This window comes from Podarcis raffonei, chromosome 13 (genome assembly GCF_027172205.1).
Source record: "Podarcis raffonei isolate rPodRaf1 chromosome 13, rPodRaf1.pri, whole genome shotgun sequence".
NCBI lineage: Eukaryota > Metazoa > Chordata > Lepidosauria > Squamata > Lacertidae > Podarcis > Podarcis raffonei.
In genome coordinates this window covers 26,054,423-26,106,802 of record NC_070614.1, presented here as the reverse complement: position 1 = coordinate 26,106,802, position 52,380 = coordinate 26,054,423, and the positions used below count along the sequence as shown (strand labels likewise).

Here is a 52,380-nt window from a genome sequence, read left to right as displayed (position 1 = left end):
GCCCTCCACTCTCTGCTCCCACATGCCCACCTCTGGCCCTGGGAACCTACCCTCCAACATTTCTCCAATGAAAATAGGGACCTCCTAAGGAAAAGTGGGACATTCTGCAATCAAATCAGAAACTGGGACGGCTTCTCTAAATCAGTGATGTCCCTGGAAAATAGGGAGCGAGGTCCCAACTAAAGAAGAATGGAATAAACTGATGGAATATGCGCAGCTTGCAGATCTAACATATAGAATAAGAGAACAAGAAGAACATATGTTTAAAGAAGATTGAAAATGTTTATTGACTATATGGGGGGGAATGTGTACACTTGAAAACGTTGGCAGCATTAACATAAACTAAACCATTCAGTATTCCATTGTTACATCCATCAAAACTTATTTACAGTGTAAATAGGTTTTGATGGATGTAACAATGGAATACTGAATGGTTTAGTTTATGTAAAATATGCAGGGATTTATGTTATGCAAAATGAACCATGGAAAGAGAAGAAGGTAAGTCACTGATATTTTAAGGATGTTTAAATGAATATTTTAAATCATAAAACAGAAAATTTAATAACAATTTAATATAAAAAAATAAAATAGGGGCACTCAGAGTGTCTGCGGGAAGACACTCTCTGCTGCTGCTGCCAGCCAGGTAAGCCTGCTGGGGCTCCCACTTGTATATCATCAGCACACACACCAAATTCAGCATAGCCCTTTAACTTGACACTGCTCTGGCAATGATGGTGGATGTGGATGTGCTTAATTCTGAGCTGATGTAGCAGGGTCTGGAACTCGGCACAGGCTGAGCATCTATATTCCTGCAGTCACCATGTGGATGACTTGGTTCTTGCAGTGGGCCTTATGCTGCTCAGCAAAGTAGCATGATGTGTGCAAGAAGTCCAGCCTCTGCTCAGTATACATATGCTGGGTGCTTTTCATAGAATTGTAGAGATGGAAGGGACCCCGAGGGTTATCTAATCCAACCCCCTGCAAAGCAGTAACGTTTTGCCCAGTGTGAGGCTCAAACCCACAACCCTGAGATTCGGAGTCTCATGCTGTGCCGACTGAGCTATCCCATCCTGGGGAAAGCTCCTATTTATAGCCTTCCCTTCCCTCTTGCCTCCAACTGCTCTGCCCCCTGCCCCTATCTCTGTGCTCTGAGTTCTGCAGAACTGCAAGGTGTGATATCCAAGATAAGGGCCTGATCACTGTAATGAAACAAGCCAGCAACCTACAGATAGGAAACCTTTTATGGCAGGGCTTTTATGAGGCTGCTTTTCATACTAGCTGTTCAAACAGGAGACCAGGAAACAGGACAAGTAATATGCCCCGCTGGGCCAGTGAACACATAAAGAAGCACGCTTTTAAAATTATTGAAAACTCTCTGGATAAACAAGAGGTCTGTTAGCCAGCGGTGGAGCAAGCCGATCGAGCACCTGGGGCGGCGCGCGTGCCCTGCGCCCAGGGGTGGGGCCAGCTGCCTGTGGGGCAGGGCAAGCCGGGATGGGGCCTCCGAGGAGTCTGCCTGCCTCCTCCCACTCAGCTGCCCTACAACTGAGGGAGGCGGTGGGCGGACCATTAGGGGCAGCGTGGAGCCTGTGGTTGCCCAAGCCACCGCGTCACTCCCAGAAGAGATGCGTGGCTCGGGCATGCTGCAGGCCCGCAGTGAGTGCTGCCCGGCATTTTGTCACCCCCCCCCCTCAGTGGTGACACCCAGGGCAGACTGCCGCCACCGCACACCCCTTCCTCCGCCCCTGCTGTTGGCAGGCTTTGATCACTTCATCTGACACACCGGAAAGGTGATAGATGCTCCGCACTAGAGAGAGATGCTGTATATACCAATGCTTGCATTCGTGTTCGTATCAGTGGTGTGATTACAAACCATTTCCACATTTCTACTGTTCTCTTGCCTTTCTCCAGAATATCAGCAATATCTAGGCAACACGATGACCATGTACATACACAGTAGACAGTCTTTATAGAATTCCTTCAAAACCATAACAAGTACAAAATGAAATCTTTAGTCTCAAAGTCTCTGAAAATCTTTAAATGAAGCGAGGTACCAGACTTTGTACGATGAAAGACAAGCTGTGAAGCTTTGTGTATTTGGCAAATATGATGTCTAACACTGAACAGTGATTCTGGATATTGACTACTGTTTCATAGAATTCTTCGTCAGTGTGGTGGGAGGATATATGCAGTGACTATATTATTACATGAGCACTGTTTCACAGCATTTGATATTTTCATTTACGTACATTCATTCAAAATAAGATGGGTTTATGAAGCAATCTATATCCTCCCACCATGCTGATATTGCTGATGTTCTCTTTGCAACACGGGTTTGTTTGCCTACCTACTTTCTCCAGAACAAGCAGAATATTTCCCTGTTCTGCACTACAACATCCAGTAAGAAGTGTCGGGGGCTGCTGGCCTTACCCAAGCATTGATCTTCCATCGTAAGCTACAAGCAGAATTGCAATAGGCTCCTCATTGTCCAGAGTACTGCACTGTTCCTGTGCATGCGAACCTCTCTATGTTCCATTCACACTAGTGAACTGAGCATGACACAGCTGCTGAGAGTAGGTCACATGGTCACTTGAAGCTCAGCACATATATGCACTAGGACCTTTGTACTTGCGTGGCATTTTATCACACCATGAAAACCAGGCCTTTGGCCGACTGACATCCAGTGCCCTTTTAAATGTGTTGTGAAAGGGTGTGTGTGTGTTATTGGTTTGTTTCTGTTCTTACTTATATTATGTATTTTATGTCTTTTTTATATTCTAATTTTATACTGTAAACTGCCCTGAGATTTTTGGGTAAAGGGAGGTACACAAATTTAATTAATGATAGTAATAAATAATAATAAAGGCAAATATTTATTTTAAACAGTACTAAAATACATTTCTCACTATGATGTTTAACCCATTAGTGGGTACCACATAGATAAAAGAGTGCTATATCATTATAACACTATAATGCTGTTTTTAATTTTTCTTTTTTTAAAAAAGCATCAACATCCTGATAATTGATTCCATTGTTAAGCTACACATAGGATGCTTGCATCACCATTTTCAGTTGGGATGCAATCACACGCCAGCCTGTTCAGGTTACACAATTAAACCCCACTTCCCCAAAAGATCAATTTTTTATGTGGTAAGAAAAGTGAGGGGGAAATGCCCTGAAAAGCAGGGAATGGCACGTGCTTTTACACAACATCCTCTAGCCTTCCCACAAATAACTCAGAAAGAAGACTGATTTAAACAGCCAATGTTCCGATGAAAACAAATCAGGACAAATGTTCAAGAATCAGGTTCCCTGGAAGCTCCCACACCAATAATAATAATAATAATAATAATAATAATAATAATAATAATTATTATTATTTATACCCCGCCCATCTGGCTGGGTTTCCCCAGCCACTCTAGGCAGCTTCCAACAAAAGATTAAAAATACATTAAAATATCAGTCATTAAAACTTCCCTAAACAGGGCTGCCTTCTGATGTCTTCTAAATGTCAGACAGTTGTTTATTTCTTTGACATCTGGTGGGAGGGTGTTCCACAGGGCGGGCACCACTACTGAGAAGGCCCTCTGCCTGGTTCCCTGTAGCTTTGCTTCTTGCAGTGAGGGAACCACCAGAAGGCCCTCAGAGGTGGACCTCAGTGTCTAGGCTGAATGATGGGGGTGGAGACGCTACTTCACATATACTGGGCCAAGGTCATTTAGGGCTTTAGGGTAAGGTTACCAGATTTTTTTCATTGAATCCTGGGACACTTTTCAACTTCCTACTAAATAGATGGATTTTGTCAGGGGACTGATTTGTAAATCTGGAGACTGTCCCCAGGAAACGGGGAACTTACTTCGGGCCTTTTAAATGTTAGGTCCTTAAAATGTTTCCCCTACTGTACAACTGAAATCTATCTCCTACGACTTGAACCCAGTTACCTGGGGCAGCAGAGAAGGTGCACATGCCATATAGCTTTAGATCACATTCGAAATACATCCTTTCCCTCAAAGCATTCTGGGAACTGTAGCTTACGCCTCACAGAGTTACAATTCCCAGCAGCCCCTTAATAAACTACAGTGCCCAAAATTATTTGAGAGGGGAAACAGGCTTTGAATGTGCTTTAAAGGTATAGTGCATAACAGAGCCTAATCATCTTTGTGACAGCCCTTTGGAGATTTGAAAAGTGCCATCAAGTCGTCGCCTGTCAGTCTTCTCTTCTCCAGTGTAAACATATCCAGTTCCTTCAACCTTTCCCCACAGGCCACGTTTTCCATACCAACTTGACAATTTTTCTTACCCACCTCTCTGAACGTGTTCCAGTTTGCCTACCACCTTACAAGCTACTGTAGACTGGACAGGAAGACACCCGACAGCCATTTCTTGAGAGACCAGGGATTGAATTTGGAATATTCTGTGTGAGAAATGTAGGTTCTACTGCCAAGGCACAGAGAAGGTTGTGCTTGGTCGAGGTAGAGGATGGTACTTGGTGGTCAGGAGGAGAACCTGATTGGGCTTTGTATTTCAAGGAGAAAACCCTCAAGGAAAGTAGAACATAGCCTGTTCCTTGCCAGGCCTGGCCCTACCCTTAGGCAAAACGAGGTGACTGCTTCAGGCAGCAGATAGTATAGGGTGGGAGCAAGGTGTTGGGAGACAGAGTTGCGTACACCATAGGGCCTACCCTCTAAGCTAGTCTGCTGCCCTTCATGATGCAAAAATGCTCTTGCATTACTGACGCTGAACAAAGATTCAACGATTAGCTTCTATACACTGGATGTTGTCTTATCCTTTGCCTCAGGCAGGAAACTATCTTGGACCCTGTATATGTTTTACAGAAATGCACTGCAATGTAGGGAACCCTGGGAGACCAGGATTCAAATCCCTGCTCAGCATGAAACCCACTAGCTGAGGCCGTTGTGAGGATAAAAATAGAGGCAGAGGGCGGGGGGGAAAAACCACACACGTCACATTGATCTCCTGGTAGGAAAGGTGGGATGCGAATGTAATAATAAATGCCATATTCACTCGAGTCTAATGCGCCATTGAATCTAATGCACACCTCAATTTCCAGAACATTGAAACAAAAAAAGACTATTGGCTGGTGAATATAAATGTGCCATCGACTCTAATGTGCACCTTAATTTTTGCAACGTAATTTGGCCAAAAAAAGTGAAGATTAGATTTGAGTAAATACAGTAAATGGTGAACAACAGCCACAACCTGACCCCTCAATCATATAGATGGTATATCAGTAATAATGCCAGCAGCAGCAGCAGCAACAACAGATTTTACTCTTTCCCTTGCCCTGGGAACTTGGATAGCTCAGCTGGTTAGATTGTGGTGCTGTTTAACACCAAGGTCACAGGTTCGATCCCCATAAGGGACAGCTGCATATTCCTGCATTGCAGGGGGTTGGACTAGATGATCCTCAGGGTCCCTTCCAACTCTATAATTCTGCGTCCGAACCCAGAGAAGAAGGCTAAACCCCTGAAACAAAGTCAAACCCTGAGACTTCACAACCCTGTTTTAGAGAGTTTAGAAAGGCAAAAATCTGTTCCTAGGAAGCTTATAGGTTTTGCTTGTTCCCTTTTGATTTTCAAGTGACTCACTTTTTTCTTTTTCTTTTTAAACGGGCTGTAAAACATGTTGACTCAGTGCAAGACAGCCAACCAATACCCCCTCCCCCTGCAGCCTCCCCCCACCCTAACCATGCATTTTTCAAAGTTCCTTCATGGCTTTTCCTTTCTTCTCCAGCTGCGGTTGAACATATCAGTGACTTAATTCTATAAACCTTTACTGGAAGCTGCCTCCGACTCCCAGTCTGCCCACTCTCTCTGCCCTGAGGCTACCACACCCAGTTCCACAGAATACCAGGCTGATAGGGAAGGCAGTTATGAAATGCAAGTCGAAGTCTTAAGAAGAGCCAGTAAGTGCTAGCATTTCACAGGTAAAATTAGAGGCAAGGCTTCAGTAGCTGCAAAGTGTTAACAGCTTCAACTCACATCCGGATTATTGAGCATTCATTCTGACTGCAGGGGCTGGCTTTGGCAATCTTTTGTAACATGGCACCCTGCGCAAGGCCAAAATTTGGCACACCCAAATTATGAATCTTCTAAGTTCTACTAAAATGTGGGTGATTATTTCACAAGGACTTTTTTGAGAAGGCAAACTGATGCAGTGGCGTGGAGAACTGAATTTAAGACTATGCAAAATAAATGAAATCTGACAGATTTGTCCATTCTTGCATACAAGCATTTTTTTAAAAAAATAGCCCTCCCCACATCTCCTAAAACAGGCATAGGTAAACTCGGCCCTCCAGATGTTTTGGGACTACAACTCCCATCATCCCTGACCACTGGTCCTGTTAGCTAGGGATGATGGGAGTTGTAGTCCCAAAACATCTGGAGGGCCGAGTTTGCCTATGCAAAGGTAAAGCATGAAGAAAATGGAGCCACTGATTCAGACTGAGGGATTGGTGCCTGATAAATGGGCACAGGTGGGAGCATTTGCTGGAAATGAGCCTTTTGAGAAGGACCAGGATAAGGAAGCAAAAAGCAACGCTCCACAGTTTGTTCTGGCATTATAGGTTCATCCTTAAGCGGCCTATTTAAGCTGGGCTGACAACACTGGAGCTTTTACCACCCTTGAATTCATGGGGTGAGTCAGAGTTGAAGCGAGTTGACAAAGAGCCCCTGCAGTTCCAGCTGTCCCCATTTGCCATCAAGAATCCTGATCTTCTGGGGCCCGTTGCTGGTAAATCACTCAGATGGTAATTTTACAAGACCATTTATGTGGAAACAAATACTTAGTGCCAATAACTTTCAAGAGCAAGGCTAGTAATTACGAGGCAAAGCAGCATTTCTCCGTGAGATGGGGAAGGAAATATCCATGCTGTTTGGTTGACAGAGTCATAACATCCATAATTTGCAGCCGTGATGAATACCATACTATCATATCCATAATATTTCACCTCAGATGTGAAAGAGAGATTCCCCATTCCTGGTTTGGAAGATGTTTGTTGGTATTAGATATATATATTATTTTGAAAAGCAGGTAAGATGAAACTAAATATAACAGGAAATTCCTTTATTTTTATTTTTTTATAAAAATCACATTAAATTTTTTAAAAACTCTTATTTAAAAAAAATTATTGAATACTCTCGAACTGAGTCTGAAAACAAGTAGTCTTGTTGAAATCAATGTGCTTAACAATAGGTGTACAGTAGTACCTTGGAAGTCGAACGGAATCCATTCCGGAAGTCTGTTCGACTTCCAAAACGTTCGGAAACCAAAGTGCAGCTTCTGATTGGCTGCAGGAAGCTCTTGCAACCAATCAGAAGCTGCGGAAGCCCCATTGGATGTTTGGGTTCCTAAATAACATTCGCAAACCAGAACAATCACTTCCAGGTTTGCGGTGTTTGGGAACCAAAATGTTTGAGAACGAAGCTGTTCGAAAACCAAGATACGACTCTGCTTAACAATGGCCAAGTTAGATATCTTTCTTTTTAAAATGCACTCTGTATGCCTCTCTCGAGCCACTTTCAAATGATCATGTTTCCAAATTCAGCTTTAATTCTTCCCTACCTCTCTTATGGTGATAACAACTTGCGTGAGTCCCAACACTGCTTCCTTGTCTTGTACATGGTGCAAGCCTATGCATGCTTACTCAGAAGTAAGAGCACCTCTGGATGCATTTGTGTTTGTGCTCATAATGGTATTGGAGCAGTTCTGTGCAATCCCAATTTGAAATCTGTTTGGGGCAATCATTTATCTATTGCATTTTCATCCCACCTTTTCCTCCCAGGAGCTCAAGATGGAATACATGGTTCACCCTTCTTCTCTTTTAATCCCTGCAATAACCCTGTGAGATAGGTTAGGCTGAGAGGCACAACGACTCTGGCAGTACATGCCAAAAGGATCTAGGAGTCTTTGTAGGCCACAAGCTTAACATGAGTCAACAGTGTGATGCAGCACCAAAAAAGCTAATGCTATTCTAGGCTGCATCAACAGAAATATAGTGTCCAGATCAAGGGAAGTAATAGTACTGTAGTGGTACCACAGGTTAAGAACTTAATTTGTTCTGGAGGTCCGTTCTTAACCTGAAACTGTTCTTAACCTGAGGTACTACTTTAGCTAATGGGGACTCCCGCTGCGGCTGCAGCGCTGCTGCACAATTTCTGTTCTCATCCTGAAGCAAAGTTCTTAACCTGAGGTACTATTTCTGGGTTAGCGGAGTCTGTAACCTGAAGTGTCTGTAACCTGAGGTACCACTGTACTCTATTCTGCCTTGGCCAGACCACACCTAGGATACTGTACCCAGTTCCGAGTGCCACCATTTAAGAAGGATGTTGACAAGCTGGGATGTGTGCAGATGAGGGCAACCAAGATGAGCAAGGGTCTGGAAACCAAGCCTTATGAGGAACGGTTGAATGAGCTGGGTATGTTTAGAAAAGAGGAGTCTGAGAGGAGATGGGATAGCCACCTTCAAATATCTGAAGGGCTGTCACATAGAAGAAGGAGCAAGCTTGTTTTCTCTTGCTCTGGAGGGCAGAACTTGAGGCAATGGCTTCAAGTTACAAGAAAGGAGATTCCGACTAAACACGAGGAAGAACTTTCTGACCGCAAGAGCTGTTTGACAGTGGAACGGCTACCACAAGAGATTGTGGACTCTCCCTCCTTAGAGGCTTTTAAGCAGAGGTTGGATGGACATTCAGTATGTTCTGATATATGCTGTGAGCAGCCCAAAGTGGCTGGGGAAACCCAGCCAGATGGGCAGGGTATAAATAATAAAATTATTATTATTATCTGTCATGGTTGCTTTAGCTGAGATTCCTGAATTACAGGGGGTTGACCCTTGAGGGTAACTTCTATGTTTCTATGACAGGTCCAAGGTCACCCAGTGGTGGAGCCCAGTGGCTTCATGGTGGAGTGAGGATTATGAACCCTGGTCTCCCTGGTCTTAGTCCAAAGCTCTAACTACTACACCACACTAGCTCCACTTGGTTTCCAATCAGTGCACACCCCATAGCTTACTGTAACTTCGTATATCACAAATAGTTTGGGTTGTTGTTGTTGTTGACTTGCTTTTGTATAGTGCAGGAGCACCTCCCAGCCAGGAGTAATAAAGTAACATTGGGGAAGCATCACAGGTCAACTATTAAAGTGGAATAACGTGTGGATGGTTCAGTACGAACCCACCACTAATGTGCTCTCATTGCATCATTGACGTGTGACAGGACATACCTGCCAAAAATACCAGTCTGGAGGGCCCCAAGCTCAGTGGTACCCATTGCCTAGCCTTCATTTGCCCGATCTGTTTTCCTTTTGGGAACTGTTGGGCGAAGTCACTGTTGTTTTCCAGCTGAGGAGGATTGTGGCTGAGGAACAGTGATCCACCAGTCACCACAAAATTAGCCCTGTGTGGCTGCTGGCTGCAGGGAGAGGCCAGGTTCCCCCAAATGCAAGCCCAGCCTTTCCCCTCCAGGAGAACCCACCATTGCATGCCTATCCCTTTGCATCACCAAGTGACGATGTGCTTGGGTGAAGCAGCCAGCGTGGTCAATAGGCAGAGCTCCTCTGTTTGCCTCAAATGAACTCAAACCCAGCGCTTTTTGAAGGAAGGCTATTGATGCTCCCAGCTGCAAGTAATCAAGCACTGAGTCACAGATATATCAAGCGAAGCACAGGCCCATGTAAATCAGCTTCCTGGCGGTGTGTTAGAATGGGCTTTTCTTCTTAAAAAAAATTGGTTTTTTAATGCTTTATTCATTTTGAAAGAAAAAACATAGCATAACAAAGAAAAACAAATCAAATATGTAGTACTCAACAAAAAGCAATCCGAAAAAAAGGTTACATTTCTTACATCCGGAATTGAGTTAATTCTTCACTAATTCTAGTATGACTTCCGATCTCCTCGCTGTGTTTCCTGACTCTTTTCAAAGAGTCTCCCCTACTTACATCGCTGTGCCGGATGACACGGCGATGCAGACCTCCTCCTCTTCGGAAATGGGGACGTCATCGCATGCAGGACTCCTGCTACAGTTCCCAACACGTCCCCCTGTTTATGTAACAGTGAAGAGGGGTGAATCACACCGGGTTGTGCATTGTCTGTCGCCTTCGGGGAAAAGGTAGCGTTAGTTAGGGTGCAATACAAGACTAGAAAGAGCCACTTCATCTTTTCCAGGTGCCCTGGACTCTGAGTCTCACAAAGGAAGGAGACTATATAAGGAGCTACAGTAGCTAGCCGAGCCTTGCACTGAGAGGTCCAAGGAGGTTTGTACGTGCTGAGGCATGTCTACACCTCACTTCTCAAAGTCTCTTCCCCTGCTCGTTTTCTAAAGCATTGAGCGGATACACACAGGCATACACACCCTCACTATTCCAGAGTTTTCTTTTTACCCATGAGGACTTGAAACATGGCCTCCTTCCCACAGAACACCTGCTTTGCTCCTCCTTGCTATCACGCAGTGGAAACAAACCACAATCTCTGGTTTAGCGTCATGTCTGCACCAGGGAATCATGGTTCGTTTTGCTCCCAACAAACCATCATCTGTAGTTTAGTCTGGTTTAGACATGCCACTGAGCCTGGGATCCTAGGGTCAGGAGCCGGAGTCAGAGGCACGTCAGCAATGACGTCAGCAATGACCCAGTGTCAGTGACATTAACTCTTTATTCAAAGAAGCCAAAACAGCGCAGGCCCAGCGATCACAGCAATTCTTCCCAGTAGGTCTTGACCCAAAGAGGCAGTAACGAGGACTGAAGGTGCCTGTTTTCCCACCGCTCTCTAAGACTCCTCCTCCGGGTCCTTCCTCAGAAATCTGAGGCTTCTCCATCTTGTCTCTCTTTGCTCTACCCTCTGCATACCTCTTCTGGTTCTCGGAGACCAGGGGGGAGAGAAGCTGGCTGCAGAAGGAGGGGGAGACTCCCTGGCTTCTTTAGCAGCCTGCTTCCACTCTGCCTCTTGCCCCCCCCCTCACCAGCCTCCTCTCCTGCCTCTGAGTCTGGATGGCCCTCTGCCACAGCCTCTTCCTGCTCACCAAACCCTGTTCCCTCTTCAGTTTCTGACACCTCCTCCTCCCAGTTTTTTCTCTCTTCTCCCTCTGACCACTCATCATTGTCCCACCACCAATCCCCTGGCTCTGAGCCTTCTTCCCCTGGGGGGTTCCCCAGCTTGTGCTTCCCCCCACTCCTCTGCATCCAGCCAGTCCATGACCCCTGGTTTGTTTCCTCCATGTATGGTTAAATATGGACTTGTGAACTGAGCCAATGTAAAACCTGGGACTTGCAGGATTTCCACATTCAACTCCATATTCTGGGCAGCACTTCCCAGTACTATTCTATCCAGGATTCCTGGGTTGGGAGTCATGAAGACACCCCTAAGCAAACTTGAAACCAGTGTAGGCTTGTAACCTGGGCATGCCCAAAATTAGCAGTGTAGATCAGGGCTGAGCAGAAGGTAGCAGGCAGATTTGGGGCTTTTTAGAAAAAGGACATCTAGGGATGTGGGTGGCGCTGTGGGTCAAACCACAGAGCCTAGGACCTGCCGATCAGAAGGTCGGCGGTTCGAATCCCCACAACGGGGTGAGCTCCCATTGCTCAGTCCCTGCTCCTGCCAACCTAGCAGTTCGAAAGCACGTCAAAGTGCAAGTAGATAAATAGGTACCGCTCCGGCGGGAAGGTAAACGGCGTTTCCATGCGCTGCTCTGGTTCGCCAGAAGCGGCTTGGTCATGCTGGCCACATGACCCGGAAGCTGTACGCAGCTCCCTCAGCCAATAAAGTGAGATGAGTGCTGCAACCCCAGAGTCGGCCACGACCGGACCTAATGGCCAGTCCCTTTACCCTTTACCTTTACTAGAGAAAGGACAAGTGAGGGGGAACATGATAAAGGTGTGTGAAATGATGCCGGTTATGGAGGAAGCAGATGGGGGAAAGTTGTTCTCCCTCTCTTACAATATTAGCGCTTGGGGATGTCCAACAAAATTGAATATTGGAAGATTCAGGATGGACAAAAGAACTACTTCTTCACGCACTGCATAGTTAAAGTATGGGATTCACTCCCACAAGAGGCAGTGGTTGCATGAAAAAGACAGTTAGGCAAATTCCTGGAGGATAAGGCTCCTAGCCATGACAGCAATGTTGAACTTCGACTGCCAGAAGCACTATAGCTGGACATAGCGCTGGACTAGGTGGGCTTTGGACCTGATCCAGCTGACTGTTGTGTTCTTGGGATCGACTGGTATAGCTCTGGTTATTTGCAGTAGATCACTTTTGACTCCCTCTCCCACCACCCATGGTTTAGTAATATAGAAACAAAAAGGCAACTTGACCGCTGGAACAAGAAGCTTCCTAGAACTTTGACGTGAGCTCAGTTCAGTTCTGGGTCTGGAAAACAAAATTCCTAGGCTCTGGACGTACTCAGAGGCACCGAGTTCTTTAGTCCTTGCAGTGTATCTTTTGCACATGACTCCGGTTGCTGGATCTCAGGGTTCTAGCAAAACAAAGCAGACCCAACAAGCCTGAAATCTCCTCACTCCTGTGCCCTTTACACCCTCAATGAGTCTTTCTATATATATATAATTAGTTTTTTAACATCTCATTTTCAACAGTAATTAAACATACTTTTACATCTTATTCAATTTTTTTGACTTCCATCAATCCTGTCTGAAAATTTTTGCAATCTAATCTCTTAGTATGCATTTCTTATCTTCCCTATTACATTTCAAACTCATAACCAATATCTCTCTTTTTCTACTTTGTAACACTTCATATATTTCTCCTTACAAAACTTCTTGTAGTCCTACTAGCGTAATTTGTTGATTACAGTTGCTCTTCAAATAATTCATATACTTCTTCCAATCTTCTGTAAATCTCTGGTTCCACAGGTTTCGAATCCTTCCTGTCATTTTGTCCAGTTCTGCAAAGTCCATTAATTTCGTCTGCCATTCTTCTTTCGACGGAATTTCTTCTTGTTTCCATTTCTGGGCTAACAATATTCTTTCCGCAGTTGTTGCATATAAAAACAATTTAACATCTTGCCTATTAATGTCCTGACCTATAATGCCAAGTAAAAATGCTTCTGTTTTTTTAAAAAATGTATATTTCAACATCTTTTTCATCTCAACACCCTCAATGAGTCTTAGTAGAGTGACGCTGCCACTTCCCCAATTTTGAGAAAGCTTTGTAGTTACTCAAAGGAGGAGAGGCTATTAATAGAAACGCAGGTTTAGCCCACTACTTATGGCAACTTCCTCCGCAAGGGAGTCTATCATGCGCATGATGTGGTGGCGCTGGGAGTTGGGCATGTCCTTGCCACATCATCTCGGCTCTGCACATTACATAGCATGTGCTTTTTTGTGTCATTGTGGCTCCGAGAGGCATGTGCTGTCTTCACCATCTGTTTCACCATCCCTGATAGGCCTATTTGTCTTGTACATTGTGGCATCATGCATTCCTGGTGGTTTGCCCACAAGGAAGGCACCTGAGACAATGGATTACTCACTGGCTCCATCTTAATAAGGGAGGGCATTGGAAAGAGAATGGGCTTACACCAAAACCCATTCTCTACAGTCGTGCACAATCTGTTTGTTGCCCTTTAAACTCAAAGCACCTGAAAGTTATCCCTGATCTGGTTCATAATAAAGTGGTACCTCGGAAGTCGAACGGAATCCGTTCTGGAAGTCCGTTCAACTTTCAAAGCGTTCGGAAATCCAAGTGTGGCTTCCGATTGGCTGCAGGACGCTCCTGCAGCCAATCGGAAGCCGTGGAAGCACCATCGGACGTTCGGGTTCCAAAGAACGTTTGCAAACCAAAACACTCACTTCTGGGTTTGCGGCATTTGGGAGCCAAAACGTTCGACTCGTGAGGCGTTTGGGATCCAAGGTACAACTATATACAGGGGAGAGAGATTAGGTTTGCCTTCCCTACCTGCACAGCACACAATCCCACCCTGGGTGTCTCTAGACATCTATACAGGGCCGTAACATCAAAATATAACCTCTGTGCATAAAATCTGATGTATGGGCTGAAGCACACATAGATGATTATCCGATATTATCTAAGAAACTGACCCTGTGAAATGGCCACGTGTGCATAGTGCATTCTCTAATGACACATCCATTAGAGGGGTGGGGCCACAATAGGGAATCTTCCAGGGGTCTTCAAAAGCATGCCAGTGCAAGTAGATAAATAGGTACTGCTGTGGTGGGAAGGGAAACGGCGTTTCCGTGCACTCTGGTTTCCATCACAGTGTTCCGTTGTGCCTGAAGCGGTTAAGTCATGCTGGCCACATGACCCGGAAAGCTGTCTGTGGACAAACACCAGCTCTCTCAGCCTGAAAGCGAGATGAGCGGCACAACCCCATAGTCGCCTTTGACTGGACTTAACTGTCCAGGGGTCCTTTACCTTTACCTTACCAGCAATAACACTAACAGGGCAACAACCAGGGCTTTTCTTCAGATGGAAATCACAGAACTCAGTTCCAGCACCTCTCAGGTGGGTGCCATTGCCATTATAAGGGAATAAGAGAGGCATTCATGGTGAGTTCTGGCACCTCTTTTTTCTAGAAAAATAACACTGGCAGCAACCATAGCAGCATTCATGGCTGGCCCAAGATCAGAGTCCAAGGTAGCAGAAGCCACAACAAAGGCTCACCTTTAAATGAACCACATTTGTACCGCGTTTCCATACCCTCCAACATTTCCCCGATGAAAATAGGGACGTCCCGTTCCATAACAAAAAAAATCACTATTTATACCCTGCACATCTTACTGGGTTGCCCCAGCCACTCTGGACAGCTTCTAACATATATATAAAATGTAATAAAACATTTTTTAAAAAAGCCTTCCCTATACAGGGCTGCCTTCAGATGGCTCGGGGGTCGGATAACTCCATACCCTCCAACATTTCTCCAATGAAAATAGGGACACCCTAGGGAAAAGTTGGGACATTCCGGGATCAAATCAGAAACCAGGATCAGGGACATGCATGGAAAATAGAGACACTTCGAAAATCTGCATTTCTACCTAAGGCCCATGATTTCATGCCATGGCGCTGGCTTTGATTATGGTGCCAGTGCAGTTACTTTGTTTTCCTTCCTCCATCACAACAGGAAAGCAAGATGGTTATTAAAACGTGAGTTATGTATGACCTTTGATTTGTAGAACGACCAGCAAAGAGTTTGTTACATAGTCTGCCAAGATCCCCCAGCAGTTTTCCACGCCCTCTCAATAAAAGAAAAGGGTTGAGAACCACTGGGGAAAAAGGAGATTGTATCATGAGAGCTTCCCACTTGGAACTCCCAGCTAGCAGCTGGGGACCAGGAGGGCTGACCTATGTGTCGAGCTGGAAGGCTTCTCCCCTTCCCCGTTGACCATGAGGGACACAGCAGTAGGGCTTTTCTCACGGCATTGGCTGCATCGCTTTGTGGGAAAACCTGGGGCTGGCTAGTGTTTACGAGAACGGGATTATTTGTGGTTGGCCTTTCCCTGTGTTCATGCAAATGCATGGGAAGCCCACAAGAGTTTTTAATAGGAGGAACCCATGCTGTTATTGCCTTCACCTCGACCATTCCTGGCAAGGGAAAGGAGGTGCTCCACTGGACTGCTGGGAAAGACATCGAGGTGACGTAGGCCGAGAGCACACTACACTGCGGTTGAGCAAATCTCACAATGGGCAGGGGACGGGCCGAATGATGAAAAGAGAAAAACCGATGGGTTTTATCAACGTTTGTTATTTCAATGCGGATTGTTATTTGCTTTACTATCGTTTTGCATTGTGGATTGTGGTCCAGTTTGAGGATTTGAGATATGTGTGTGTGTATGTCTTGTCAACCATTTCTTCCAAAGTCTTCCTAAATTATAAAGCTCCAAAATACAGGCCAAAAGAGAACAGGTCTGGGAAGAGTGCGGCATACAATGGGCACCACCAGTGAAAAGGTCCTGCTCCGTGTAGCTCCTGCTCTGTCATTTGATAGACTGCCCACTTGCCTTCCTTCTTGACATTGAATGCTCTCTATTGGAGTCTCCAGGTCCACTACAAAGACCATAAAAAGGGAGAGCAGGGACCTTGAAGTTCCCAACAGCTGTTCAAGCAAGCACACAGGTCTCCTTTGTCACAGTCAGGACACCTATGTCCTGGCCAGGCCTGCACCCAATCTTGTTTTGTACAATCTTCTTTGTTCTCAGTAACCAAAATTGTATTATCAACATATACAAGCAGAAAAGTTGTTTCCCTTCATTTGCAATGAATCGTACAAAACAAAGTGGCACTAATAAAGAAAAGTTCCAGGGTGGCAACAGAAAGCAAACTAAAAATGCTTTTGCAGTTCATCAGAACTATCCAGCAATATCAAGTTATAGGAAAACTGGTGCTATTAAGAGTAATCCTTCTAGTTGGTTAATTGGTTCGGCAACTTCCATGCACATGATGTGTGATGCCAATTATTTCCCCAAAGGGTTAAATGATAGCTAATCAGAGGCAGCTATAGTTGCAAATGGCAAGAAAATTTCTGTGAAAGGAAGAGGAGCAGGTTTGCTCAAGTGTGTTGCAGGTAGAAATACTGTTTGTAATGAAGTGAGAGCAGTAGTTTACTTGCTGGAATTAATAAGAAAGTTTTGAGAATTTAAATTCTAGATTCAAATTGATTACTTACTTGAGAAGGGGGTTGTAACAAAAACACTGGGGCCTAATTTGAATAGTAGAGTGCCTGGTATCTGGTGGGCAATCTCATCCTTTATTTCCACACTGTGGCTGCAGACCAAATCACTTGTCAGGAGAGTTATGAGATTCAGATGAGGGTCAGATGCCTTGTCAATTCCAGCAGGTATATAAGAGGCCTTCACCCTGGCCAGGCCCCACTGGTATATACTAATCCTATTATAGTATATAACCTATTGCAACTGAATTCCCCTTATGTAGGCAAGATGGAAATGCCCTTGTAGAAAAGGAATGTGTTGACAGGCTCAGGGGAATCCCAAGATCTCCATAAGTCAAAACAAAACAAAAGCAAAATACTCCCCACCCCACCCACTAAAAAAACTTTAATGGGAAACTCCATAAGCTTTCCTCTCACCCAAAAACAGCTCAATGAGGACTGAGCACAGCCAATGTTTGTAGCAAAATGTTGAGTATTTGTTGCGGGTTATACTTGTTTAATCGAATAGCCAGAGTTGGCCTTCCTTGCTCTAGACAAAGTAACTTTGGGCTAGAAAAATATTGCCTATTTCACTGTCTCTGCTTGAAGAGACTGATAAAGCTCTGCCAAACAAAGCATTTCTTATCTGTTCCCCGGGGTCACCATCACATCACAAAATCTTCCCACAACATGGTTGTTATGCGACAACTGCAATCACTGGAGAAACAGCATGGCTGTCACTCTAAACCCACCTCGGGGCACCAGATTAAAAAACAATAAAACCAGTGTTGCCTTCATAAAAGGTTTACATCTCTGTTTTGAAGCCAATGAGTTTATTTACTCAAACTAGAGTTACTGCAGAATGTCATGCCTCGTCTGGTTTCCAGTCAACGCTTATTAATGAAGAATTTCTATGCGCAGTTGAAACAAGAGTAACATGCCCATCTCTGTCTACGGAAGCAGGAAATTCAAACTGCAGAAAGCCAGATGTTGTTATATTGCCCTCTGCTGTTTGATATACTTCAAGCTTGATATTCCAAATGAATATAACAGTATGAAATACTTTTAGCTTTGTAGACATCTTTCTATTCTGCCTTTCCACCCACAGAGAGATGATCAACGTGGCCAGCAACCAGAAGCATAGTTAAAAAGAAGACTAAAGGTAAACGTAAAGGGACCCCTGACCATTAGTTCCAGTTGTGGCCAACTCTGGGGTTGCAGCGCTCATCTTGCTTTATTGGCCGAGGGAGCCGGCATACAGCTTCCGGGTCATGTGGCCAGCATGACTAAGCCACATCTGGCGAACCAGAGCAGCGCTCAGAAACGCCGTTTACCTTCCCACCGGATCAATACCTATTTATCTACTTGCACTTTGACGTGCTTTCGAACTGCTAGGTTGGCAGGAGCAGGGACCGAGCAACGAGAGCTTACCCCGTCACGGGGATTCGAATCGCCAACCTTCTGATCGGCAAGTCTTAGGCTCTGTGGTTTAACCCACAGTGCCACCCACGTCCCAAAAAGAAGAATACAATGGACTTAAAAGAAATGTGGGATAGCTCAGTCGGTAAAGTATGAGGCTCTTAAATCTCAGTTGTGGGTTCGAGCCCCAGACTTGGCAAAAGATTCCTGCATTGCAGGGGGTTGGACTTGGTGATCCCGCATGGTCACTTCCAACCCTACAATTCTATGATTCTATACAAAACCAGGCTGGGAATCGGATTGAAACGCATCTGATCAGTCATATCCAGAAAAGCACGGAACTGAGACACCACCGCATTCAAGCACATTGCCCAAAGGTGACTGTTTGCAGGGCTGGTTCAATATATTTTGCTATCTAAAGAGGACAAAATGGTGCCCTCCCATTCAACAGAAGTTGACTGGACTGGCACTGGAATCTTAGTTTGCTACTGGCAAGGGGGTGATGCATAGGAGGGCAACGGGCTAGTTATCGGGGTGCAAGGCAGGCCATGTAGCACACAAAACGCTGCCTTCCAGCAGAAAGTCATGACCAGAGGGCTTCAGGAAGAACATCTAGGCTCCTGCAGCCTCCTTCTTTTGCCAAGGCAGTTCCCTCTTTGCCTAATGGTAGGGATGGAGCTGGGTGCTGGGTGCCAGCTGCAGATGATCTAACTCAGTAGGGACTTTTTCTTCATAATGGTCTCACTGCAAAACAAAAACAAAAACAAAAAAACCCTCTCCCACCCCACATTTTTATAGATCCACTTACAGATCATGACAACCATGACAGCTATTTGTTGAGCGTCAAGGGGCAAAATGCATCAAGGATCCTCTTGGATTCTCCCTTCTGGCTGCCGCATTTAAATCTCTGTAATGACTTGCACTGAGATTGCATCCGAAGAAAGCATCATTCTGCAGGGCACTCTGGGGAAAAATAGTGGCCACCCAGGACAGCTGCCAGTGGCCCTTGACACATTGTTACACAGCACCATTCTGGGGGTTCAAATGTACCCCCAACAGGAACTAAGGGAGCACCAGGGAGCTTTGCACCCTACTCTCAAAATCTGCTGAAATCTGACAGAGGGGGTACGATTTCATGTCCCCTTTTTAATGCACTCCGAATTCAGACTGAACTTTCAGAATTCCAAATACTTGGTTCAGCACTACTGACTAATGCTTCCTTCTGGTTGGTGCCAGGCCCTCTTTCTGCAAAAAAACAAACCCCCACCTACATTAAAATACCTTCCCTATTTAATCAGGCAACCCAACTCTGACTATTGCTTCCTTTGGAATTGCTGGAGCCAAGCCCTCTTTCTGAAGAAAACAAGAAATTTCCTGCCTTATCTATTCAAGCAACCCAACCTTGATCTTTTTGATCATCCAGTCCAAGAAATAAATGTGAGCATACAAGTGACCAGTCATATACCGTATTTTTCGCTCTATAGGATGCACCAGATGATAGGATGCACCTAGTTTGGGGGGGAGGAAACAAGAAAAAAAAATTCTGAATCCCAGAAGCCAGAACAGCAAGAGAGATCTGGCTTTTGGGATAGCCTCTTGCTGTTCTGGCTTCTGGGATAGCTGCTGGGATAGCTGGTCTAGCTTTGCGCAAAGCCTCCGCAGGGCACGGGGAGCCTTCATCCCCATGCCCTGCGGAGGCTTTGCGGGGCCATTCAAAAGCTAGAATAAGCGCTCCCTCTAGGTGTTCTAGCTTTGTGCGAAGCCTCCGCAGGGCATGGGGAGCCTTCATCCCCGCTGCCCTGCAGAGACTTCTGAGACAGCCTGTGAAGCCTCCGGAGGGCAGCAGGATGAAGGCACCCCTCTGCCCTGCGGAGGCTTTGTGCAGCTAACCCTGAAGCTAGAACAGCGAGACGGAGCGCTGCACAGCACTCCCTCTCCCTGTTCTGGCTTCTGGCTTAGCCGCGCTGCCTGCATTCGCTCCATAAGACGCACACACATTTCCCCTTACTTTTTAGGAGGGAAAAAGTGTGTCTTATAGAGCGAAAAATACGGTACTTTCAAGAATTCTATCCACATCCTGGGTAGAAACACTTTCATCAAATACTTTGTGGAAATCACCATCCATGAGCAACTTTGCGTGCAAAACAACTTGCAAACGTGGGTCATTGAGGGATCACCCAGAACCCACTGAGCGACAAGTTGTAAAACTCAGAACAGTTCTGCTGGACAGCCCTGCACAAGTGCAACAGTGGTGAGTGCAAAGTAGAATCTCTTTGTCGTTGCCACCACAACCACCGTGGAGCAGCTGCAGAACGAACTCTCTCCTGTTTTCGGTCAGATTCATTCAGATTTCTCCTCCATCATCACTCTCTTGCCGATAGCATCTAGCCAAATCTCATTCTGCGAAAGCTTGTGCCACAATAAATCTGTTAAGTCTGTTAAGGCACCGCAAGGTTGTTTGTTATCTTTACTGCTCGCCAGCTTCTGTTGGCAGAAAGCAAGGGTAGGAAAACTCGAGGCCCCTTTTAATCTCCACCGTTCACTTGGCGCGATCTAGGCGCAAAGCGTGGGAGATAATCAAAGTGCATGTTCTATGCTCAGGCATGAAATGCAAGCAGACCAAGCTGATAGGGGAGGTGAGATTTTGAGAATTGCAAATTTCACTTTGAAAGCAAGTTTCTCGCCTTCTCTGTTTTTAGAGGAAAAGTCTATAGAGGGGTAGGAGAGCTGGACATAAGGCCAATATATTTCACATCTGGCAACCAATGTGTCCCCTTGGTTTCAGATAGTACATGGGTAAAAGTTAAAGGTAAAGGTACCCCTGACCATTAGGTCCAGTCGTGACCGACTCTGGGGTTGCGGCGCTCATCTCGCTCTATGGGCCGAGGGAGCCGGCATTTGTCCGCAGACAGCTTCCGAGTCATGTGGCCAGCATGACTAAGCCGCTTCTGGATGAGAACTTTGCTTCAGGATGAGAACAGAAATCGTGCTCTGGCGGCACAGTGGCAGCTGGAGCCCCCACTAGCTAAAGTGGTGCTTCAGGTTAAGAACAGTTTCAGGTTAAGAACGGACCTCCGGAACGAATTAAGTACTTAACCCAAGGTACCACTGTATTCGGCGTCAATTCTGGAAGTGTATACTCGATTCTGACCATACTAAGCCTCCTAGAGCACAACATACATCAGGAGGCATACTAATTAATGCACACATGTTTTATGCAAGTCTGCACCCCCTTTCTCTCTCTCTCTCCCTGTGTTTGTGTGCGTGTGTGCGTGTGAATGACTGCTCTGCTTGGCCGTTGCTTGAAGTCAAGTGTCATTCACATTATTTTATATAAAGGGCTTGCTGATTTTTCAGTCCCTCATTCCCCACCCCACCCCCATTTTCCATTATCTTACTAACCAGCTTCTGGAAACGAGAGACTTCATTGCTTTTGCAGTGAAACCACCTAACATTTTTCACCGGCCTCCTGTTTTCGGATTCCATTTCCCTGATGTTTGGGGGTGGCATAAGCGAACAAAATGAGAAGTATGCATGTGGGGAAACCCCACATCTCGATCGCAGTTTCAGAAACAGTTTCACTTCAGCTTCCCTTGAATAATCAATGCACCTGTGTGAAAGGATGCTCAGAGCACATGCACTGCTGTTCTGGTAGAAGATCCCACCTCGTTCGCAAGGGCCAGAGTTTCACACCTGTTGTGCATTTACTTCACCTTCTCTGGAATGGAGGTTAGTCTAGGCAGTTTCCTCCAGACATTTTGGGATCTCTTTCTTTCATAAGTGTACTCTGCAACATGGCCTGGGCACAATAATAGTGCATTAGTGGCGGATTTATACGGGACCATCCACACATCATTCTGCTTTATTAGTTGCTCGGCAATGCTCCCCTAGTGTGGGGCAACTAATAATAATAATAATAATAATAATAATAATAATAATAATAATAATTACTACTTATAGCCCTGGCCGGGCCTCCCTAGCCACTCTGGGCGATTTCCAACAAGATAATAAAATATCAAACATTAAAAACTTCGCTAAACAGGGCTGCCTTCAGATGACTTCTAAAAGTCAAATAGTTGTTTATTTCCTTGACATCTGATGGGAAGGCATTCCACAGGGTGGGTGCCACTATCCAGAAGGCCCTCTGCCTGGTTCCCTGTAACTTTGCTTTTCACAGTGAGGGAACTGCCAGAAGGCCCTCAGAGCTGGATCTCAGTGTCTGGGCAGAACACCACCCTCGGGACATTTGTGGTAGAAAAAAAAAAGTTATGGGCATGCACTGATTGGAAAAGAAGCAGTCTATCTGCTCCTTCCCTTTTTGCAGTTGCAGATAGCATTGAAAGGAGGATCGGTTGTAACTGCCCCAATAACATCCCAAGTAGAAATCGTCATGAATGCATGATGAAAAGGATGGCCAGAGGGGACCCTTGCACTACAGCTCTCCTCAGCCCCTGCCATTGTGGCTAATGGCAATCCAGCAAACTACAGAGAGTTCCCCATTCCTGAGGTGGGCAGTTAAGTTTTGCACTGGAAGAACATCTCTGGTGTGGGATGCCCAGGGCCGGATTTAGGTTTGATGAGGCCCTAAGCTACTGACGGTAATGGGGCCCTTTATATGTCCAGCTGTCCTTTGTCAACAATGAATTGTCACTGTTTTTTGTGTGTTGAATATCTGCTATATGGTAATTTATGGACCTAATAGGTATCTAAAGCCATTTGCACATGTTGCAATGCATCCAGTCCATGCAGAATGTAGGCACCCAATATAGAGAAAGGAGCAAACCAGTGATATTTTAGGGAGCAGGCTAGCAGGTGGGGCCCATGACTTACATCATAGGAGCCTACACAACACAAAACACTGTTGCTGTATGTAGGTTGTATTTTTATTTGTTTTTTATCTTATATTTTGGAAATGTACATCCAGTTTTTTTCCTTTAATTTTTTTTGGGAGCCCCAAGAGCCTTAAGCTATAGCTTGTTTAGCTTATACATAAATCCGGCCCTGGGGATGTCTCACTTGTGGTGATATGTTATCCCCAAAGGCTTCAGTGTTGAAAGCCCAGGACTCCTCACTTCCCTGCATCCCCCACACCCCTACACACCTGGAGGTTGGTGGATGAGTTTCTCTTGCGAGTTTCAAAGATCTCATAAGCTGCATCCCACAGTAACTCAGAGCAGGGCTTTTAGTGTGGCTGCCCCTGTTCTATGGAAGCCTTCCTGGCGCCCAGGGACAGGTGGCCAATAACTGCATTTCCTGGAAACAATTAAAGACATCCCCCCCCCCCCGTTCCAACAGGCTTTCCCCAGCTGGACCAATGTGGGTTTTCCATGAGCTTGTCAGGCTTCCAGTCATGTTTTAAATGTACCTTTTGTGGTTTTAACAGCTTCGAATTCTCTTATATGCAAATTGCCAAGAAGCAGTGGTTTAGAAGGCAATTAATAACTCAGTGACGACGACGATCAATAATAATAGTAAGAGAGGAGAAGGTCCAAGGGCAGCACTTGGTTCCTCTTGAAGGGAGAGATGACCAGAGGCTTATGGTGTGTCTGTTAATATTTTGAGTTTATTTATAAATGTACAAGTTGAACACAGGTGGAGGCACAGCTTAACCTTCTTACAAGCAGCAAATGCTACCGTCCCACATTGACTGCTAGAGAGGCAGCCCTCAAAATATGGTAGTACTTTCCTGAGTTCAAAGATCTCTTCTGAGTCCAAATCACTTACTGTGGCTTCTCTCCCCAACACAGACCTTCCATAACTTGAGGGAATAAGGAAGGTATGCTGCATCACCCAATCTCTCCTGGGTTTCTCCTATTTAGAACATATTCGTGTCTCAAGAAGCCATCTTCTAACATTTGGCTCCTGCTGAGAGACCATTTCCTGAACATCACGAGCTATTAACATTCCTCTGACAAGTCTGAGACTCTGGACAGGTATTGCGTTAAGGCAAACCCCCGGGGATAGCTGTGTTCACAGCAATCTGCTAGAAAACACATGATAATATTCAGTAAGAGTAGATTAAATGGGCCCCTGAGCAGCTGCAGAATGTGTTTACCTCACCACTGAGAAACGACAGAGAGTCCCACAGACAAAGCTAGGGAGAGGCCTAGAGACCAAGTCCTGTGTGAGAAGGCAGATAGGTACCTGGCCACTGTGAGAACAGTAATGCTGGACTAGATAGATGGGCCTTTGGCCTGATCCAACACAACTTTTCTTACATTCATTTAGGCCAGGGTTTCCCAAACGTGGCCCTCCAGCTGCTTTTGGACTGCAACTCCCATCATCCCTAGCTAGCAGGACCAGTGGTCAGGGGGTGATGGGTATTGTAGTGAGAAAAACCAGGTGAAAACCCACGTTTGGGAAACCCTGATTTAGGCTCACTCTTCTATTTCATAGGCAGAGTTTTGTCCCCACCATCAGCTCACTTCCTTGAGATCCGTGAGCAACTTTTCTGCAGTCCACATCTCTTTACTCTATACAACAGTCTGAATTATGCGAGTTGGAGGGGGGGGGTCCATTGGTCCCTTCAGGCAACTTGGAAACATACCCATTGGGTGAGATTCAAAGGTTCCAAGTGTCAATCTCTCACGCTGACCAATGGAAAAGGCTGCTGTTGTGACACCAAGTTGACTGGCAGTCCGTGGGGCCTTTCAGGGGTAGAAAGTGGTGGTGGTGTCAGTTTCCGTGGCAATGGAGCACCTTGTGTTCTCCCGGTATGTTGACCACTGCCAGAGCTGCGCTTGGCTAATGCAGCCCAGGTTCTTGAGGAGCCGGAGCAAGTCATTGCGGAACTTGACACCTATGAAGGCATACAGGAAGGGGTTGAGGCAGCAGCGGAAGCATGCCAGGCCGTACGTCACATCATTGGCCACATCCATGCGCTTGATGACTTCGCATTCGCCATTGGTGTGGTTGAAGGCCGAGATGGTCTCAGCTAGTACGACGCCGTTGTAGGGCAGCTGGAAGAGGACAAAGACCACCATCACGGCGATGAGGACCTTGATTGCCCGGTTCTTCTCGAAGCTACGGGCTTGGAACAAGGTCCTGATGATGACACAGTAGCAGAACGTCATCACTAGGAGAGGCATCAGGAAGCCAAAGAGCATCTGGCAAATCCTGATGCCGGTGCTGAAGGCCAGCAAGTTGTACGCTAGGATGCTGCAGCGTGGCTTCTGTTGGTCAGACTCATAGATGCCCCTGTGGACCAGCTCAGGGATGGAGAGGACGAAAGCTAGTATCCAAATGGAGAGGCAGGTGACCTTGCTGGCGAAAACTCTCTGGGACCGAAGGCGGTGGGCTGAGGGGGCCTGGACAATGGCAAAATACCTGTCGATGCTGATGGAGAGCAGCAGCAACATTCCGCTAAAGAAGCTCATCTGGCAGATGCAATGGATGGCTTTGCAACCAAACTCCTTAAAGACCCAATACTTTGCTGCGCTGAAGGCCCAGAAGGGGAGAGTCAGCAGGAAGAGGATGTCCGCTATGGCGAGGTTGAGAAGGTAGATATCTGTCATCGTCTTGAGCCTCTTGAAGTAGATGTACGTCACCATGACCAGGCAGTTGCCTGCCAGCCCCACAAAACACACAAGGGAATATACAACGGGTAAAAAAACTGCACGGAATCGCCGGATCTCATCCTTCTTGCAGATGTCTGCATACGCATCGTAGTCAATCGTGAAGTTGCTATTGTAGTCGTATTCAGCTGTCACAGTCTGGCTCATGCAGAGCTAGGAGGCAGATAAAAGAATCAGTTACAACTTGCACATTGGAGGGGATAACATCTCTGCAGCATTTGCCAAGTGACCCCCTCCCAAAAAACCCCAGGAAGCAATCTTCAGATCAGGGGGCACATTCATCGAGGAATTATATCTAGGTATAATTGTTTGATTCACAGTTTAACTATCATGGTTTCTCAAAAGGATCTAGTGGTCTTAGTAGATCACAAGTAGGTCAATTGTGTGATGCAGCAGCAACAAAAATGCTAATAATATTCTAGGTTGCATCAACAGAAGTATAGTGTCCTGGTCAAGGGAAGTAATAGTACCGCTCTATTCTGCCTTGGTCAGACCGCACTTGCAGTACTGTGTCCAGTTCTAGGTGCTACAATTTAAGAAGCTGGAATGTGTGCAGAGGAGGGTGACCAAGATGACCAAGGGACTGGAAACCAAGCCTTATGAGGAATGGTTGAGGCAGCTGGGTATGTTTAGCCTGGAAAAGAGGAGACTGGGAGGAGATATGATAGCCCTCTCCAAATATCTAAAGGGCTGTCACATGGGGGATAGAGCAAGGTTGTTTTCTCCTGCTCTGGAGGGTAGGACTCAAACCAATGGCTTCAAGTTACAAGAAAGGAGATTTCGACTAAGCACCAGAAAGAACTTTCTGACAGTATGACCTGTTCGACAGTGGAACAGTATCCCTCAGGAGGTTGTGGACTCACCTTCCTGGGAAGTTTTTAAGCAGAGGTTGGATGGCCATCTGTCATGGATACTTCAGTTGAGATTCCTGCATTGTTGGGGGTTGGACTAGATGTCCCTCGGGGTACCTTCCAACTCTACAATTCTATGATCCTATGAAGGTGTCCTGGAGGTCATTGCTAGATGAGGGTGCTCTCAGAGCTATCTAGCCACACACACAGACTACAGTTCCAAGGATTTCCTGGGATGAGTGGATGTCCACTTTTAAGTCTCTAGGTTCCACATTAGATGAGCAGCCATTCACACAATTAGTAACTGCATTAAAGACAGTTTAGAAAGCAAATAGGGATGGGGACGGGGGACCATGAGTTCAGGGGTTCTCCAGATTGGGGAGGGAGGTGTCACAGAGATAGGAGGGTTCATGCCCCAATGCCATCATAGCTAGCCATTCACAGCCAAGAGTTTGATTAATCCTCTTTGTAAAGCCACCCAAGTTGGAAAGGTTCAAATGTGTACCAATGGAAGCTTTTCTTCCAATGCAAGTCACCAGTGTGCTACTTAATAAGCGAGATGGACTGAAACACTCAGCAATGAGGACAGCCGTTGCCCTGCTGACTATCTGCGATGTAGATAAAAAATACAGGACTGAGATTGGAGCAAATAAGAGCTACTCTCTCTGTTGCTCATCCCTGCAGCCCCAAGTGGAAAGAGTATTAGAGAAGAGGGTAAATTGTGTGGTCTCAAGAAGAACACTCCACAGGGGCACTGGTGTGTGTGTGTGTGTGTTGGGAGAACAGAAGTGGGTTCTGTGTTTTGGGGGCAGGCTTATAAGACATCTGTTTGGCTTCCTGTGCACACTTCCTTTCAAATTTCAGCGCTTGGCCCCAATCCAGATTTGGTTTGAAAGGCAAAAGGGTTAAAACGCCCCTGCTCCCCATCAGCTTCCCAGTATGAGCCCCACCATAGTGGCTAATTATTTAACAAACCTGCTGTGTAAGGACTGAAGACGTGAATAACGTCACACCCGGTTTGACCTTCAGGTCCCTTTCTCTCTGATTGACACTGTAGCACACTGGTTCTCCATCAGCTAAGTACTGCAGACCCCCTTGTTTTGCAAAAGCCAAGCTACATGGACCCCCTATTTTTGAAAACTATGATATCTCTCTAGTAGTTTTTGTTGTGCAAATGGCGCCACAGATCCCCTGGGTGGGTTACACCGACTCCCTGGAGTCTGTGAGCCACCAGCTGGGAACCACTTCTGTAGAACCATTTTTTCTCCCACCCACCAAGACGGGATGACTTCTACGTAAAGGGAATTTTCAGTATGTGACGTTTGAAAGCATTTTTATTTTGCAGAAAATGCCTGCCACCTAACAGGCATATGCTTACAGAAACTAAGCTTTCCAGGAATTGTATAGCCAAGCAAAAATTACATTGCCAGAAAAAGAGGAAATGTATTGCCTAGAAATGCGCTGTTGACACAGACGTGCAAACAAAATGCACAGGCTAATTTATATTTATAGATGCAAATGCAGAAATAACTATTGCCGTGTTCATATAGATGTGCATGTCTCTCCATAGAACAACTCACTCTGATGTAGCTACCTGCACTGTGCCAGCTCAGTTTGCTGCCCTGGTGCTCGCAGGTGATGGCCAATGCTGGGGCCCCCTCCTGCACTCGCCTCTTAAAGTTTTTTTTTTACCTTTAAATTTGACTTTGTCTGGGCACCTTCTCCAATAAAATCATAGAATCATAGAGTTGGAAGTGACCCTGAGGGTCATCTAGTCCAACCCCCTGAAATTCAGGAATCTCAGCTAAAGCACCTCTGCTTTAAAAACCTCCAATGAATGAATGGGCAAGAGTATTGTTGGTCCAGAAATGGAAGGAAGAAGAAATACCAACGAAAGAAGAATGGCAGACGAAATTAATGGACTACGCAGAATTGGACAAAATGACAGGAAGGATTCGAAACCTGCGGGACCAGAGATTCACAGAAGATTGGAAGAAATATACGAATTATTTGAAGAGCAACTGTAATAAAAAAATTACACTAGTAGGACTACAAGAAGTTTTGTAAGGAGGAATGTATGAAATATTGCAAAGAAGAGAAAGAAGAGAGATATTAGTTAAGATTGGAAAATTTTCAGATGTGATTGATGGAAGTCAAAAAAATTGAATAAGATATAAAAGTATGTTTAATAATTGTTGAAAATGATATGTTAAAAAACTAATAAAAATATTTAAAACAAAACAAAACCAAAAAACCTTCCAATGAATGAGAGTGCATCACCTCCCGAGGAAGACTGTTCCACGGCTGAATAGAGAATTGTCCTCAGTAAAAAGAGGAACATGGGGATCACTAAAATGAGTTTATGACAGGGCTATCAACTTCTGGGAAAAAAAACAACTGATGCAAATCAATGGGGAGAAACAACAACTCTATCTTTAGGGAATGTCTGCCATTTTCAGACGGAACAATAATTCATGACAGCGGTTAAATTTTCGAAAATTGCCACATTTGGGCCTGTGAGATACCAAGGAGGAAATTCTGATTAGGACATGTGAGTGTTGCCTTATGAAGGGTCACGTGTGATTGGTTCATTCCTTTTTGAGGATGTCATCATAGGCAGAAGAGGTTCTCTTTTTCAAACTTGGAGTTTCTGACCCCACATAAGGACAATGTAATGTGCAGTACTTACACCAAAGTTTCCCAACGAAATAAAATAAAAATGAAGGATGCTTCCTTAGCTACTGGCACAGTTAACTGAGATAGAGCAGAATCCTATAGCTGCCTACTTTTGAATTCAACAGGACCTGCCCCCAAGCAGTAGCTGGGCCACGGTTGTGTCTTAGGAACTGAGCTAGAAATCATGTAATTCCTGGTTCAGATCTTATCCCTATCATGAGCTCAGCAGGTGTGGGTGTTAAATGAGCCACTCTTTCTCAGTTCTTTATCTGCAGTATACAGATAATAACATTGATCTCCTGCCAAGGGCTGCTGTGTAGAGATTACAGTATTGATAATGTGGGTGAAACACCTTAAAACACTCAGAAAATGCTACATACACGCTAAACATCATTACAAAAGATGTTCCGGGGATGGTGGTGGAAATATTTCAAAAACAAAGGTGTGTCTGCACCAGCTGTTTCACTCACAACAAAAAGCTAACGGCAAAGTTAGTGCATGGAATTCCCCTTTCAAAGGTTGATGGACTCCAGCTCCCATCACCCTTGCTGGTTGGGGCTGATGGGAGTTGGAGTCCAACCCCATCTGGAGGGCACCCCTTCCAATATTCCTGGTTTATGTGATCTATACCTGGTCTTGGACAGCAGTCCAGATTAGTTTCCCGTTGCCGATTTTTGCCCTGAGAAAAGTACCTGTTTCATTACATGGAACGAATATTTTCTCCACTACATTCCTCATGGTGCTGAACCGACAGCACTAGGGACATGATCCTGCTGGCGAAGTTCAGAATGAGAAGATTGTGCATGACTAAATCTAACGGAGAAGAGGCATCAGAACCGCCATTGCAAGTGATATGGTCTGGAGTGCCTATCTGTGAATATATTTACTGGTGGGAAAGTACGGTATATACTCATTTATTTATATTTCGCCTTTCCTCCAAGAAGCTCAAGGTAGCATATATGGGGCTGATACCCTGGGCGACCAGGGTTCAAATCCCCATTCAGCCACATGAAGTCCAGTTGGGCAACCCAGTCAGATAGGTGGGGTACAAAAAAGAAAAGTATTGTCGTCATGATCATCTTGGGCCAGTTGCCATCTCTTAGCCCTGCCTCACAGGGTTGCTGTGAGGATAAAATGGCGATGAGGAAAAGTGAGATAGAAATGCAAGAATAAATTAAGAAAGCAAACTGAGAATGCTTGGGGAATTCAAGTTATGTGAATTGAACTGCCCTGATTCTCACTTCCTAGACCTAGGTGTGGATTGTTGTTGTTGTTGTTGTTTAGTCATTTAGTCGTGTCCGACTCTTCGTGAGCGCATGGACCAGAGCACGCCAGGCACTCCTGTCTTCCACTGCCTCCCGCAGTTTGGTCACACTCATGCTGGTAGCTTCGAGAACACTGTCCAACCATCTCGTCCTCTGTCATCCCCTTCTCCTTGTGCCCTCCATCTTTCCCAACATCAGGGTCTTTTCCAGGGAGTCTTCTCTTCTCATGAGATGGCCAAAGTATTGGAGCCTCAGCTTCACGATCTGTCCTTCCAGTGAGCACTCAGGGCTGATTTCCTTAAGAATGGATAGGTTTGATCTTCTTGCAGTCCATGGAACTCTCAAGAATCTCCTCCAGCACCATAATTCAAAAGCATCAATTCTTTGGCGATCAGCCTTCTTTATGGTCCAGCTCTCACTTCCATACATCACTACTGGGAAAACCATAGCTTTTACTATACGGACCTTTGGTGGCAAGGTGATGTCTCTACTTTTTAAAGGTGTGGACTAGGGCTTCATTATCCTTTGGATTTTGCATTGCTTGGGATTTTGTGATGCAATTCATGGCATTAAGGGAGGGGGAAGCAACTCCCCAAAAGCATGTGTATTTCTGACTAAAATACCTCAAGAAAGGTGTACCGCGAGATAAAATATGTATCAGCTAGGTACTTCGTCATAAAGCAGTATTTCAATACAAATTTTAGTGCAGATTAATGTGGGGAAATGGTGGGAAAGACTTAGGAACAAACATATGCAAAATTGACATGAACCCAAACCAAAAATCCATCCATCCCTTGGTGCACCAATCTTTGGCAGCAGAGAAGTAACCATAAGGAAGGTCATGATGAGTTCTGTCATCGTGCTAAACCATAATTAGCACAAGCCATTGTCTGTTCATGGACTTCAAACTATGGTTTCTGATTCAGGTTAGCTGGCCTCTCACAAAACATGGTCTATCAGCTCAGACATCGCACCAAACCATAGCTAGGTAAGTGTCCATCATGCCTTGGGTTAATTTTGGCATGATGTCTGCACTCTTAAGAGAACAGGTTTTAAAAGCCTGTTTTGTGGTCAAAAGCTCCCCTCCGCTAAGAAAAGGGTGATTCCATATCCCTCTGCCACTTGTGGGTGACCACAGCATGTGATCTGTGATTCATGTCTTTACAGTCCCTTGCTATGTCACATGGGAAGCTGGTGTGTGTTTCCCTGACATTTGCACTGGAAAGTCCAGACAATGAAAACAACACACTGGGGTTGCCCATTTTCAAACGTGGAAGAGGCATGATATTCCAGGACTGAGTCTGAGCAGTGCCGCATTTACGTATAAGCTAAACAAGCTATAGCTTAGGGCCTCACTCTCTTGGGCCCCCCCCCCCAAAAATGAAAGGAAATAAACACACCTGGATGCACATTTCCAAAATATAAGATAAAAAATAAATAAATAAAACCTACATAAAGTAAGTAATGGGCCCTGCCTGCTAGCCTGCTCCCTAAAATATCACTGATTTGCTCCTTTCTATACATAGGGTGCCTACATTCTGCATGGATTGGTTGCATGGCAACATGTGCAAATGGCTTTAGATACAGTGGTACCTCGGGTCAAGAACTTAATTCGTTCTGGAGGTCCATTCTTAACCTGAAACTGTTCTTAACCTGAAGCACCACTTTAGCTAATGGGGCCTCCCGCTGCTGCCGTGCCACCACTGCATGATTTCTGTTCTCATCCTGAAGCAAAGTTCTTAACCCGAGGTACTATTTCTGGGTTAGTGGAGTCTGTAACCTGAAGCATCTGTAACCTGAAGCATCTGTAACCCGAGGTACCACTGTACCTATTAGGTCCATAAATTACCATGTAGCATATATTTAACACAAAAAAACAGTGACAATTTGTTGTTGACAAAGGAAAGCTGGGCATATAAAGGACCACATTACCTTCAGTAGCTTAGGGCCTCATCAAACCTAAATCTGGCCCTGAGTCTGAGATATGTTTTGGTTTAGGATAGGGGTAGGGAGGATGGAGATGGAGAAGGAACAGGGTCAGTGGGAAGGGGGGTTGGAGAAATGGACAGGAACTGCTGGGGACTTTGCTGGTGTGTTTTGTTGCAAAAATAGCAAGGAGAGGCAGAGCAAAAGAGAGGGGAACGGGATCTGTAGTGAATGAGGGAGGGAGAAGGGGCCTGTGCTGCACACATGGCGGGTGTGAGGAGTGGCAGAGGTGCAGAGAGAAAGAACCACAGCGGGTTGGGAGGCGAACCGGCCACACAAAGTTTAAAAGGGAAAACACACCGAGCTCTGAGGCCTGCAAGAAAACCTTGCGGTGGGCTTGTGAGCGAGGGCTCCTACCACATCCTGTGGGTGGACCTGCAGAAGGAGCATCACCCAAAGAGAAAGGAAAGAGAGGCAGCCCACCACCAAACACCTCCACCCTCTCCCTTGAATGTGTGTGTGTGTGTGTGTGAGAGAGAGAGAGAGTGAGAGCCTGTATGAAAGTGAGAATGAGGGGAAAGAGGAGCTCCAGAGTCAACCTCAGTTCACAACTTAGCAACACGCCTTTCTTCAGAGGTGGGAATAAAATGCACCTTGAGATGGTTGCCCAGGAGGATGGGAAAAGCTGCCCCTTTTCCATTTCCCATTTTTCCAATCTAAACTTCAGTTCTCTACATTTTGGCAATCTTAATAGTAATAATAATAATAATAATAATAATAATAATAATAATAATAATGTATTTATTTATACCCCACCCATCTGGCTGAGTTGCCCCAGCTACTCTAGGCAGCTTCCAACTCATATAAATAATAATAATAATAAATTGTCAAACATTAATAGTAACAATCTGATCCGATATTTAAAAAATCACAATAACTTTAAAAATAAACAACTTATATCCAATAAAGCGATATTTAATAATCCATTGGAATTCAATAGTAAGCAGTAAAATTTAACATCAGCAAATCGTAATTAAACAGTTTACACTTATCAATTACAATAAAGAATTACTAATCTATAACCAATAAAAATAGTCCTCATGAAAATTCACCAGCGTTTTAGCTCAGATTTCTCCTAATGAGCACATTCTTGGGTATGCAGTTTTGCTAATTTTTGCAATGCCCCCTAAAATCATTCATCTCTGTAGGTTATGTTTTAGTAATGTATTCACCCACCTGCACACTTGACTTGAGTATATGCATTTTTGTACGCATTGCTTGGCTGGAGAACAGTTTGGCAAGATTCTGAGAAGTGTGGATTTCAAAGGATGGCTGTGGTTTGGTGCATGCGTCTCTGCAGAGCATGCGGTCCAGCTAGGCTCGCCTTTAAATGCAAGCCAAATCAAATTTCTATTGCCCAGTGGCCATTTGTCAAGCACCTTGAACCTTTAATCCTTCCCATTGCCCAACTTCTTCCCTTTACTGACATGGGAAGGTGGAGCAAGGGAACATGCAACAGACTCTGTATGAAATGACTTCACCCCACCCCACAGCAGCAGTGCTCAAGGGACACCGGCCGTTTGGGTCAGCTCCTTACCTGGAAAAGGAGAGGCAAGTTCAAAACGACGACCGCTCTCAGCTTTTTATCTAGAGGAGGGAAACACAATGCACCCAGTGACACAGAAAACAGCTGGGACGACACAGAAGAGGACATGAAGAGAAGGCAGCCTTGCAAATTTAAGTGACGGCTGAAATATCGTGGTCTTTCAGCAAAGTTGTTCATGCCCACTCTGAAATGCTTATAGAAAAGGCTGCAACGAGGACAGATCATGTGTTAGCTGTGATAAACAGGGCTGTGATTTGGGATTTATTTTCATAGAGGGGAGCAGGTGGTTTCTAAGGTTCAAAAGTGGTTTCACTGGATGGCTGTTTTGAAGGGGGAGTTGTAGACGATGGCTGCACCACCACTCCAGGCAAATTATATTGCTGGCAGGTGTGCCCCCGTCATAGCTGCTGCTTCCCCCAACCCCTGCTCCCCCTCCGCCTCAAGGATGGCAGTTGCAAGGCCAGAGTTGGCCCTAGGGTAGCAGTTGCTGACACCTATCCTATGGTCGCCAAAGCTTGTGACCATAAGACAGGAGGTTTGGAAGTCCAAAACTGCATTGTGCCCAGAGGACTACAAAAAGCTGTTCCGAAAGCAGCTTTCCAAGCAAGCATGAGCTCTGCATCATCTTATCTAAAGCAGTTTGCCCAGTTCATTCCTTATTCCCCCCTTTGTGATTTATATTATTATTATTATTATTATTATTATTTACAACAGAAAACAGAACTGACATCATTCAAACCAATGTTGCTGGGGAAAAATACATGTATGTTTATTTTTCCTATCAAAGTGGCATCTCATTCAGAAGTATGTGCCATTGAGCATGCACAGAAAGCCTCACTTATCACTGAGTGTGTAGGTCCTTAGAGATTAGGGGCTTCCTGTTCAGAAAAGATAGTCTGAGCCTCTATACCCCCTGGCTTTAGAAATGAGAGCGGGGTGGAGTTTATCACTTTTAACAGAAGAGGTTTTTAACATGAATAAATCAAAACACCACATTGTGGTCCTTTCCTCTGTCTTGTAATTTGAAATTTGGGCTTCTTTTAACAGCTGTCCTGGGAGCCAAGGCAAGGCAGTAAGTAGCACATTGTGTTCATTGAAACACACACCTTCCAAGGAAGGAGAGATGGCAGGGCTTTTAAACCTGACCCCCCCTCCACTTGGAAGCCCTTGCCCCCATTCCCAGATGGGTGTCTGAGCACAAGGCCGCCATCATTTAATGGCAAGCGAATTCTACTCTGCACATGCCCAGAAACACACTGCCATTGTGATTGTTCCCAAGTAGCCTTGGAGCTAGAAACAGGTTCAGAGGCTAGCTTCTGACTCAATTTGAACCCTGAAGTTGAGGTTGAGAGAGAGAGAAACAGGACTTACCTCTGTCCATGGCCTTTTGCTAACTTGCCACGAAACCAGACAATGACAGCTAGTGAAAGGGAGCTTAGAATGATGCTATGCGAAGAGCAATTTATAGGAACTTCCTTTCTTTTTTTCTTTCTTTTTGGCTCAGCCCTCATACTCTTGCAAGGACGGAGCACATGATGCGTTGCGCTCAGAGGCTGAGATTTTACTTGCTGTTCCTTCTCCTGCCTGGAGCACAGCCTCAGTGAGGGGGCCCTTGATAGCCTCAGGTGTTTCCTGCTGCCCTGAGAGAATGCAGATGGCCCAAGTGATAAGGAGATCTTTGCCCTTTTCGAGAAGAAGAACCTGCAGAATGAATTGTTGCAAGTCATCCTCTGGCAAAGGGTGAAAAATGGCTTTCTCTGTGGTCTCCGAGGAACAGGTGTCATATATATTTATATTCTTACGAGCCCCTGCTTTTCACCCAGGAAGGCCCACAAAGCACGCAAGGACCAGCAGAGGAGGGGAAGCACCCCCTGCAATAAGTAACTTGTCTCTGTCCCCAGAGTTTTCTTTCTTCCAGAAACCAAACACTGGACAAAAAGGCACCCTGCCCACATCTGTGCCCCTCTATCTATTTTTCCTGGTGCTGCCACAAAGTGACTTCCAGAAGAAGAATAAAGCAATACAAAAATAAAAAAAATAAAAAAACGAGATTAAAGACAAACCCAGGGCACATGAAAGCACCATCCTGCACCATCTAGGTCAGGTTAGTGCCTCGTAAGGATGAGCAAATCTATTTGAGCTTTACAGAGATCTGTTAGGAGACTCCTATTCCTTTCCCAGAATTACAATTCCCAGCATTCCCTCTGACTGTTAAGCCACTTTAGAAATCGTAGCTCGGGGGTGGGGGTGGGGGTGGGGGGGGAGACAGGACTAGGTGCCTCCCGACTCTCAGCATCCATTAACAAACTACAGCTCCCAAGATTATTTGGGGGAAGCCATATGTTTAACCAACATAGTTAAAGAAGCAGAAGAATGAGAAGCAAGGCCAGTACAAGAAAAGCAACTCAGGTAACATATCAAAGGCTTTAGGAACTGAAAATGTTTTTGCCTGGATTAAAAAAGGTCTCAAGTAGGGATTTATTGTGGTATTGTATGCACCGTGCCTTGCAGTTATTTTTTAAAATCATAGTTTAATAATTATTGTAATTGTTGAGAGTGAATTTCTGTTTAATTATCATTTGCTGATCTTTTGAGAGTTAGTTTTATTTCTGTTATAAGAAGGTCTCAGATATAGAATAAATGTTCATAAATGTACAAGGCAAACACAAACATAAGTATATGTCAGAGACGTGGCTGAATCGAAAGCCTGGGAAGTGTCTGACTCTGGAGAGGAGGGATTGCAGCCATAGACACAGCAGGAGTGGGTTAGTTCAGCCCCCCTTCATCAAGAGTTCCCAGACTCAGATAGAGCAGCAGACTCAGAAAGATCACAGGCAGAGTGGGGGAGGAGATAGACGGCATTGAGGGGGTTGCTATGCAACCAGGAGGGAGGCAGCATTTAGAGGGCTCTTTGTTTGAGAGCGGGGGGGGGGAGTCCACCCACCTTCTCCGCAAAGCAGAAGAGTTGAAAGGGTTAAAAGAGAGGAAGGACTGGACTTTGGCACCCTTCATGCTGCAAAAGGGGCAGAGACTCAGAGTGACCAACTCATAGATAAGAGTGGCAGGCCCAAAACCGTTCTCTGGATGTTAATTGTAAATAAACGTACCATAAAACTGTCAGAGACTCATTAATTCTTATCGGAGCTTGCTTGCCTGCCTGAGATCATTACAGTATATAAACCACGTGTCTGAAATAGCACAGGAGAGCAATCCTGAAGTCATTTTGACTCTCCCAAATTGACCTCAAATATTTCTCTGCAAGGAGTTAGGAAACAGGAAAAGCTTTCCAATTGTATTTGGGGTTTTTTAATAAAATATTTATTGAAATTTTACAAAAACATAAATTTACAAAATACAAAAAACAGAAAAAAACATACAAAGATACATAAAAAAGAAAGAAAAAAAATAAAAATACAAAGTACAAAAAACAAATAGATACAAAAGAGTTAAAAACAAACCCATTTTTTGTAACTTTAAACTCATTAGCTTGTTTCCTTGACTTCCTCACACCTCCCCTTTTTGTATTCCCATTTAAATAATCAAATCAGCAAATCCTTACCCTCTTTCGTTTATCTTAACTCTATATCTTAACATATTATAGCTCTATATTTTCATCCATTATCAACTCATTTTTGCATATTCTCATAAACTTTGTTGCTAGTGCCTCTTATTTTCAATCCAACATCATTTTTAACATTCATTAATTTTACAATGTTTCTGAAGATAGTCTTTAAATTTCTTCCAATCTTCTTCCACCAACTCTTCTCCCAGGTCTCGGATTCTGCCAGTCATTTCCGCTAATTCCATATAGTCCATCACCTTCATCTGCCACTCTTCCAGGGTGGGTAAATCTTGTGTCTTCCAATACTTTGCAATGAGTATTCTTGCTGCTGTTGTTGCATACATGAAGAAAGTTCTATCCTTCTTTGGCACCAATTGGCCGACTATGCCCAGGAGAAAGGCCTCTGGTTTCTTCAGGAAGGTATATTTAAATACCTTTTTCATTTCATTATAGATCATCTCCCAGAAAGCCTTAATCTTTGGGCACGTCCACCAAAGGTGAAAGAATGTACCTTCATTTTCTTTACATTTCCAACATTTGTTATCGGGCAAATGATATATTTTTGCAAGCTTGACTGGTGTCATGTACCACCTGTATATCATTTTCATAATATTCTCTCTTAAGGCATTACATGCCGTAAATTTCATACCGGTGGTCCACAACTGTTCCCAGTCCGCAAACATAATGTTATGACCAATATCTTGTGCCCATTTAATCATTGCAGATTTAACCGTTTCATCCTGCGTATTCCATTTCAACAGCAAGTTATACATTCTTGAAAGTATCTTAGTTTTGGGATCTAACAGTTCTGTTTCCAATTTTGATTTTTCCACCTGGAAGCCAATTTTTTTGTCCAAATTATAGGCCTCTCTTATTTGATAATAATGAAGCCAGTCTCGCACTTTATCTTTTAATTTCTCAAAACTCTGCAATTTCAATTTATCTCCTTCTTGTTCCAGTATTTCCCAATATTTCGGCCATTTGGCCTCCATATTGAGCTTTTTCTGAGCCTTCGCTTCCATTGGTGACAACCACCTTGGGGTTTTATTTTCCAGTAAGTCTTTGTATCTTATCCAGACATTGAACAATGCTTTCCTGACAATATGGTTTTTAAATGCTTTATGTGCTTTAACCTTGTCGTACCACAAATATGCATGCCACCCAAAAACATTGTTAAAACCTTCTAGGTCCAAAATGTCCGTGTTCTCAAGAAGCAGCCAGTCTTTCAACCAGCAGAATGCTGCTGATTCATAGTAAAGTTTAAGGTCTGGCAGGGCAAATCCGCCTTTGCATCAGTTAATATTTTGAATTTTATTCTGGGCTTCTTGCCCTGCCAGACAAATCTAGAAATATCTCTCTGCCACTTCTTGAAACAGTCCATCTTGTCCAAAATTTGCAATGATTGAAATAAAAATAACATTTTTGGCAATACATTCATCTTTATAGCTGCAATTCGACCCAACAAGAAAAGCTTCAAATTTGACCATATTTCTAAGTCTTTTTTCACTTCTGTCCAGCATTTCTCATAGTTATCTTTAAATAAGTTTAAGTTCTTAGCAGTCATATTAACCAATTGTATTTGGACTGTGTTGTTGTTTAGTCGTTTAGTCGTGTCCGACTCTTCGTGACCCCATGGACCAGAGCACGCCAGGCACCTCTGTCCTCCACTACCTCCCGCAGTTTGGTCAAACTCATGCTGGTAACCTCGAAAACACTATCCAACCATCTCATCCTCTGTCGCCCCCTTCTCCTTGTGCCCTCCATCTTTCCCAACATCAGGGTCTTTTCCAGGGAGTCTTCTCTTCTCATGAGGTGGCCAAAGTATTGGAGCCTCAGCTGTGGAGCTCAGCTTTGGACTGTAGGGGCTTACATTTCCCTGCAAAAACAGTCTGGCAAGTATCTGTTAAGCTGAGCAAACTATCAATATGTGTAAGAGATTCAGGAACTAAAGTATTTACCATCTCAAAGGAATGGCCAGGCTACCCAGGAAATGCAACCGAGTAAGGCATTATCAGGTATCCTGGCAGACAGGAGAGAAGCAACACTCAGAATTCAGCTGAAGACCACCTCCTTCTGTGATGTTTTGGGCAGGGGTGTAGGAAAGGGGGGTGGAGGGGTCGGGCTGCCCCAGGTGCCATCATGGAGGAGGGGGGTGACAAATTATCAAGGAACAATTACTGCCATACTAGGGCGGTTCATTAAAAACCTTTTTTTGAAAATGCCTGCTACAAAGGTCTTATCTTACTACACTAGGGATTATATAGCTATATATGAAATTTCATGCATATCAGTTAATATCTTGGCCTTCCTCCATGAAAATAGCTGTTTACTTGGCCGTTTTCCTATGTCGTGAAGGCTGAAACTTCCCCGAGGCTGGATTATTTACTTCTGTGTGCTTGTGTATCTGTGTCTCCCTTGTATCTATTAGGGACTATTCTCTCGCCTTTCCTTTGATATCTATGCTAATGATTACTTTTAATTTTAGAGAAAGTGTTTAATTTAAAAAGGATCTGTACTATAGAATAACAGTGGTAACAATACAATGAAGACAAGTAAATATTTTGGGGAGGGTGGTCCCAGAGCCCTAGTGCCACCATCTCAAAGAGGATAAAATGGGCAGACTTTGGTACTCTTTTGTCCTCCCCTCCCCCAATGTCTTTCTCTCTATCTGAGCTGGCTCCCAGCCTGTTACGTTACATGCAGGGAAACCCATGTGGGGTCCCTCTCTGTGTAAAGTCTTCAAGCTGTCCCTGTGCACGCCTGACAAATCTGTCCCATTGTCAAAATTTATCTTTTCCCCCACCTCCAGTCTCCATTGTTGTGTGTTCTGGCTGAGGGGAAAAACAGAAGATGGATGGCCATTGGTCAGGGATGGTCTAGTTGAGATTGCTGCATTGCCCCAGGGGTTTGGCTAGATGACCCTCAGGGGTCCCTTCCAACTCTACAATTCTCTGGTGCAGAGTTTTAGGTACAAGTTGGATGCAAGGGGTGCATAGGATTGCAGCCCATTTTATGCACCAGGAATAAGTCTCACTGATCATGATGAGACTAGATTGCTGCTGTGCAGTCCTGTTTTTTAAATAAATGTTTTCCTTTTCAGATAATACAGAGCATGGTGAAGTCACAATAAAGAAAACCGCCCCTTCAGTAGTTTCAAGCACTATTACAGGTTCCACATAATATCTGTACTGCATTGTTGACTGTGACAGCACCTGCACTTTGGAACTCCCCGCCTATTGCAACAAAACACGTGCCTTTGCTAGACTCTTTTCGGGCACCTGCTAAAAGCATTCTTCTTTAGGCAAGCATACCTAGATGCTTAGGAAGTTGAAGTAATTTTAATCTTAATATTTTAGCTTTTGTAAGTTTTAAAGTAGGATTGTTAATTTTTCTTGATTTTACTGCTGTGGTGTTTGTTTTGGTAAACCACTTTGCAGGCTTTTAAAAATAAATTTTATTAAATAAATAAACAATAAATATAAATAAAATAACACAAGCCAAAACACAATCCACCCTGTATATTTAAGTATCTGTCCATAGTTGCCTACTTGTTATCAGAGGCCCAGAATCCAATTTCCTTTCTAAGAAAATATGAAATAATGTAAAACCATTTTTGCAGGCAAAAAAACCAACAACAATCTGGGGGTGAGTGTGTGTGTGTGTGTGAGAGAGACAAGAAATTTTCTGCACCGGGTACCACCTGACCTTCCTACGCCTCTGGTTTTGGGGGGTGGTCTTGGGGTACAGGGTGGGCAACTTCAAAACTATTTATAGGGGCTTGCACACCATTTTTCTGGGTCTCTCTTACCTCCTTGCAAGGAGGGGAGGGAACTCTGTTGCAACAGAAAAATAAAGATCTGCCTTGCCTCCATCCGTTCATCTCTGGCCAATCATGGACTTAGGGGACTCGGTCCCTTGGGGAGTTGGGCAGCAAAAGCCAAACCCCCAATTTTTTCTATAAGATTCCCTCAAGGGATTCTGGGCCATGTGGGTTACCTCTCACAGTTACTATTCCCAGCAACCCTTCACAAACCACAGCCACCAGAAATCTTTGAATATGTTTCGAAGCTATGGCATGTTCACCATCAACACTTTCAGAGTCTTGCCTAGTTCAGATGAAAAGGAGAAAGAGGGCTTAAGTGTCATCAACATGCTGATGACTCGTATTCACTCCAAATCCCCAGACAACTTTGCTCACTGTATGTGTATGTGTGGGAGAACCGGGGGCGGCAGTTTTCAGGTAGAGAGAGAGAGAGAGAGAGAGAGAGAGAGAGAGAGAGACTGCGTTTTGTGGCTGCCATGTGAGAATCAGCCTTGGGAGTGGGGCACAGAGATATGCCTTAACTATGGGAGAAATGACTGCCCTTCATGACTAGCCCTGTAGGTCCAAGTGTCTTTTCCTTACCTCTCATTGCCTCTGTTTATGGCAGGTTTATTTGGGCAATTGGTATACCACTTCATGTTTCGAAAGAAAACCTCTAAGCAGTTTGCACGATCTTAAAAAAACCACACAAAATAAAATACTGCAAAATTCACACTCTAGAGGGGCACAGATATCGGGGTGAGATATCTTCTAAAAGCATCAATATAAACTGAAACAACACATACAGGGGGACCATAAAAACCATGAGCAAATCCGAAATATGGCAGAGGCAGCTAGCGCTCCTTCACCACACGCAAAAACGCGTCTACAGGGGTAACGGCAGCACTCTCACTTTTGCTGCTGTTGCCCCAGCTTAAATATGAGGTACTAAAAGTTGAGGTAAAATCACACATTCCTCCAGAAAAATGGGTAATCATGGGGCAATTATAGCGTATCTTAGTGTGGCCCACACTAAGCAAGCAGTTTGTTTGTTTGCTTATTTATATTAGACCCCTCCCCTTTAACCCCCCATCTTTTGCAACAAGCTAGTTTGCTTAGAATAAAACAATATGTGTTAATTACTTTCAAGGACCTTTGAGGACTTGAGCAGTTACTGAAATTTAGCTGTTGCAGCAGCAGCAGGAGGAAAAAACCACAACCTCCTCAGGGGAAAGGCCACGAAGGAAGACCCTTTTCACCTTGCTCCCTGTGGAAAGCATGGTTACAGAGAGTGTCCCCTGAGTGATTTTACCAGCTCTCCTTGAAAATTTGCGTCGGGTGATTGCTATCGCTCTGCACGGCTGCGGCCTGATTTGCCCTTTTCTTTATCTGTTAAATGCCGAAAGATTCATTCAATGGTTTAGCAACTGCTTTACTCCGTAACCGCAGAGCCATATCTTGCAGAAGAAACAGGTGTATTATCTATCTTATAGAGATTTTTTTTAAAAAAAGAAAAATTAAAAACCACTTCCAGGAAATGGATCTTAAAGGTTCTGCACCGAGTATGCACGAACAGGAAGTTGTAAAAATGTCTAACCCACAAGAACAATACTGTACAACCTTGTGCATAAGAGATCTCGGCCGGTCTCGATTCATTTATAGCCGCAGTGGGTTGGAGTCAGACTAAGCTAGCTGAATTTGGGCCCCATTGAAACCAATGGGACTAGTCAAACACAGCTTAAGTTAAGATCCATTTCTTTCAATAGGATCAAGGCTGCACCCTTAACACCCCAATGCTGGTTGCTTGAGTGGGGAAGGGTTAGGATGAAGTGCAGACATCTCTCTGCTGTCTTCAGCCAGCAAAGGCGAGTGCTGCTGCTCTTCCATAAGGCAGAGACACACGGACACAATAATAAATAAATAATAAAATAATAATAAAATAATAATAATAATAATAATAATAATAATAATAATAATAATAATAATACTCTGCCCATCTGGCTGGGTTTCCTGTTTCCTCAGCCACTCTGGGCAGCTTCCAGCACTTCTAAAAACATAATAAAATGTCAAACATCAAAAACTTCCCTAAACAGGGTTGCCTTTAGATGTCCTCTAAAAGTGAGAGAGTTGTTTATTTCTTTGACATCTGATGGGAGGGCGTTGCACAGGGAGGGTGCCATGGCAATAAGGCCGTAGTCTGTGAGACCAAGGTAGATATGATGTTGAGCTTGCTCCAACATCTTGTCATTTTTTAATTGCTTGTAGCAGCCATGGGGAGGTTGATTTTCAAAACAGGGCCTTGTCTCAACCCTTTCTCTCCCTCAATGTATTCTCAATGTCCTGCCACCCCACATGTCAGCAGCTGCTAGCCCCAGGTGGAAAGCAGAGAGTGCAACTGGGAGGTGAAAGTTACCTATGGTGGCTGGGTGCCCCTTGAGGCTGGTGGGACGGAAAGCGGAGAGGCCAAATGCTAGGCAACTCCAGCCAAAGAAAGGCAGAACCAACTAATTCTCACTCTGCCTCCATCCTGCTGCCTGCTGAGTTTCTTCAAAGGCAATGCTGAGACTAAGGAGAAGGAAGAAGCGGATAGGACTGGTTGTAAACCCCCTGGACTGGTTGTAAAGTCAGAAGGGAGGGAGGTGGAGGCTGGTTGAGGGAGCAAGGCCCCTTTTGCCTCAATAGGGCAGCCTTCACAGAATATTAGTTCAACAGTGGTAATGGAACGGTGCTATCCGCCATTCCTGAGGGCAGCAAGTTGGCTTAGGAGTTGCAGGCTATGTGGGGCACAAACAGCTCTGCCCTACAACACTTCACCACTACCCCCAACACCCAACCAAGGAAGCCACCTCATTCTGCCTAATAATAATAATAATAATTTTATTTATACCCCGCCAATCTGGCTGGGTTTCCCCAGCCACTCTGGGCAGCTTACATAAGAAATGGTAAAACATTAGACATTAAAAATTTCCCGATACAGTGGTACCTCGGGTTACATACGCTTCAGGTTACAGACTCCACTAACCCAGAAATAGTACCTCGGGTTAAGAACTTTGCTTCAGGATGAGAACAGAAATCGTGCGGTGCAGCAGCAGCAGCAGCGGGAGGCCCCATTGGCTAAAGTGGTGCTTCAGGTTAAGAACAGTTTCAGGTTAAGAACGGACCTCTGGAACGTATTAAGTACGTAACTAGAGGTACCACTGTACAGGGTTGCCTTCAGATGTCATCTAAAAGTCAGATAGTTGTTTATTTCTGTCACGGTCCGAGTGAAAGTCTTGGCTGAGGACGTCGGGACCAGGGGCAAGATGGCAGGGTGGGAGCAGGAACCAGAGCCAAGAAGCCAAGTGTCTAAGGGTCAGGAAGCAAGGAGTCACGAAGTCAAGGGTCTGAGGATCAAGAAGCAAGGAGTCAAGCAGTCAAACGCAGCAAGGCAGGAAACGTGTTGCTGTGGCAAAGAGCCGAAGGGAAATGCTGACCTTATATCCCTTCCCGGCTCTTGCCACCAGGTGCTGTGAGTTACCAATCGGCCTCACCTGTGCGGCCACGCCTTGCATCTTCAGAACAAACTTAGGAAGACCCTGGTCCTGTGAAGTCCTACTGGTCACAGGGCCTGGCTCCTGCACGCACTCCTGACAATTTCCTTGACATCTGATGGGAGGGCATTCCAGAGCACGGATGCCACTACTCAGAAGGCCCTCTGCCTGGTAGGGCTGGTTCTGTCTGGGCTGTGAAACTTCCAACGGTAGGGGAGGGGTGTGTGCAAGATGTTCTGCTCCTCCATTGGTAGGAACAGTATTTTTATTCTTAGAAGGCTTACAAGCAAGGGAGAAGGCTAGGCCTGAACACTTCTGTCTGACATTGAGTTTATTATGTGGAGAGCATCCCCCCCCCCGCAATAATTCCATAATGTGAATCGCCTCACTTGCAGTGGCACCCCCCACCCTCCTGGCACAGGCTTATACCCTCAGTGTGAACTAGCTCCTGGTGATAAGGTTTGGTTAGTGAAATTGTAATTCCTTGGGCTCTTGGGAGGAAGCCATGGGAGTCAAACTGGTCCACACAGAGCCCTGGAGCCCCCACAAAGGTGCTGTTGCATCTGTCAAAACAACAACACTGCCCAAATCATAGAAAAAAATATTCTCTGTGCACTCTATGCAAATGGTTCTTCTGTTCCTGGCTGCTGCTAAAGATGGAAAACAAAGCCAAACCACAACCTGCCTTTTGTTGTTACATTGCATTGCAAGCTATATATATATGCACGTATCTAAAGGAAAGGTTCAGCCACCCGTTCTGCCTGTCAGCTATGCTATGCTATGCACCAATGCCTTGCATCTTCCACCACGGTGTGCATGCATAACATGATGAACATTTAAGATCAGCTTCTTTGCAGGGAAGTGGCGATTGTATGGTGCATCGTCCAATGCCCACTGACCTCTCTCCAAAGACTTCAGCAAAGGAAACAGCAGCTTCTGTCCTAAGTAGTGAAAGTAGGCTGGCTGTTTGCCCTGCTTTACAGACGAGAGTGCTCTGTAGTAGCTGCAGCCAGCGCAAAATTCAGTGGCTCGCTAGGGCAGAATGTTGTCATCATATTATGCTGTTGCTGAAAGAATTACACAGGGTGCCAGTCAGCTACCAAGCTAAGTGCTGCACAGTTTGGGAGCAGAATACCTGAAAGAGGATCTTACATACCTACCCTCTGCAGGAGAGGGCATTCTGCAGATACCACCTAATCACAATAGAATCAAATAATAATAATAATAATAATAATAATAATAATAATAATAATAATAATTTGTACCTTGCCCATCTGGCTGGGTTTACCTAGCCTCTCTGGGCGGCTTCCAACAAAGATTAAAAATACATTAAAATTGTAGCATCATAGAATTGTAGCATTGGAAGCGTCATCTAGTCCAGCTCCCTGCAATGCAGGAATCTCAGCTAAAGCATCCATGACAGGTGGCCATTCAAACTCTGCTTAGAAACCTCCAAGGAAGGAGAGTCTGAACAGCTTTTACTGTCAGAAAGTTCCTTCTGACATTTAGTCAGAATCTCCTTTCTTGTAACTTGAAGCCATTGCCTTGAGTCCTGCCCTCCAGAGCAGAAGAAAACAAGCTTGCTCCCTCTTCCATGTGACAGCCCTAAAGATATCTGAAGATGGCTATCATATCTCCTCTCAGTCTTCTCTTTTCCAGGCTAAACATACGCAGCTCCTTCAACCACTCCTCGTAAGTTTCCAGAGCCTTTATCATCTTGGTTGCCCTCCTCTGCACACATCCCAGCTTGTCAACATCCTTCTTAAATTGTGGTACCTAGAACTGGACACGGTATTCCAGGTGTGGTCTGACCAAAGCAGAATATACCAGTACTATTACTTCCCTTGATCTGGACACTACACTTCTGTTGATGCAGCCTAGAAGAGCATTAGCTTATTTTTGCTGCTGCATCACACTGTTGACTCATGTTAAGCTTGTGGTCCAAGATGGGATCAAGTTTAAAACTTCTTTTGGGCAGGCTTTTAAAGCTGTAACTGGGGAGTCCAAACAAGCAACAGACTCCCTCGAACCAAAGCTTTCTTTCATCCAGACCCTTGAACCTCCAGTCTTCCTACCCCAAAAGGCAGGATTGCTGAGAAAGTGAGGGAAGAGTCCCTGCTGGGCAGCTTGCTGGGAAATGGAGTACCTGACACATTTCTATTACGTTCTAGAAAAGAACTTTGATAATGAAAAAATCACAATTGTAAGTGTGCTCCTGCCTCCATATAGATTTGAAAGCCCCTCAGATATGAATAACTCACTCTGAATTCTACTCCTGCCACTCATAGTCAAAATGAAGCCCTGCCCACACCAGTCTGCATGCAAGAGCTTGAAAGTCTTGAGTCTTCCGAAAGTAACCGGTCTAATTCAGCCCACATGGGTAACCGAGGTTTTGCTTAAAACAGGGTGTTTTAAGCAAACACCCTGAATCACAGAGCCTAAAGGAAAACATGAACAACATCTAAATCTGCATTTGTTTGTTCTCAGTAACCAAAATTATATTATCAACATATATAAGCAGAAAAGTTATTTTCCCATTTTGTTGTTTTCCCCATGAGACATTGGTTGAATTGGACCATATATATCAGTATAAATAAGTTGCCAAGGCTCTGTTGGACTTTCCTGGCTTTGCTTGGGGGGTAGAAGGTCTTGTTCCCTTCCCCAAGAAACAGCTTTCACATATTTCACTATTCAGGTCAACTTTACAAGGTTTAATTTCCATTCCTCTCACCAAACCTTTCTTTGACAGGTCTGCTATAATCCTGAAGTCTCTGTGTCCAAGCCTTTTGTGTTCATCTGTGGCACAAAGGGCTTGGACATAAGAGACTTCAGGATGATAGCAGATCTGCCAAAGCAAGGTGGGCAAATTAGGCACATTGAGAAGGGCATTATGAGAAAACCACTGGGGGCCTAATTGGGATAGTAGAGTGCTTGGTATATGGTGAGCAATCTCATCCTTTATTTCCACACCGTGGCTACAGACCAAATAGTCTGGCAGGAGAGCTATGAGCCAGGGCTTGGCCAGGACACAGGCCCACAGCCCAGGTGGGGCTCACTAGCTTGAGAAGTAGGTGTGTGATTCCTCAGCTGGAGTAGACTCAGGTGAGGGTCAGATGCCTCGTCATGCCCAGAATGTATAACAGGAAGGCTGTCCTGGCCAGGCCTGTGTCTTCTAATGAAAATAGGGACACCCTACCAGATCATGGACATCCCTGGAAAATAGGGACACTTAGAGGGACTGCTGTACCAGCACTGCATTTATCCAATGAAAACAGGGACATCCTAAGGAACAGCAGGACATTCTTGGATGAAATCAGAAACTGGGACAGCTTCTCTAAATCATGGACATCCCTGGAAAATAGGGACACTTGTAGGGGCTGCTGTACCAGCACGGTAGTGCTGGCTTTGGCTCCAATTTCCTGAAAGAGCTTGCAAGATCTCACCCAAATCTCATGAGATCTTTTGCCCTCCTTGATATCTTGCAAGACTTTGATGAGGTCTCGCAAGATCTTGCAGGAAATCAGCACCTATGCTGGCACTGCTTCTCCGGCAGAGGTGGGGGCATGAAAGGAGGCCCCCATGAGGGTGCTGCTGTAAGAAAAACACTGAGGCCTAATTTGAATCCTGTGTCCTGGCTAGGCATCTGTCCTGACCAGGTCATAGCTCACAGCTCTCCCGACAGTGCCTTTCGTGACACAGATGAACACAGGTTCACTGGGTTTTGGGTGAAATTGTGACCGCCATAGCTATCCTGACAGATGATTTGGTCTGGAGCCACAGTGTGGAAGAAAAGGATGAGATTGCCCCTGTTATTCCACCTGGGGTCTCCAGTCACACTACTCCTATGTTGTGAAATTTGGGGTATTTTTGTGGGGGAAACCTGTTTGATTGGGATATTTCCTGCTTATGAGTAATCGGTGGCCAGTGCTATTTTTCCAGAATAAGATGTACCGGAAATCACCACAAACAGCTCGCTTGTTCTCTTACAATGGCAATGGTGCCCACCTGAGAGGTGCCTGACTTGTGATTTTGTGAGTTACGGTGAAAAAAAAAACACCCCTCTCTGTGGTGATGTTTTGCTGGGTGCTGTCTCCCGCCATGCCCCCGACTTCCATTTTGTTTCCAACTGACGAAAGGAAAGGTCACAGTCTGCCTTTTCCAAGAAGATTCGTGGACCCCGCTACCCCCTTGGCTACGCCCATGGGTAGAGGAGATGGGGTGGAAAGGGGGAGGAAATAAAGTGACAGGTAGCCTTTCATGTGAACAACTCCAAATCCTTACCTAGTTTGGAGTGAGGCATTGCTTATTTTTTTTTATTTTTGGACTGCTATTTTATGCAAGCATGGTAGATCACAAAAGGTGTATGTGCACATGTGAACAAATACCCATAGATACCAGGTTTCCTGGCTTTGAGCAACACACACACACACACACACACACACACACACACACACATACACGGCTGCTGTTTTGTGCAAAGCTGGTAGATTGAGAAACTTATATTTTTTTCTATATAAAAAAAGATAAACTGAAGGTGTGTGCTTACAGGTAAACAAATACCGGTTTGCATGCCCATAATGATCTTAGTCAATGCCTAGCCCACACATGATTTGTTCTTTGTCCATGTGAAACATGGGGTTTTAACCGCCAAACGTTGCAGGGGGCCTTCTGCTGGCGTTTGGCACCGCTTTGGAGTAAATTACACAATGTCGGATCCCCAAAATGTAAACCGTATTAAAAGGGCACTTTGAGTGGGAGGGATTTGTAAGGACTGCAGGGCGGAATTTCCCCTGTATTTTCTTTGTTAGAAAATTCCTGGTTGATGTGATTTCCTTGGAGGAAGCAGGGGATAAATGTGAAATAAATACATTTCAGCTAGGGGTGTCTTTCACTTCCCCACGGAGGTGCATGTTATCACAAAGTCCTTCTAGAATGGTTGCCACCAAGGCAAGGCTGGAACATTTCAGCAGCACGTGCCAAAGAGCCTGTTCAGGGTGTGACATGCAAACCAAGAGGTCTTGGTTCCAATTCTGGCTCCATGTTGAGCTGGGAAGCCATTGTTCTCCCAGGCCAACTTACTGTGCTGCTGTAAATGTCACTGAACCAATCTCTAATGAGACACACTTGCATTTTTCTGTAGTATTATTATGGTGAGACTTAAACCTGGATCTCCTTGATCCAAATCCAGCCCTCTGTTTTCTGGAATACACTGCAGGGATCAGAGCCAGCTCAATCCACTAGAGCAGGGATCCACTAGAGCAGCGAGGTGCCTTCCAGATGTTTTGGACTACCACTCCCAATATGCTTGACCACTGGTCAAACTGCCTTGCGATGCTGGGAGCCCTAGTCCACAACACTGGTTATCTCTGAGCTACAAGGAATCATAATCTCAGGGTTGTGGGTTTGAGCCCCACATTGGGTAAAAGATTCCTGCATTGCAGTTGGTTAACTAGATGAACCTTGTGGTCCCTTCCAGCACTACAATTCTATGATTGCTCCTTGTTTTTCATTTCTCCACCCTTAAGTTCAGTTCTCCACATTTATGGCCGTCATGAGAATTCATCAGCATTTCAGAGTAAATTTCTTACAATTCACATGTATGTTTGCAATTCTGCCTAATATGCACACCTCCACAGGGCGATTTCCCCAAATGGGAGACATTTGAGTGTGCTATTTTCACCAATTTTCACCTCTTAATGCACACTTTACCCTCATCCATGTCTTTTAGTGCACATCACCTCACTGGAAAACTTGTGCTGAAAAATTCAGAGAAGTGCAAATTTCAAAGGACTCTTATTGTTGCTGAATTGCATTTCTTGCCACGTTGTCACTTGCTTGAAGCAACTTACAATTGTGAAAGTGGCTGGATGGCTGTGTTCTGGTCCTCAGGTTGTTTTGAAAAGTGTGTATTGGGTAGGTTTACTTTTAAAAGTCAACGGAACCGAGTTTCTACAGCATCCCTATGAGCCCCCCCCCCTGCAAGTGTGATTGCTACTGGCTACTTTCCCCTGCCCCACCTGCCCAGGGACAGCTCTGCATCCAGGTACATGAGATGACAATTCTCTCTGCCCTCCGTTCTTACTGCAAAGTGAGGACCCCTTGGCAACCGCATGGAGCCAAATGTGTGTGTGTTCCTCTCAGTAGCCCAAACCTCACAGCCTTGCAAAACAAGAAGCCACTTCAAAAGGGCTGCTAGAAAGGTCAAAGGAGGGGCTGTGAGAACGAAAGCAGAGGGGAAGATGGAAGCTAAAAGACAGAGACACACAGCAAGAAAGATCTAAAGTGAGGAGGGAGAGTATAGGCTCTGTGGGCACTAATAATATTGCCCTCTTCAATTTCCCCATTAATTAGAGCAGTGTCAGCCCTGCGCTTAAAAGAAGTAAACACCCAAGTTAAACTTCTGCATCAAAGCAACAAACAACATGTTGCCTGGGAGAAAACCCCACTGCTGCCTCCCCCTCCCCTAATTCAGCTCCGGGTGAATTCCCTATGTCCAGACTGCATCGTGAGACTTGGCTCTCTCTAGAAGAGAAGGGTGGTGAAAGCATATTAATGGGCACATGTGGCGTAATGGTTAGAGTGTCGGACTGTGGCCCCGGGAGACCAGGGTTCAAATCCCCACTACTCCACAAAGCTCGCTGTGTGACCTTGGGCTGGTGGCAGGCTTTCCGCCTACCTCACAGGGCTGTTGTGGCAAGGACAAAATGGGGAGCAGGAGGAGAACAACGTACGCCATCTCAAGCTCCTCGGAGGAAAACGTGCGATATAAATGGGACAAGGACAAGGGTGAAGTTCACAAGAAAATTAAATCAAGCTGTGTCCAATCCCAAGCCTGGGTTGGTGCTGGTTGCGAGATCCTGGATTGTTTGTTTTCAAGGTGGTTTTGCAGGCTTTGGGGCTGCTTGTTCACACTGCATCTCTGAATCAACCACAACACTCGCATGTTTGTTAACCGGGAGGCCACCTTCTTCCTGCATTGAGCGTGCCATAATGAAGACAGGTATGCTTGTTAAAAACAGACTTCTTCTTGAGGTGGGTAGGCTGTGGGGTGGCCAGAGGCAAAAGAAGACAGGGCTGCTGCCAGCGCCATCATAAGGGTCTTTTGCACCCTAGGCAAACACGCCGCCTCTTCCCTCGTAATGTAGCAATACATTTTAGTGATGTAAGATGGAAAAGAAAATGTATAATTTTCTGACATTGATATAAATTTCCATTTTTTAAATCCATGCCATCTAAACTCAATGCCTCAAATTAAGTCAAACCATTATAACGTAACCTGTTTTATTCATTTCTCTTGCTGTAGTTGAAAATTCACATTCTTATATTTTAGATTACTGTAGTCCGAAATTAGGGACGCGGGTGGCACTGTGGGTTAAAACACAGAGCCTAGGGCTTGCTGATCAGAAGGTTGGTGATTCGAATCCCCACAACGGGGTGAGCTCCCGTTGCTCGGTACCTGCTCCTGCCAACCTAGCAGTTCGAAAGCACGTCAAAGTGCAAGTAGATAAATAGGTACTGCTCCGGTGGGAAGGTAAACG

At 44.9% G+C, this 52,380-nt stretch overlaps 1 protein-coding gene across 2 annotated transcripts; it reads right to left on the bottom strand.

Moving 5' to 3' along the window:
• Window positions 1-24,557: 24,557 nt before the first annotated feature.
• Window positions 24,558-35,800, bottom strand: CCR7 (C-C motif chemokine receptor 7). 2 transcript variants are annotated; one of them, XM_053362587.1, is made up of 3 exons: window positions 35,320-35,800; window positions 33,940-33,989; window positions 24,558-25,777 (listed from the first exon to the last, which is right to left on the bottom strand). In XM_053362587.1, the coding sequence occupies exons 1-3, from the start codon at window positions 35,327-35,329 to the stop codon at window positions 24,701-24,703; spliced, it is 1,137 nt and encodes a 378-aa protein (XP_053218562.1). In that variant the 5' UTR covers window positions 35,330-35,800; the 3' UTR covers window positions 24,558-24,700. The 2 variants fall into 2 exon arrangements, with proteins under 2 accessions (XP_053218562.1, XP_053218561.1); XM_053362586.1 differs by lacking the exon at window positions 35,320-35,800 and having other exon boundaries at window positions 33,940-34,322.
• Between the last annotated feature and the right edge of the window lie 16,580 nt (window positions 35,801-52,380).

Bases quoted from the DNA above. Each gene is read 5' to 3' on its own strand.
- CCR7 (XM_053362586.1), bottom strand. From the start codon at position 34,173: ATGATCTGTCCTCGTTGCAGCCTTTTCTATAAGCATTTCAGAGTGGGC. The intron at 25,778-33,939 runs GTAAGGAGCTGA...TCTGCCTCCTAG, and splicing joins ACTTGCCTCTCCTTTTCCAG to CTCTGCATGAGCCAGACTGT.